This window comes from Canis lupus, chromosome 2 (assembly GCF_048164855.1).
Source record: "Canis lupus baileyi chromosome 2, mCanLup2.hap1, whole genome shotgun sequence".
NCBI classification, from domain to species: domain Eukaryota; kingdom Metazoa; phylum Chordata; class Mammalia; order Carnivora; family Canidae; genus Canis; species Canis lupus.
Genome location: NC_132839.1, coordinates 83,520,756 through 83,588,135, shown reverse-complemented (window position 1 = coordinate 83,588,135; position 67,380 = coordinate 83,520,756). Strand labels below are relative to the sequence as shown.

The following is a 67,380-nucleotide window of genomic DNA, read 5'->3' as shown; positions in this document are numbered from 1 at the left end:
AGAATCTACATAATGTAGCAACAAAATTAGATATGGCTAAGAAGAGAAGTAGGAAGTTAGGGAGGGAAAAAAGGAGTTAAGAAGGGAAAGAGAGAGAGAATAAAAAATCAAGGACTGTAGGGATGGTAGTAATGCTATTATTTATTCAAAGATTTAGGAAAGATAAGAAAAGACACTTTGTTAAGACTGGATTGGGACATTTGTCTGAAACCTTTGTCATTTTTCTGCCTGGATGCATCCATGATTTAGGACTAGAGTCATATTCTTATATGTTGGATATAATATCTATTAAAAGTTGGAGTATCTGGGTGGCACAGTTGGTTAAGTGTCCCAACTGTTGGTTTTGGCTCAGGTTATGGTCTCAGCATCCTGGAATTGAGCCCTGCATCAGGCTCCACACTCAGTGTGGAGTCTGCTTGAGACTCTTTCTCTCTCCTTGTGTTCCTCCTGCTTATGCTTTCTCTCTCTGTCTCTGTCTCTAAATAAATAATCAATCTGGTTCATTTCTGATCTCTTTACACATCACAAATATTTGATATTATAACATATAGTAAGTAAAAACATTTAACTGTGTCAAGTGTTCTGTGTTTACCTGATATTGGGACTTCAAAGCATGCTTCTGAAGTGATTTAAAAAAAAATCGAGAAATTTCAGTGCAGTGAGGTTGAATATTTTGAGTGAGGCCACATAGCCAAAGGTCAGAGTCAGGATTTGAAAACAAAATACTTAGTTTTTCCACTGTGTCATGCTTCCTGCCATGGATAAATCCCTCTGGTACTTCTCTTCCAGAATATTCAGAAGAAATTAGTTGGACATTGGGTGGTACATAATTTTCAGACATTTGGTTTTCTACCCAAGATTTTCCTGAAGTATACTTCAATGATATCAGTGCTGAGTCTTTGAAAGAGGAAACTGGTTTATCTTCCAATCAGGAAGAGGATTATGGTTTAAAGGATGATGCTAATTAGTTCACAATCTTACTCCCCAAGCATTATTGATCAAAGGAGCTCAAACTCTAGAGCAAGACGGAAGTTCCAGTCAATCTCTAGTTGCTGTTGAAGGATGAACTTGCGCTCAGCAAACAGCAGTTTGTGAGACTTTAACATCCTGTTAGTACGGGCTGTTACTGCTTTCTCTCTTTGTTTTTACCATTTTTCTTTACCCAGAGATAGAGTTAAACAAGTTTCTTTGTTCTTCTCTCATTATATAACAGAAGGAAAAAAAAATAGAAATCATACTATTTTGGACTTTTGTCTTTGGGTTTTATATGTGACACAGGTATAAAAGGAATGATTCTTATTGTTCTTTTATTACTTAACCAAACGAAGCACTATAACCCATGTTGTCAAAGATGTGGCCATTTTTAGGCATCGTTCTCTGCTCACTGTTGTGCTTTCTCCTGGGAGAACAAAGTCGTCACACGGTTCACTACGTACTTTTCTTTGTCAAAGCAAACGAAGATTATTAAGGTCTCATCTGACCAGGGACCCTCTCATTTGGACCATCTGTCTCTTTGTGCTTTCTTGAGGGAATACAAAAAAGGACTTTTTTTTTCCCTTTTTACCCTCATTTAGTGTTTTATGAGATTGTGTGTTAAGCCGTATTTTAAGAATTTGAAAAAGCAAAGACCCTGCCACTTTGAACATTTTTTTTTCTTTTCCTTTGTGCTTGCCATTTCAGTTGGAGAAATCACACTTATTTTTTTCCCTCTAATATTATTAAGGGAAAGGCTATCTTAAGATTGCTGCTCTCAAGGCCAATTTTGTTCTCCCATCATTGTTCTTACTTTAAGGATGTGATCTCAAGATTGATGTGTACCAAAGCCTAACCTGCCAGGTGGACATTCATAGAAAATTAAATGACATTCACCTACTCCTCAAATGGCCAGTTGCACATGTGCAAAATGAAATATTTTGCCTCTTTGATAATAAATGAAAGGTGAGGAGGGAGTAGGATTTGGAAAGAGGGTTCCCTACCAATAAATTTTTTTAAAAAATTAGCATTTCCATACAGCTAAGATTGTTCAAAGTTGCCTCTTTTGAATATAAATAAGAGAGGTAAAAGGATAAACATTTGAGGTTATTATTTTTATAAGGAGCAAAAAATGGATTGGCGATCTAAATACTTTTGTAGGACATCCATCAATATTTATTTTATATAGTAAAACAATACTTGATGATTCCTGGTCTGTGTGAAGTTATCACTGATAGGAGAGACACAGGTGTCAGGTGATAAAGGTAATTTAATTCAATTGCTGCCTCCTCAATTTGAAAACTGCACATCAGTGTGCTGTTGTTTTGCAGCACGGTTGCGATGGGTGTGCATTACAGTAATACTGAGCATCTAAATCATTTTTAAAGCTGCTTACACTAAGAATAGTTTTATGGTTTTTTAATCTCACATTGTATTCATGATAATTGTTTCACTTACATATTCAGTAAAAGATATTATTCATCTACCGTGTGCCAGGCACTCTTATAGACCTTGAGAAAGTAGAGATGTAAAGACAAAGAGGTCTTTGCAATGGTGGAGTTTCTACTTTACATAAGAACATGCCACTTTCTAATATCACGATTATTCTCACTGGTGCTTATTTAACTATTTTATCAAGCTCTGTGTCAAGCACTATACTATCTGGATGCAAGACAATGTTTAAAGGAACATAACTTATGGAAAAGTATAAAAATGCAAATAAATAGACATTTGGAGGTTAAAACACTGTTTACTTTAATAATTCAATATGCAATTATTGAGTAATAATGTGTGCTATTACTCTGTTAGGTTTTTGGAATGTGGTACAAAACAAGACAGAGATGTCTTCTATTCCAGGGAGATAGGTTATAGATCTATAGCACACGATGGGAGTAAAAACGAGTTTCTATGGGAACTCAAAGGAGTATTCTTTAGGAGTCAATGAAGTCTTCTTGTTAGAAATGATTTTATAGCTAAGAGCTAAAAATAAGAGAAGTCTGTCAAGCAAAAAGAAAAATAGAACACATTTAGCATGTGCAAGGTGGTAATTTAGCACAGGCAAAGGCTTGCAGTCAAGAAGGAGTAGGTTACCTTCATGAAGCCTGCTGAGAATCATTTGTTGTAGCTGGGTTAGATTTCAAGAGGCAGCATGGTCTGGTACAATATAGCCTGAAAAATAAGCAGAGGCTTCGAACTTTGGAGAGATCTTTGTCAGCCATATAGTTACTTGAATCTCACACTGAAGACAGTAGAAGCATGAAGACTACTAATCAAACCATGATAAATAGAATAGTGGTATTTCTTTGGATGATTGTCAACTCATACTAGGTTTTTTCCTTGAGAATCACCAAATATATTGAGTTGAGTTTTCACCAGCCACTTATAGGCTCCATTATCCTGTGCTTTGGGCCATAGCTGATGTATGCAGATTTAGACACCTGATTCCAATGAAGCTTTTGAATCTAACATTGAAATAACACGCACAAACTGGTGCGTCGTCATCAGAGCTAAGTCTTGTTACCAGTATCACAAGAGATACAAGTTCCATAATTTCCTGCTTTTGAGATTTGCTGGAGTAATACTGATTGATTTCCTTCCCCTAATGTCAGTTTATCTCTTTAAATGTTTGTGCATTCCCCTGTCGAAGAAGCCAGTTAGCAATAGTCTCCATAGTTAGCAATTAATCTTAACTACTAGGCATGATGAAATGTTCCCTCTCTCAAGAATTCTTCCCCGACTTCCCAAGTTTGATTTATATTATTCCTTCTTTGTGGTCACATTGAACCCTTGTTTCTCCTTATCATAACTTTGATCAAATACTCATGTAATTATTTTTTAAATATATTTATTTATTTACTTGAGAGAGTTCGAGAGAGCAGAAAGGAGTGAGGAGGAGAGAGAGACTTTCTCCTGAGCATTTGATAACACGTCCCTGAGATCATGACCTGAACTGAAATCAAGATTTGGATGCTTAACCAACTGAGCCACTAGGTGCCTCTGTCATATAATTAATTTTAATTTAACTTTCTTATGATTGTTAACATCCTTGTGTCCAGGTACTGTTTCTTGTGTATCTCTATATTTCTAGAACTTAGTAAAGAATCCGGCCCATACTAGAAGCTCATTAAGTGTTTAGCAAAAGATTGGATGAATAAAAATGATTATTTGAAAAGGAAGATTCAGTCAACAAGCAACATAGCTCCTGTCTGCAACAATTTATAAATCCTTATTCTAAGGACCATATTCTTGGGGCAGAAGAGAAACTGAACACTTTGTTGTGACATATAAGCCCATGCTTTTACAACAAGATAAGAAGAAATGAGTAATGAAAATTAATTTAAGATATACAAATGGCTGACAAGTAAGCTAAAACTTGCTTTCTGCCCATGGAACCTCAGATCATGCACTTATCAAACCCCATGTTACAATCAGGCTTGTCGGCAATTAAGTTTAAATTACAAGCAATTTAAGTTTCATTATTTCAGAACTTTTAACGGTTTATATATTTTATTCTCAATTAATCAAATGGGAACCTGACTTCTGTATCTTTCTGATTAACTTGGTTAGTATGAACTCGTCTCTAGGACATGGTTCATTATGTGCTGTTAGATATAGGAAGGAAAAAAAATGAGATCGAAGAACTGAAAATCATACCTTGGAGAACACCTAAGTCACTAAGGTTCCCACCCCCAGGCAGAAGTCTTGTCAAACTGTTCCTAATTATAACCTTTTCACGTTGTTGTATGGAATATATTCCTTCAAGATGAATCACACTTGAAACATTAAAGGTTCAAGATGTGCAATCCAGGGTAGTGGTGGAAATGGAGTTCACACGGGATCTTGCCATTGGAGCCCAAGCTGTGAATTAGTAAAGCACATTCTAAATCAGTTGACCAATGAGTGAGACCTGAAGGATCCCAGACCAATCATTTTGAAAGACTTCATCTTTGTGTTACTATTTCTGGTGACATTTCGTCTTTAGTGGCCAGTAGAAAGTTCAAGAAGAAGCTGTTTTCACTATTTTTTTTTTTTTTTTAATTATCAAGAGGGGTAGAACATATTCATCCAATTACCACTTCTCTTTGCCACCTGAGCACAGTCAGCAGTCAGCATAAGAAAGTGATAATGGAAAGATAATGTCTAACCAGGCCATACCACCCTTCAACAGAACAAGACATAATATAAAATTCATGTGTTCTCTGACCTTGACTTTCATTCTCCTGTTTTACTTGGCTGAGGATTTAGCAGATACTGATAGCAGCCACAGCACAAGAGAAAGTAGTAACAAATACAGTGATATCATTGAAAAAGTCCTTATGTTGGACTGTGAATTTTGGTTCTAATACTCTGCTAGTTACTCTCTTTCTCAGTGATTGTAAACAATGAGCACCTCATTCTGACAGTCAAATGAGTTCACTGTATTTCATACTCAATATGATTTTTTTAATAAAATAATTTTTTATTGGTGTTCAATTTACCAACATACAGAATAACACCCAGTGCTCATCCTGTCAAGTGTCCCCCTCAGTGCCCATCACCTACTCACCCCCCCCCACCGCCCTCCTCCCCTTCCACCACCCCTAGTTCGTTTTCCAGACTTAGGAGTCTTTACGTTATGTCTCCCTTTCTGACATTTCCCACACATTTCTTCTCCCTTCCCTTATATTCCCTTTCACTATTATTTATATTCCGCAAATGAATGAGAACATACACTGTTTGTCCTTCTCCGATTGACTTACTTCACTCAGCATAATACCCTCCAGTTCCATCCATGTTGAAGCAAATGGTGGGTATTTGTCGTTTCTAAAGGCTGAGTAATATTCCATTGTATACATAAACCACATCTTCTTTATCCATTCATCTTTTGATGAACCCCGAGGCTCCTTCCACAGTTTGGCTATCGTGGCCATTGCTGCTAGAAACATCGGGGTGCAGGTGTCCCGGCGTTTCATTGCATCTGTATCTTTGGGGTAAATCCCCAACAGTGCAATTGCTGGGTCATAGGGCAGGTCTATTTTTAACTCTTTGAGGAACCTCCACACAGTTTTCCAGAGTGGCTGCACCAGTTCACATTGCACCAACAGTGTAAGAGGGTTCCCTTTTCTCCGCATCCTCTCCAACATTTGTGGTTTCCTGCCTTGTTAATGTTCCCCATTCTCACTGGTGTGAGGTGGTATCTCATTGTGGTTTGGATTTGTATTTCTCTGATGGCAAGTGAAGCAGACATTTTCTCATGTGCATGTTGGCCATGTCTATGTCTTCCTCTGTGAGATTTCTCTTCATGTCTTTTGCCCATTTCATGATTGGATTGTTTGTTTCTTTGGTGTTGAGTTTAAGAAGTTCTTTATAGATCTTGGAAACTAGCCCTTTATCTGATACGTCATTTGCAAATATCTTCTCCCATTCTGTAGGTTGTCTTTTAGTTTTGATTTGAAGAAAAGGAGTGATTTGAAACTTTTACCAAAGCAAAAGTAGATTTCAATTTACTGTTAGAATTCTAGGCAATAATGGAAATCAATATAAAGAAAGTTAATGGGTCATTCTTAACAGCCACTGCACTGGAGTACGTACCATATGTACATCATGGAATAGAATCCTGATGATAGTGCTACAAAGTGGGTGTCATTAGCTCCATTTTATAGATGTAAAAATGGAGGTCTAGGAAGTTTCATTTATTTGCTTAAGGTAACCCAGCGACCATGTTAAGGAGTCAGGGTCGGAAGACTGATATGGCTGCCTACGCACTGTATCACAATTCCAATTTCAGCTTCTGAAAACACAAAAGAGAAAAGACTGAGAAACAGAGAGGTTTATTTCAAAGACATCTCATGTGCAAAAAAGCTGTACTAGGATGATTACTTATGCTAAGGATTCTTGTAAGGTATTAGGCAGTGAAGTGTTCTTTAACCAAGTAAACTTAAGAAGTCAAAGAAAGAAATACATTAGTTGCTATAAGACTTCTTGTAGCCTTTCATAGAAATTACACATTTGTGAGACTGTATGGAGGATGCAACATTTTTCAATATACTTAAGTATAAAATATTTTTTGAGAAGCATCTTATGGGATTAGGTCTCTGTGGAATACACATTATAGGATACAGGAAGTGGGAAAGACATAAAAAATTCTTTGGTATTTTTACTGAATTAGGTAAGTCACATTCATTTCAGAAATCAAGAAAAAATATAGTCCTAGGGATTGGTTCTGAGGGCAATTAGAGATTAAAATAAATATTGAATAATCTGTATTATTATCAGACCTCTTCTGAATTTACTTCTTTTTCTAAATGCTGAAGTAGAAAGAGGCACGAGTCAGATCCTGTCTTTAGGGACATCAAAATCTACCTTAATGCTTTACATTTGAAAGAGTCATGGCATAACAGCAGTACCCAAGAAGCTCTTCCTAGTTCTACATTCTTTTATGGAGAAAGTGCCAAATTCTTTATGTACATGAACTCATTTCATTCTATAGTAATTCCATGAGGTAGGTACTCACATTGTTTCTTTTTCACAGATAAGGAAACTGAGTAAAAATAAGATTAATTTGTCCAACATTCTACAACTCTAATGTGCTGACTCTAGAATTCAAACTCTGATCTAAAACTTTGGATAAGTGGAAGACTGCAAACTCTTATTGGCATGGGAATTACTAATAGTAGGTGAAACATGAGGATAATTGGTTACAATTGAAATATTCTGACAGCTTATATATATATATATATATAATGTTGATCACCCAAGGAGATTTTAATATTGATGATTCATAGACAGCAGGTTGAGAAATATATACTTGTCTGTACTGTAGCCCATAATTAAAAATCATAGTTTAATTCTGTAACCTATAAACTTCTATAGCTTTTCATAAGTAGCTACTTAAACCTTACTGTAAGAAATACTTAAGTAGTGCTCTGTTCAAATATGGCATTGCTTATACTTTCTGGTTTGCTAGTGAATGTTAACTCTTTCCCTGGATGTAGGTAGTCTCGCTAAGCTTTGTCACATCTATTGAAAATTATAGACTAAAAAACAGAATATGAATGGAAACACAAAAATCTATCATTTCAAATGAAATTTCTCAAAAATGAGGGATGCCTGGGTGGCTCAGCAGTGGAGCATCTCCCTTAGGCTCAGGGCTTGATCCCGGGATGGCATCCCACATGGGGCTCCCTGCAGGGAGCCTGCTTCTCCCTCTCCCTATGTCTCTGCCCCTCTCTCTGTGTGTCTCTCATGAATAGATAAATAAATCTTAAAAAAAAGAAAGAAAATTCTCAAAAATGAAATTCTATTACTTTCTCAGTAGAGACAATTGAAATACATATAACTGACCTACCTGCATAGTATTTGCAAAGACAAAGATGAGAAAATATATTCAAAAAACCCTTTAGCTATCTCAGTATTAATTAATGGCAAGGATCTCTTCAGTGTCCTTTCATGTAGTTAATTATCAGTAAAAGGCCCTGAAAAACCCAACTTAAGTTACGAAAAAATAAACACTAACAAGCAGCATGACCTTGAGCAAGTCACTCACCCTCTGGGCTTCCCTTTTCTAATCATTCAAATAAAAAGCTAATAATTGTAAAATGATCTCGGACCAAGCATTTACTATGAACACAGTTCTGTGTTAAATACTTTACTTATATATGATCTAATATTTATTCCTCATTACCACATCAAGTGGCGCAGTTATTTTCTTCATTTTATAGTAAATATAACTGACATAGAAGGATAAATGGTTTGGTGAAGCGACTTGGACAATAAATGGCTAAACTGGGTTTTAAACTCTGGCATTTCAGCTTCAATACCTGTTTTCTGGAAACTATGTTGCAGGATTTACTTACAGAAACTAATATCCCCTTCACTGAAAGAATCAAATTCTTTGATTTTAAAGTTGTTAAAATAAAATAGTACCTTAATGCTGTAGAAGAGTTCACATAACTAACTTCTGATCATTGACTCATATACTTGTAGGACATTTTAGATTTGAAAAAATCTGGCTCCGGATTGCATGGGGAACCAAGAAGAAGTTTTGCTTTGTATTTCATACATTTTGACAATTATAATTCATGGCAATAATAATGGGAATAATGATATTCTTCAGCTCGACTTGTTAACTACCTATTTCCTGCCTGTAACCTCACCAAGGAGAAATATAGAAAATCTTCAAGAAAGGCTTTGTTGTTATAATATTAGACTTTTAAAATTTCTCTTTGACCTCTTTGAATCAGGTTTCTTATCTGGGAATCTGACCAAAACTGTTCATATCAGTAGTTTTGATCTGCACTAAATATAGGGAAAGAACCAAATTTTCAAGTTCATTATTTTAGCTCTTTTAAGTTGTTTCTGATATCAAGGCAGAAGGGATTATATTCTCAGGGATAGAACACCATCCATGACATGCTCGTGTAAATTCTTGGAGATGTTCAGTGTCCTGAGCCCTCCATATTCATTCTCAACTCATTATTGAATTATTGAACTTAAGGAACTTTAGGATTCAAGGTCCAATATTCTTATTTTATAAATAGCAGCATTAGGAAAGAAGAAAGGAATTTGGGAGGGAAAGAACGAAAAAGGAAAAAAGAAGAAAGATGGTTCAAAGTAATAAAACAATAAATTGACATAATTATTTGCCATGTTATGTATATTACACTTGTCATATATGCTGTCATGGTTGATGAGTTCACGATTAATGCTCAATAACTCAGATAAAAAAGTAAGATTTCAAATACAATAAGGAAGTTGTCTGGGCACTGAGGAGGGCACTGGATGGGATGAGCACTGGGTGTTATACTATATGTTGGCAAATTGAACTTCAGTTAAAATATATATATATATATATATATATATATATATATATATAACAATAAGGAAGTTGTCATAAGCATGTTTCATGGGACAGTATTAGACTGAAGTCTAATAGGGTTTTATATCATGTTGCTCTTCATGATGTTCAACAATGTTAGTCTTCTTCAAGGTCACAAATTCATGAAAGATCCAAAATTTGAGTTAGTTTTTCTGTTTTCTACCCTAATGCCCTTTCTATTATGCCTTACCGTCTCTTTCCTATGACATGTATACCTATGATGCACTGTATGGCACAGAGATGGGCATGATCTTAAAGTCTTTGTATTATATGTCAATCAAGACAAGAACATTATGGGAGGGGAGTTTCTTTGAAGCCACACCCATTCCAAATTTAGGGAAAGATAAATTCAGACATGTGCAGTTGTCAGTTAGATAGACCTCACCAGACTGAATAATGTGACTGTGATTGTGAAAATTAGTATATTCAGATGTATGTTAGGGTTAAAAAGTGGTTCAATTTATTTTAGTTCAAAGGATTCATACTATGAACTTTCATTATTTAAAGTCAACTGCTTTAAAAAAGCAACGATGCTCACAACAACCTTGTGAATTAGATTATTACAATCCTTAGGGAAAAGGGAATATGAAGCACTGAAATTTAGAAAGACTTCTTGGTAGACTTAATAAATGAATGACAGACTTTGGCTTGAAGCCAAACACTCTTAGTAGTATATTTACTATACATAGCAAACCTGAACTAATTGACATTAGTAGAACCTTCCACCCTCGAGGAGAAAATTCATTTCAGGTGCACTTGAATCCTTCATCAAAACAGATCACATTTGATTTCAGAGAACTGAAGCTTGACCTTAAATCTCACTAACTACTTTTTTCTATTAATATTTAACTATTAATAACCATCTTTATGTAAATGATAACTATTTATATTTCAGTATAGGTGCTTGCTCACACATTAGGCAGTTTTGTTTTTAGATTAAATATATCACATCAGTAAATTCAGGCATCACTGCGTTTGAAATTCAGTGCTGTCAGCTGATGATACTGAAAACATATCACCTAACAGTGTGACTGTATAATGCTCCACAAATGAGAATATTATTAAAAATAATGATTTCATAAAAAGAACAGTAGGTAATTAAAAAAACAGTTTCAAGTCTCAGAAATAGCAGGATTTTTCTAGACTTCAGTTTCCTTGAATTGTTTTGTTTTTCTTTTTTCAATAGAATCAACCTGTTTGCAGTACTGATAAAATTAAAAATTGCATAGTGTCGTGGCATAAGAGGTAATTCAATACTTTTGATGGAAATTGTATGCATTTGGTGGACTATAAATGGACGATGTAGCAGTATTTTCTATGAATGAGAGTGCCATTTGTGCAATATTTAAGTAGGAGTTTGAATTGAATTCAATAGAACTGACATAACCACTAACTGGGTGAACTTTGGTAATCTGTTTAACCTCTCTGAGCTTAAATTCCATCATCTCTGAATAGAAATAGTAATATATAACTAATTCTGTAGGTTAAATGCAATATAAGGTTTTTAAGTTCTCAGCTTAGTGATTTTACAAAAGTACCAGAAAAAAAAATCTAAAGAAATCGGTTTACCAACTTCTGGAAGTCTATCCTTTAATTTAAATTTCAAGAAAACATTTATCAAGCAACTACATGACAAAAGTGATTTTTTAAAAAAAGTAAATATAAAGATTTAAAATATATGAGGAAAATCCACAAGCAGCCTCCAGAAATCAATATTTTGGTGGCTGATAGAACACGTATTGAAGAGTCTAACATCCTGCTTTCTCCCTTGATTCCATAGTTGTCTTCTTTTGTTGTTCTGTAGCTGGTTATTCAGTGTAGGTAGTCAATATTGAGTACATGCTAATGTACGGAGTATGCTTTAATTACAGGCAAAGGCAGCTATAGACAACACCATTGCACACACTTGGTTTGCTTACTATGATTGCGTCCCATAATTAATGTCCTCTTTCTTTTGGTACCTTCCACATTCAGGGAGAACGAGAGGCCTATTTGGCTTATATAGCCTGTTATAACTCACTAGGTAAAAATGCTGACATATAACCATGTGGAAAACCTCCCCTATCACCCACTCCTCAGCCTGGTGAAATAGTGTTATCTTTCAAATCAGAGTCTCTCCAGAACTCTAGCCCCAGAGAATTTGTTTGTTTCCCCTGGGACTCCCAATGTATGTGATGTATAATTTGATTACTGCATTTATCCTATTCATTTTATTTACCTAGTACAAAAAACAAAACAAAACATTGTCTTGGGCTGAGTTCTCCAGCAGTAGATTACAAAATTGGTATTAATTTGAATTGATTATTAAGAAATGTTACCCTGAGAAAAAGTGAAGGGAATAAGGAAAGCAAAAACAGGAGGAAGATAAACTAGGATGTGATTTCAGGTAAAGTTCCAAGGATTATAACTTAAAGTATTTGTTCAGTAGGAAATAATAGTCTGGTGAAATAGGTGGGGCTCCATGCTTGCCTGAAGCATCCAAAGATAATCTGCTCCATTCCAGCTTCACCCACAGTTGTAAACTTCTCATCCAGACCTGAGGAAAAGAGATTGTGGTAAGTGCAAACTCATTTCAGTTCTGAGTCCCACAATTATTCCAAACAGATACACTGTATCCACATTTTAAAAATTCATAACAATTTTAATTGATGTTTTTAGATATGGTGGTAAGATGGCCATCTCTTTCTCCCATAAAACAGTCAAATGCAAATCCTATAAATAAGAAAATGCAGCATCAGATATGAAGAATACCCTGATGGGGCTCTACACTACACCAGCCACAAATGAACAAAAGATCAGTAAATAGAAGATAGTTCAATACAAATCATCCAAATTGTTACTTAAGGAAGGGAAACAAGTAAAACAAATAAAAAGCAAACAAACAAAAATAATCTAAGACTTTGGGACAACATTAAAGATTGTAACATATGTGCAATTCAAGTCTCTGAAGGAGAGAACAAGAGAAAGAATGATTTTATGAGACAGTAGGTGAGCATTTTCCGAAAACTAATGAAGTACTACAAACCGCAGATCCAAAAATCTCAAAAGTATAAAAAAAAAAAAACAACACATGAGCTAAAAAACAAAGAGTGATGTTTTCAAATACTTAAGAAACAAACAAAAAAAGAAATAACCTTTCCATCCAGAATTCTAAATACGGTGAAAACACCTTTCAAAAATAAAAGAAAGTAATTACTTTTTTGAAAAAAACTAAAGCTGAGGTAGATTATTGAAGGCATAGTGGCCAAAACTAACAAAAACAAAACACAAACTGAAGGAACATTCTTGAGTCTACTGGATTTGAATTTACATTAACAAAACAAAACAAAACAAAAGATAAAGAACACCAAATCTGTAAAATCAAGGTAAATATAAAATATTTTTCCTATCTCATAGCTTATCGCTGCTATTATTTTTCATTTTTCCCTTTTCAGTAAACTTATCATTTACTTTCAAATTTAGTATGGATATTCAAGTTAAAAGGCACTTCTTCAGAACTTTGACTGTTTTCATCCACATCTAAACCAAATAAAATTAAGTGAAGAAACAGAAAATTTACCTGTTACACACTTAAGAAAAACTTAAGATATAGTAGAACAAAACAAAGATATAATCTAAGAATTAAGAAAATCCTGAGGTTCAAAGAGTAGAACTAAAGAAAGTAAACCCTATACTTGTAGATATTTGCTTCAGTTAACAAAAGTCAGTATATATTAGTTTATTTAATAAAGAGTATAATCAAATACCTAGCCATTTGAAAAACAAAAAAAGAATGATGTGGTGTACAAGGAAGATATTATCTATATCTAAAGCAAACTAAAATGGAATACAATCTAATACTTTAGAGTTAAGAAATGATTGTACATACTATCAGTCTGACAATGTAAAAGAAATAAAAAGAATGGTAAGATATAAGGAATGAACAACAGGAAGAGGTGGAAAAAATGAAAGAACACTACTTTTTTCTTTATATCATTTGGAGTTAGAATGCATTGCCTAAAGTCGAAGTATCAATTAAAAAAAAGTAGGAAAATAACAAATAACAGAAACAAAAATAGAATGCATATTAAAGTTTTGGTATACATGCAGTAGAGGTCGAAAGAGAGAGAAAAATACTGGAAAACACAGAGGGTAAAAGGTACTAAACAAATGTACCTAATTCTAGTGTATAGATTTCACATAAATTCTGATTTAAGTACCCAAACTGTTCAAAATATGATAACCTGTAAAATAAGTAAACTCATGTTATATTTAATGATATTAATGGATTTCAATTTTTAATTTGATAATGATGTTGTGATCATGTCTAAAACAATTCCTATCTTTTACATTTCTATGCTGAAATATTTAGAGACAATAATATATCTGTACTTCAGTATAATCAGAGGTGGATAAGAATTGGTTGAGGGTATGCATGAAACAAAATTGGATATGAGCTGATAATTGTTGAATCTAAGATACAGAGGTGTAACACTATTCTTTTAACTCTTATATATTTGAGATTTTCTATAATAAACATCAAAGGCATTAGAAAACAGAGAAAGGGACAACCAGGTAAGTAGAATAAATGCTTCATTTTTCATGGTAGATACCGATTAATGTCCATAAATCATTTTACATATATATAATATTATATATATGTAATGTATATATATATCATTTATGTATATGATATATATATGAAAAAGTTACTATAACAACCTGAAGAATGAAAAATAAATTATTATATAAGAGATAGTAAAGAGAGAACTGTATTACATTATATGCTTTTCTGTTTTACTTGGATTCCACTCCCATTTGTATGTATTACAATTTAACTTAAATATTTGAGTAACTTTTTAAGACAAAACAGGTGTTAAGCTTGTAAGCAGGCTCCATTTTGAAAATGTAACAACAGAATGCCCTTTCTCCTATTTATTTTTTGAGATAAGTATCCAGTTTAAAAACAAAGCATTGACAATTTAAGTTACTCTGCATCTCCACATCTCCCAACACTTTGAGATTCTGTTAACACTTCCCCTGGGAAGAACATGCTTTGTCAACATCCACTTTTGAAAATCATGAAAGCAAACCATAAAGTAGCTCCATAGAGCCATTTCCAAAATGACACCAGGACCTCTGAAAACTTCAGAAGAATATGGAGGAGTAAGGACTTTGGGGAGAAGTGGTAAGAGACTTTATTAAATTGTAAATAGTTTGGATATGCCCATGTGGCATATGGTCAAAGAAATCTATGACCAAAAAAAAAAAAAAAAAAGGAAAAAGAAAAAAAATCCCCATTACACTTGGCACTTGGTAACAAAAACTTTAAAATACTGTGTCTTCAGTATTAAATTACCATCACTATAATTACTGATTTAAAAAAAAATCTTGAAAAAATAAAATAAGAAATAACAAAAATAAATCTTAAGATGTTTGTAGTATCTCAGGACTCGTGGGTGGCTCAGGGGTTGAGCATCTGCCTTCAGGACATGGTTCTGGAGTCTGGAGATCAAATCCCACATTGGGCTCCCTGCATGGAGCCTGCTTCTCCCTCTGCCTATGTCTCTGCCTCTCTCTCTGAGTCTCTCATAAATAAACAAATAAAATCTTAAAAAAAAAAAAAGATATTTGTAGTATATCTTTTTTATCTCATCAGGAATGCTTTTTTAAATTTTAAATATAAAATCATTTTTATCTGATTTATATTATCAGTATTGTACTCCAGGTAGCCAGGGCATATCAACCACACAATTGACATAAACTTGTTGCATTATTACTCTGAATAGAATCATTTATGGAAAAAAAATACAGTCAAGAAAAAGCCCTTCCCAACTAAAACTTAACTGAATGTAACATGTGGAAGGATGGAACAAACTGGGAAGGACCACCTTGGCAGGTAGAGATTCTATTTTTCAGTGGATGATTACATTATATCAGCGCAAACAAATATTGTTTGTGATTAATGCAAAATCTACCCGTTGCTGCCGCGACTGCATCTCTCCTAGAAAAGCAGAACCTACTAAGAGTTTAGCTAAACTCTGCTTTGATTGACATTAACAATGTCCTCCAGAAAGTAAATCTACTAGATAATTCCAGTTCCTCCTATTATATCTAGGAGAATTGATCACTCTTTTTGCAGACACATCCTCTTATCATAGAACATTCCTCTAACCTTACCCTGTAACATTCTCCTAGAGTTTCTCAACTCTCACTAGCTACTCCTGCAGACAGTCCGCTCCTGATGTGAAATTTTTAATGGACAACTTAATCATGATGTTACCCTTAAGAAAGCTCATGGGATGGGGGGCATGCTTGGGTGGCTCAGTCAGTTATGCATCTGACTCTTGGTTTTGGCTCAGGTCATGATTTCAGGATCGTGAGATTGAGCTCCACCCTGGGTATGGAGCCTGCTTAAGATTCTCTCTCTACCTCTGTCCCCCTCCACCCCACCTCCCAGCCTCCCTGCTCACACGCTGGTGTGCTCTCTCTCTCTCAAAAAAAAAAAAAAAAAAGGCTCACCAATTTCCATGACTTTAACCAACACCTACCTACCAACAACTCCAAAATACACATGTTAAGCTTAGACATCTCATTTGAATGCCAGACATATATTTACAAAAGCTTGCTTGACAAATCTACTTTTGAATATTTCGTTAAGTATCTCAAACTTTGCATAGTCAAAATAGAAGGCATGATTTTCCCCTAAATATAGTTCTTGCTCAGGATTTTCATCTTAGGAAATGGCATTACCATTCAAATAATTACGGAAAACAAAACCCAGGGTATCCCCTCCTCTCCACCTCCATTATGAGGTTTTCCTAATAAAAAACATTTTTCACCAGTTAAATGATTCCCAATTTCCCTCTTGTCCAGAAGAAATCTATTTTTTTCCCACATAACGGCCTATATCCTATTTTTAAAATGCAAGTCAGAGCATATAACTTCCTTGCTGTTTTTCAGTTGTTTTCTGCAGTATGTGGAATAAAATTCCAAATCCGTGTTATAACATAAGAAGTCTCGCTGATCTATCTCCAGCTTGTCTTCTAATCTTATGGAACTCCACATTTTTCTCACCAAATTGCAATCAGTACATTTTACCAGTTATAAGTGACGAGTAGGATGGGGGTGGTGGTGGTTAGGGTACTCATTTTCTATTCTCAGGACCTTGATTTTTCTTTCTATTTCTCTGGCATGAATGGCTCTACATTGCTCATGAAGTGAACATTCAGTATTATGGAGACCTTTCCTGACCACTCTGTCTAAAGTAGACTTACCCATATTTATCCTTTCATGTCAACGTTTTACATGGTTGATGTTCATTTTTATATATATCATGCTTGCCCTTTCTAGAAAGTAAACTTCCTGACCCACTTGACTTTGTTCTCTATCTTTACTGAGAATATCTACCATACTGCTTGGTACACAGTAGGCACTCAAGGAAAAGTCTGTGGAATAAACAAATGAATGAATATCCAAGTTACTGCTTGTTGGGAAGGCTATGTTTCCTCCTGAAGGAGAGCAAAAGAGCAAGTACAAATGACTTCATAAGGTTCTGGCCATTCATGAACTTCCTAGAAAAGCATGATATAGTTTGTGTTAAAAAAAAAAAAAAAAAAAAAAACCTGAATAAAATGTTTTGTTGATATCAGTTAATAGGAAAAATGACAAATAACTTGTTTTCACTGGCTTCTTTATAATGGAATTTTCACACATGGGTGGTTATTCTTGAAAGAAAAAGAGAAAAAGGGAGAAACAAAAGAAAATAGTAGGGATCTGAGGTACTGAGAAACTATCACTGTGCTTATGAAGGTTGTTGAATTAATCTATTCAGTTACATATTCATTTTCTAATTAACTGATATGAACAGTTCAAGCACTGCCTAGTAGTTTATTGCTGCAGGTCAAAATGTCTCAGTGGATATGCAATTCTAAAAATGGCTCTGCAATTATAGTAGTTTTATTTATCCACAGGCACTTAAAAGCATCAAGAAGCTTCTAATTGCTAACAGGGAAAGACCTCGCTTCTCTCTGCCTGTCCTCCTCCCTGACCTATATGCAGAACAGATATTGTCATTTCCGACAAGAAGAATGAGGCCGACCACAAATAATAAGTGACAAAAGTAATTAATTTGTACATGTGAGAACCTATCAATCCATTGTAGCCGAGTTCTCTAAGGAAGATTTTTCACACAATTGCACATCTTCCAGTCAAGTCCCTTGATAATTGGTAAATGTGAAATGCAGTGCCCGTACTTTAGAGAATGTGGTTCCCTATCACATAGGGCCTGTGATGTCCTAAAATTAGAATAACTGGTACAGGCAACGGTGACCCGACAGACAGCAAGTCTCGCTTCCAGACAATTACCGTTAAAGACATAACCTATTTAAACAAAGTAACAGGGGATCGCATATAACAGAAGGAAATAAGGGCATGGATTAGGGTAGCATTTTAAAACTCTATTGCAAATAGGTAATTAGCAGATAAAAATAGAAAATAAGCTTGCTCCAACTGTCTCCATTGAAGAGGGAAGGTTATTATTGGAACCCACATGGATTCAATATTTGGCTATGGAAAGCCAGGTAAGGAACATGGACGTTGTGGAGTTCAGGTGAGAATATCAGGAAGAAAAAAAAAAAATTACTCATTTGTTTTTTTGAGCCCTATACAAAGTGCCATGGATACAAATTTTATTAGGTAGCCCAGTTCTGTATGACAAAATCATTTCATGTCTTAATGGATGACTTAGAGTAAAAAGATTGTGAAAATATGATTAAAGCAAGTCCCCTTGTTAGACATTTTTGTGAAAAATATTTCTTATTTTTCTATGTGTTCTTTAAAGCGATAGTACCTGAGTTGTGATGATAGAGATACAAAGAAACTTGTCTTACATTGATTAATGCGCAGTTTTGCAATTAGCAGCATTTTTTTTTGTTAAAACCTTTCATTTTCTTTTAAGTATCTTGATATGAAACACTGTACCAAAACTACAAAACAACTCTTTTTTTTTTTTTTTTTTTTTTTTTTTTACAAAACAACTCTGTTCACTTACATAACATCAGGAGCAAAACACACACCTTAGCATATGGTAATTTTTTTAATCTTTTTTTAAAACTTTTTTGGTTATGTTTTAGGAACTCTGTTAGGAACTCCTTAATTCTTATGGGAACATACACATGTTCATAAATTAATTTTAATTTTCTGCTAAATATGTAATATATACAAATAATATTGCCATCATATGTGTTCAACTTAAAAGTCTAAAATGAATAACTTTATTCTCCTCCAGAACATTTGCAATGACGTAAGCATGGTTTATGCCATTCAGTTCCTTCCCTCTTCTTTTCAAGTCTTGTTTAGATTTTGTTGTCTTATTTTAACCCCTGTGTGGGTTTCTCATGTCATCCAAAAGCAGCCTTTCAAATTCGGACCCCTTCTACCTAGGAAGGTACTCTTATTTAGAAATTGGGTCTTTGCTGATGAAATTAGGTTACAATGAGGTCATACTGAAGTAGGAATGGGACCTACATCCGCAATGAGTGGTATTTTTATAAGAAAAGATGTGATCCACAGACACACAGAGAGAGTGCCATGCAATCATGACGCAGAGATTAGATGATGTGTCTACCAGCCAAGGAATACCAAGGATTGCCGGCGGTTTATAAGAAGCTAAGGGGAAAGCATGGAAAAGATATTCCTCTGAGCCCTCAGAAAAAGCATGCCCCTGCTGACAACTTGATTTGAAACTGCCAACCTCCAGAAGTGTGAAAGAATAAACTCGTTATTTAAATCCACCCAGTTTGTGGGACTTTGTTATGCAAGCCCAAGGAAACTAATATACTACTCAAATGTGGTAACATTATTGTTATTCAGGAAGTATTTCTTTACCTATGCTCATACAGTTACCACTATACCTGGATCATGATCTCCTCTTTCGTGTCAAACAATTTTCTATCAGGGATTCTTACCCTCCATGTATAGTATAGTCTAGAAAATATTTCTAAGGAGGGCTTGGGGGCAATAAAAAAAATAGCAACCAAACCCAACTAAACCAAAACTACAACAACAACAACAACAGAACCCTCGGTTTGTATCCATCCAAGCATGTCTTTATTTTGCCTTCACTCTTGGAAGATGGTCACTGGGTGTGCACCGTTAGGCTGGCTCACAGTTGTGTCTCTCAGCACTGTGCAGGAAATTATGTTCCCTCTGACTCTCATTTTAGCTTTTGGGAAGTCAGTTCTCAGTCTTGTCATGGTTCCTGCATAGGCAATTTGTCTATCTCACTGTGTAATTTTAAGATATTTTCTTGGCTGTTTGTTTTGTGCAGATTCAGTAGGACATGTCCAAATTCGGATTTCTTTTAGACTGTTAAGAATTGATTAGATTTCCTGAATCTGAGGCTTACTCTAAGTTTGGGAACATGCTCAGTCATTGTCTCTGAAGATTGTCAATTCTCTCTCTCTTTTTTGGGAAACCAACTTAGATGCATATTGTATCTTTTCAATCATTCACATTGCTTGTTTTCTCTTTAATATATCAAATCTCTTTTTGCTCCCTTCTGTGACTTTATATGTAAAATGTAAATACATATACTTTTTTTGTATAATCCACTTCACATTCTAATTGGGCTTTTTTCATGTATCCTTAGATATTTGCATTGACTCGTATTAAATACATTTTAAATTATTTCATTTATCTAAGACTACTTAAAATTTTATCTTGTCTCATAACCCCGATTCTGTATGCCTTGGGAATTGAACTTTTCTGTCTTGGATCTGTAACTTCCTGCTCTTGGTGATTCTTTTATTGTTGTTCGTGTGATATTTTTTTTTATATGTGATTTTATTTCTCCTGAAAAATTATCTATGGGATGTTTGTAAGGTCTGGCTGAAAGCCAGCATTCCCCTAGGGAGTACTTGCATTTGCTTCGGCTTGTGCCTGAAGGTACTTACATGGGATCACTTAAAAATAAATTTTCCACTTGAAAGTTTTAGCTCACTAGCTGCAAATTCAGATGAGAGCCAGTTTGTGAGTATGAATCCTCAGGAGAGATTTCTTTTTCTTTCCATCCAATGCCAAGATCCCAACAGACATGTTTCTTTCTTATTTTTTTTCCTATAGTGGATTTATTTCTGTTTTACTTTGTACCACTGGTACATGTGCACCTGAGCATAACAGGCTTTGGAAACTGTTTTATTATCATCACTAGATTTGAATATACTTATGCCCTTTGGTCTGGCAATTTCTCTCCTCTGTATATATTCAATGGAAATGTGTGCACAGGTGCAACAACAACAACAAAAAACTACAAAAATGATGGATGCATTAGCTTTACAGCAAAACCCAAATGCAACCTAAATGCCCATCAATAATAGAATAAATGAATAAATTGAAGTATAGCCAGAATATAGACTATTATACAGAAAATGAATGGAATAACTCACTGCTGCTGCAGGCAGAAACATAACACAGAACAAAATAAGCCAGACACAAGAATATTTGCTCTGTGATTCTATTCATATAAAGTTTAGAGAGACAAAACTCATCTAAAGTGCTGAATGTCTAGAGAGCGAGCCCCTCTAGAAGAAAGACAGAGAGTGTGTATGAGGGTGGTCTCTGGAAATAGGTGCAGTTACAGAGTGTGTTCATCAGTTATTATTCTTTGAATACTACCCCCAGATGTTAGTTCTTGGAATTTCTTAGCCTCCATAATCATGTGAGCCAAATACCTTATCTATCTATCTATCTAATCTCCTACTAGTTTTCCTTCTCTGGAGAATCCAGACAGATACAAAATACACGGTAACATTTCTGCACTTTCTACCTGTAAAATGCTTAACTAAAACCACAAACCAAAAACAAAACAAAATAAAAAAAGAAGATTGCATTGAATCATATCACCAACTTTCTTAAACCTCCTCACTGATTCATTGTGCATTTATTTTATTTTTTTAAAAGATCTTATTTATTTATTTGAGAGGGAGAGAGAGAGAGTTTGAGGGAGCAAGAGCAGGGGGAGGGAGAAGAAGACTCCCCATTGACCAGGGAGCCCAACCTGGGGCTTGATCCCGGGAGGCTGGGGTCATGATCTGAGCCGAAGGCAGACTCTTAACTGACTGAACCACCCAGGAGCCCCTCATTGTGTGTTTAGGACACAATGTACAATCCTTGTCAAGGTGTATTTGGCCACACAAAGTCTGTTGCCCACCTTCCTCTCCAACCCAGTTTAGAATCATCATCTCTCACTTGAATTCAACCACACAGATAGATCTGTTTTCTCCAAATACAAAAGTGTTTCTCAACTCATGGCATTTGTGTGTGCTATTCCCCTCTTTCCGACAGACTTACAATATATTTGCTTTCTACTCAATTTTAACTCTCTGAAAAATATCACTACAGCATATTTTAATGGACCTCCAATCTAATTATTACCCCCAATTTTCTTTTATAGATTCTAGCGTTTATCCTTATAGCTTTTATTATACTGTTTAGTTTGTATAGTAACTTGAAAGTTGTTTGTCTTCTGCTTTACTATAAGCTTCATTAATGGCAGAGACACTTTTATTTTATCCCTCATTTTACACCCTGTTCTGATTCTAGCCCACCCTTGGTTCAGAGTGGATACAAGGTTTGTTGGATAAATGAAGGCTTTGGTCCATCTTTACGACAACAGAAATTAAAGAAGGAATAGGAAACAGCAATTAATCTTCTACCACTCATCACTTTATTACTATTGTTTTAAGGAACTATGAGGGTCATTGCCAGTGCTCGTTATTTCTTATCCATTATCTGTATGCAATATTCCACAAGGCCAGAACTGTAGTAATCCTGTACAATGTCGTATCAGTTATCTATTGCTAAGTAGCCAGCCATTCCAAAATTTAGTCTGTTAAATAATAACCATTTATTTTGTTCGTGAGATTGGTGATCAATAATTTAGTCTGAGCTCACTTAGACGGTTCTTCTGCTTTCAGTGAATTCTGTGACGTATTTGTAGAAAACTGTGGGTTTGCAGGCGGCTTCTAGGAGTAAGCTGCGTGTGAGCTGGGACATTCTTACACATTTTCTCTCATACTCCAGCAGGCCAGTCTAGACTTTTACTCATGATGAAGATACAGAGGAGAGGGAGAGAGAGAGAGAGAGAGAGAGAGAGAGAGAGATTGGAGAAAAGAGGAAGAAAAAGGAAAAGTTGTTTCTAAGACTTCTAAGGATAAGGCTCAGGACCACACACAATTCATTGCATTCCATTGCCAACAAAACAAAACAAAACAAAAAAACAAACAAACAAAAAAACACAAGTCTTGCACAGATTTAAGAAGTGGAAAAATAAATTTCACCTGTTGAAGGAAGAAGCTACAAAATTATGTGGTATAGATATAGGAGACCTTCAATTGGGGTTGTCACTGAAACCAATATGCCACATAATCAACCAACAAGTATTTACTTCATAGATAGATAGATAGATAAATAGATATATAATAAGCTTTGTGTACTGTTGAGAAAGAAAAATGTTCTCCTACTCTTCAAGGTTCTAACAGCTGATCTAAGAGTTAAATTGGCATGAGACAGATTAATAGGAAAAAGAAATACAAAGTTTAATTACAGGCCTATGGAGGCTTAATAATGAAATTGAGGCTTAAAGCAATGAACAAAGCAGGTGGTTTTATATTTTTTTAGAACTTTTAGAAAGACTAAATCTATGAGAAGTTGACAGGACAAAGAAAACTTATATTTGGGACTTTCGATTGGTAAGAAATTCTGCACAGATTTTGAGCTGGGCTAGTAAATTAAAAAAAGTGACAAGCTTTGTTTATATAGCCTTCTCAGCTCCAACTTCCCTCTCTCTGGTGTTAAGAATGTTCTTTAGATCCTGGCACAGGGATGGTACCTTTCACATGGGAGTTTTATTTCCCACTTTCTGGAGAGAAAAGGAGTGTCAGAATGGCTGCTACTTAAGTGACTTTTAATTCAAAATAATCAGGATGCCAAAGGGCACATTTGGGGCATCCTGTGCTTTGTCCCTATAGTACCATATGCTATAAAGTATATAAGTATGAAATGTCACTTCCTATATATTATCTCTATTTAACCAATATGGTTAATAATGATATGCTTTAATGATTTTTGATCTCTTTTTGCCCAATCTAATTTGAGGAGGAATATGACACCATTTCATTTGTATAAATAAATAAATAAATAAATAAACATAGTTTTCCAAAGATTCTCCATGACAAGTGCAAGATAGGAAAGTAAGGACATGTCTTACTGAATAATGCAGACATTTTATATAAGATAGTATGTTACACTATCATATATATTACATTGCAATGTATATTTAATGCCATATACAATATAGATTTAATAGGTTATGCAGATACTTAAAAATAGAGCTGTTACTATGTATTGTAACATTACTTACCAGCCCCATATTAATTATTAAATTGGTGTGATTAAAGCAATAGTGACATGTTTAAAATATGTATATACATATATTAAAGTCCTTCTAAGAGTTCATACTTTTCACTGAAATTTTTAAAAAGCTTATTTTCAAACTGACAATGAGATGATACATAGCACGAGAAATTGTTTTACAAATTCACTAGGGTAAATAATAGAAAGGCTTAACATTGAATGATTTGCAAACTCCAAAACTCCATAATTTTTATTACCCTAGGTACATTTTATAGCAACATAGATCTAACTCTCTAAATGTGAAATATACTGAAGACAGCAAAATGCTTTTTTGTTAAATTTAGATCAGCAATATTGACACCTTTAAAGTCGTAGAATATCTAGATTACTTCACCAACGTCTCTTGGGGATGTCAGGACAATAAATTAGTATATTTGCAAAGCACTTGTAAATGAACAGTTTGTAACTGAGTGCTATGCATTTGCTGGGTATAATATAATATTTAAGACTCTGCTGGAAAACATTCTCCTATTTGCCAGTTTCACTTTATGTGCAAAACTCTTTTCCCTTTTGGGAAATAATATATAATTTTACATGCAAGCAAAATCCATTTTTCGTGGTAATCTATGAGCCACAGTGGAGGTGATACTAAAAGTAAAAGTTGAAATATGTCTTGCAGTGCAATGTGAAGGGGACGCACACATTATTTGAGCTAATTGTCACAACTGGGAATTAAGCTGAGACGGAGATTATTTAGTCAATGAGAGGAAACTAAAGTGATCCTGCGCAATTTGCTAACTTAGGACAATCATACAGCATCTCTGAGTGTTAAACATTTTAATTGACATTTTATCTTCCCAAACTGTGCTTTAACTCCACAGGCAACTTTCTGTTTTGGGAAAAATATCAAATGGTAGACACACACACACACACATACAAAAGGAAAAATAAAAAGATTATGTAAAACGAAAATAGGAAGAAAGCATTTTAACCAGGAATAAATACAGATAGATAAGATAGATGATAGATAGATGATAGATAGGCAGATATAGATAGATACAGAAAACAGCATGGTGTTAGGAAAGAAAAATTACTGGTCTGGGGCTCAAGAGGTCTAATTATGACAGAACTTCTGCTACTAACTCTGTGACCTTTGTCAACATGGCTACCAGTTGTGTAAACGTGTAAGTTTTACACATGAAATCATTAATAGTAATAATAATAATAATAATAATAATATCAAGAACCACCACCACAATAACACTAATAAATGGATCTCTCTCTCCAATGGAATTCGTAAATAAGCAAATGATTGGAGAAAGAGCAAATAATAAAAAATAAAAACTGAACCTAATTCCGAAAAAAATCATGTAACTGAACTAGTGATTATCAAATACTTAAAATGTTGTTTGACAAATACAAGAAAGGATAGATTAAAATAACAGGGTTTGGACTGCTGGAAGGGTTGAGATATTAAAGAGGGTGGTCAAAATATTTCCATGAATAATAATGCATTCTCCCATGGTAAATCTTGAGAATGACAGTAATATTTAGATCTTAAATTTTGATGAGCTTTATAGAAAGGAAAAAAAAAATCCAAAAAAAAAATTCGCTATCTTAAGCAACAGCTAATAAATCTAATTCCTCTGACAAACGTCAGCCCATCCAAAAAATTAAACAGAGTATAATATCTCTCAAGCCTTCTCTTCTCAGTTTTAAGCAGCCTGCAATTTGAAAAGACTGCACTTTACTCTCAGTGCTCAAAGTACTTTACATGTATAAGAGAATAATTACAGAGATCCTCCATTGATCTAGGTGTTAAGTATTATTATTCCTATTTTATGGAAATGGAATTAGAGTTGACAAGGCTCAGGGGGTCAATCCAACTGGGAAAATAAAAACTATTAATTTAAATCAATAGCATAATGCTGGCTGGCCTAGCGCCCTTGAATAAGTCATTTAGCTTCTATCTCCTCGTCTGAAGACAATGATGGAAGGGAGGGAAAAAATTATCAAAGAGTTTAAGTCAAAAAGAGAATGGATATGAGCTTTTATGATAATATAATATTCTGACCCCAGTGTCATATGGCAAAGGAGGTTACACTGATTGGGAAATGGGATGCTAAGTGTTTAAATGACTTTACTCATAGCACGAAGCAAGCAAGTGATAAGAGTTTTATAAAGCACTTTACACTCTGACTTCCAATCAGGTATTTTAACCCGAACCTGCGAGCAGTATTCACACATGTATCCTTAATATTTATTTCTGTTTTAAATTCCAGGGTATCTTTAGCACTTTTTTCTTTTACTTAACAAAAATGTATTTATTTGACTTCATATCAGGAAATTTAAGTATATTTAAAAAGGCATTGATTGCATATTAAGTGTGCAAGCTATAATTTTCCTGAATCTGGAATTTCAGATTTGAAATATGAAAATTTCAGAGTTATATTCTGCTTATGCTCACCCTGGTCCTTTCTTTAAACAAACAAACCAAAAAATTATCTGTAAAGCCAATGAATTATTCTGTCATCTGAAAACATCTCACTGGGATCTCATTCTAAAATGTGAGTACAAGACAATGGGGTCTTTTTATCGTCTTCATTTCTATAGCATTTTTAAACCTCCTTCATTTTTCTTTCAAACTACTGTGCCGAATTTTCAGGCTTATTTCCAAGAAGAAAGAAGAAAGAAAGAAAGAAAAAAGAAAGAAAGAAAGAAGAAAGAAAGAAAGAAAGAAAGAAAGAAGAAAGAAAGAAAGAAAGAAAGAAAGAAAGAAAGAAAGAAAGAAAGAAAGAAAGAAAGAAAGAAAGAAAGAAAAGAAAGAAAGAAAGAAAGAAAGAGAAAAGAAGAGCAAGAGGAAGAAGCAGCAGCAGAAGTACCTATATATGTATGCATTTTTAAGTTTTATTGTTTTCAAAATGTGAGATAAGGCATTACATAAATGTATTACTATATATGTCTGATGCCCAGCTGGAGGCTGAAGTGTGAGCTAGGAGTAATTCAATTTTTTCATCTTTCAATGTTTGATTTATTTACCGGAAATACCTTACTAGAGTCACCAATAAATATTATTTTAAACAAAATGGCTATATCATTTAAAGTTATTTCTTCCAGGAGTTCACTAAATCTGACCACTTGTGTGATTTTTTTTTTTTTTTAAGATTTTATTTATGTATATCAGAGAAGAGAAAGAGAAGCAGAGACACAGGCAGAGGGAGAAGCAAGCTCCATGCTGGGAGCCTGATGTGGGACTTGATCCCGGGACTCCAGGATCATGCCCTGGGCCAAAGGCAGGTGCCAAACCGCTGAGCCACCCAAGGATCCCCGAAATTTTTGACTATACTTTATATAGAATTTTGACTATACATTATTTAGAAATCTTGACATTTACTAAATACTTTGTCATATATTTATTATTTTAAAGTAGAACCATTTGCTTACAAAAGCTTATTTTAGACGACCATAAAAGTTCTATGTTACTCATTTTTCCTTGTTTGGTTTTACGCACAGACATGGGTTGTAATCCTCTCTCTCTCTCTCTCTCTCTATCTCTATCTCTATCTATCTCTTTCTCTATCTCTAATCTATCTCTATCATCTCTCTCTCTCATAATCGTGTTCTGACCTAGGGAAGTTTTGTTCATTTGACTAGGCTTGCTCTTTTGTAGGTGGGAAAGTCCCTTCTCTGAGAATACAGACCATGGATGTTGTGTTAGTTTGCTGGGGTTACCATAACTAAGCACCATACTGCATTTGTTTGCTAGAGTTTGCTAGAGCTGGATAAAACAGTATCCATAGACTGACTAGGTTAAATTTGTTTTCACGGCCAGGCTGGAAGTCCAAGGTAGGTATGGACAGAGTTGATTTCCTCTGAAGCCTCTATTGGTTTGTAGATGGCTGTCTCCTCCCTGTGTCTTCACATGTTCTTCCTTCTAGAAGTCTGTGTCTTCATCTCTATCTCTCTCTCTTTTTTAAAAGATTTTATTTATATATTCATGAGAGACACAGAGAGAGGCAGAGACAGAGGGAGAGGAAGAAGCAGGCTCCTTGCGGGGAGCCCGATGCGGGACTCCATCCCAGGACCCAGGATCACGACCTGAGCCAAAGGCAGACACTCAACCACTGAGGCACCCAGGAGTCCCCTCCATGTCTTTTTATAAGGATACAAGTGGTATTGGACTAGGGCCCACCATAATGGCCTCATTATAATTTAACTATCTTTAAAAGCCCTACCGGCCATTACAATGATATTCCAAAGTTCTAGATGTTAAGATTTCAACATATGAATTTTGGGGAACACAATTCAGTCCATAACAGTTGTATTATATGATCTTTAAGTTATTTATCTTTCTCATATTTGCTTTACTTCATACATGGTTGTGTCACTATATCTCCAATCCCTGTTTGTTGACTTACTAAAAAAAAATAAAATAAACTGTATGTTATAATTTGTCTCCATAGTACTTTATTACCTAAAGACCAAGACATGCTTTTTCTGTTGTCCAAGCAAGCATTATTGACTTTTCACTCATAAATCATTAGTAGTAAAATGAAAAGTTTGAGAACCAGGTTTTTCTTTTAAAGGCAATTCATCACACACAAATATTGTGATTTTCATGAAGATCTGTTTATTTATGCTATATTTCCTTCAAATTTGATATTCTGCTTTTCTAACTCATGTAGATTATTTTTTCCAATTCCGTAGATCCAGTGGTATTTATTCTTCCAGCTTTTTCTAACCAATATTAAAAGTACAATAATTCTTTTTAAAAGTTTAGAACCTAACCTATTTTATGGAAAAATGCAGTTCTTGCACTTTTATTCTGTTCTTTGGGGCATTACTTCCAGATGCATTTATTCTACTCCTTTCATATTGACTCCGGGTAACTTTGTATTTGAAATTCCTGAATCTTATTTCAGATTGATCATTTCTATGTAGGTTTAGTATGATGGTTGCTTTATACTCCTTAATGAATGTATACGGAGTGAGTAGTGGAATATATTAGTTTTATGTAATTTTAGAAGAATGTTTTCTTAGATAAGTTTAATCAATTCTAATGCAATTACAGATGCTGACAATATGTAGATTCTTGAAACGTGTATTGATTGAATAAAAATTTCTCCTTTTCAGTAACTGTTGAGAAAATTAGATTTGATAATCTTCATACTTATTTTCTCTGTTACTATAAGAAATAGACATTTGTTAACCATCACGTGTAAAATGCAGCTCTTTCTGCCTTGAGACACATGGAATTATCTTTAAAATCATTCTTTACATTTTGCTATTTGAAGTGCTTTTTCTGACTTCTCATCCTTTTCCTGTGGTCATAATGCAGATGTGTAGTTTTTTTAGCAGATACTGTCATTTGATGCAATATCCATTTCAATCTGATTAATGAGTTTGGCTGTACTCCACAGGATAACGTCTTACATCTCTTGGCTCAACATTTTTACTACAAAGACCATGAAAACGAATTTCAACTCAATCTTTTTGTCCTATATGAAAGAGCTAATTGGAATATGTAATTTACCCAGTAGGTTAAACCAGATTGTCTTTTACAAATAGTTATAGTATTCTTAAATCTTTTATGTACACACACCATTGGAAGAGGTCATTGAGAGGACATGACTGCTGGTTGACCCTCAGTCTAGACTGGGACAATCAGGGGCTCCTCACCCAGTCCTTGGAATGTATGGTCCTCCCACCATTCAGGTGGATCCATTTTCAAGGATCAGGTAGGATCCATTTTCAGACAGCAATGTGTTACCAAAACTATCTGGATGATATACATGAGGCAACCCAGGTAAGGCTTCTATAGAAACTTAAGATTCTGACTGGCAGGTATAGAGAGCTATTTGCCTATGCCTGCCCAGGACAAGCCTCATATGTAAGTTCCTTCTGTGTACGGAGTCAGTCTGTGAACCAACAATTGACAAGCAATACAGGATATCAGAGATGGGTCTTGGGAAAGAGGCATTCAGGAGGAAAATTCCAAGTAGGCCATCCACCTCTGTAGGAAAGGATGACTTGTATATCAAGTGCTTGTGGAGTGTGGCATGAGTACAGACCTGCCCCCAAATGCACCTGGTTCCATGCACTTGCTGAAGAACTGTGCAGAGTGCACTGTGGTAGAAAAAGAAAGCGATCAGCTATGGGATGGGTTGGTCCCCACCATGGGCAGGCTGGCCTCCATTGAGAGCAGTTCTAGAGAACACAGATGCTCAGCCAGAGGCTGAAGTGTGGGCTAGAAAGTTGGAAGAAGAGCTGGGATCAAAGAGAGACATGCGTGTGTGAACCAATCTGCCGGCTTCAGGGCTGGCAAACAAGGAAGGAGAGCATGATAATCAGTTGGAATCTTAGTGTGCCATTGCATAAAGCTGGGGGTGAGGGAGGTAATGCAAGCTGCCAAGGATTAAGTTTTGAGCACTTGTGACACAGCCTGATCCAAACACTAAGAGATGGATTCACCAGATTGGCACAATGGTAGGGGTGGAGGGGGAGTGAGGAGAGCAAAGGGAAAGATGTTGGGTGGATTGACAAGGAAATGGACTGTGGTCTCCCTACAGTCAGACCCCTGACACAAAGGGAAATTTTACATAGTAGTTACCTGAAAAACTCCTTGGAGAAAACTTGCATTGTTTCCTGAAGGTGTAAATTTTATCGTGTTTTTGAAATGTCGTCACTCCTGCAGATAATCAAAACCTTCCTCATACTTGCCTGAGACTGAAGGAAAACAACAACATCAGGAGAAAGAGTCTTTTTATTTCAGATTGTATTTATTTATTTGGCAGAGAGAGAAAGGGAGGGTGCTAGCAGAGCATAGAGGGAGAAGCAGACACCCCAGTGAGCAGGGAGTCCCAGGGGCGCTCCCAGGATACTGGGATCCTGACCTGAGCCCAAGGCAGACCCTTAACCCATTGAGCCATCGAGTTGCTCTGGGAAGAAAAGGGTTTTAAAAAATATAGACTGCTGTAGAGGCTCCTTCACTCAAAATCTAGTTCACAGCCACTATGAGATTATTCACCAAGGACAAATACAAATCTTAAAAGTTTACCTCCAAGGTTGAGCAGGCTGCAGGCTGAGCTTCATGAGTATGTAGGCTGAGAAGTGCTTCCCTGTGGGGTGAGATTGCTAGCTGGGCTTTCTGGCTGGGAGGGGCCTCCAGCTGCATCTCACAGTTGGGCTCAGTGATGAGGCAGGGTCAAGGTCACTTATAAGGTGGTCTCCCTTATCAGGTGGGGCTGTGGGCTGTGCTGTCTGATGGGACTGCATCACTGGGCCAGGCTCCCTGCTTGAGCCAGGCTGCAAGCAGGCTGTGTTCACCATTTATCAAGGCCAGGCTGAGGCTGACCTCTACATCTGGATAGTCCTGTGGTCTGGATTGAAAGGTTCTCTAGGGGACACATGGGTGGCTCAGTGGTTGAACGTTTGCCTTCAGCTCAGGGAGTGATCCTGCGGTTCTGAGATCGAGTCCCACATCAGGCTCCTTGCATGGAGCCCGCTTCTCCCTCTGCCTATATCTCTGCCTCTCTCTCTGTGTCTCTCATGAATAAATAAATCAAAATCTAAAAAAAAAAAAAAAAAAAGAGGAAGAAGAAGAAGAAGAAGAAGAAGAAGAAGAAGAAGAAGAAGAAGAAGAAGAAGAAGAAGGAGGGCTCTCTAGAGTCCCTGTTAACTCTCTTTTTGTTCTGTAGGGCTCACAGGTTGTGACCATAGTTGGGTAGGATTGCTGGTTTGGTTTCCTGCTTCAGGACAGGCTCCATAGCTACAGAAGGCTCTGATGGATCTTCCTGGTTGGCCAGGACTGGAGGCTATATTGCCCTAAGGGAGGACTTCAGATTTACTTCTCTCTTGGCATAGTCTCAGCTCACTGGCTGGTGACCCAAACCAGGCGATATTGACCACTAGGCTGCCCGACAGATGAGGTACAGGCTTCCCTCTGCACCTGCACCGAGGTGCTGTCTGTAGATCTCCGGTTTGGGAGCAGCTTCCAAGACAAGTGCAGTTGGCCAAGATCTGAGCACCGGGTGCTGTAATCTCTGCCCCCTTTTCTGTTTATGCCTCATCCTCAGTGGTCAAGACTGGCAGATTTCCCCAGTGGCCCATGTGAGGGGACACTCAGGGGGGCAGGCCATCTGAGAGCTGCCCTGCAACATGGGGTTGCCTGGAGGTCCACCTTGGGCTCATTTCCCCTACAGGATAAACCATAGGCCCAGGGTCCCTCTCTGCAGTGCTGTGTCCTCCAGGAAGGCAGATGAGGTCAGTGTAGCTGTTGCTCTTACCTCTCTGATGTGGTCCTTCTCGGTCTCTGTGGCCCAGGGACACACTCCCAGGTTTCAGCTCCATCCTGGGAGTTTTCACAACAGTCTCTTGTTTATGGAGAGTTAATAGCTGGTCTTCTTGTGACATAGACTGAAGTTGGAGACACTCTATGTGGCTCTCTTGATGATGTTGCTCCTTTTTTGGTGGTGGCTGTTTTGCTTTTATTTTCCACACAGCATTCTCATTCTCTACTGGTAGAAATCATTTTAAGTCTTCAATATCCATCTCACATCCTCCCTTTGTTAGGTCTTCTCTATCTACTCTATTCACATTGCACTCTTAGTTGCACATAGTCCAGGAATGTATCTGGTTTTGTGGGGTATTATAGTCTCCACGCCAAATACAACAGATAGTACATATCAGAAGTTCAATAAATACTACTGAATTGATGCTTTCAATAGATTAAAAGTGAAGTATTCTCTAAAGATAGTCTTATTTAAAACTCATCAAGAAATAAAGTCTTCTGCTTTACAATATATTAAAGTAAAACACAAAAAGGAATAAGTTAGCAAATAGATTTTTCATTTAAATGAAATACATTTAGTAGTTAAAAGTGATCATTAGATCCGAGGAATAACTGATCAGCAAACTCATAGCAGAAGCAAAGTTAACTCTGAAATACCTTATCACCAAAAAACCAGATAGGTAGATATCATTACGAATAATATTTTCACTTATTACATTTTCAAATTCCTTTTGAACAGATATTATTGCTATAAAGGAAATATACAACCAAGTATCTTTTTTAAAGATTTTATTTATTTATTCATTAGAGATGCAGAGAGAGGGGCAGAGACTTAGGCAGAGGGGGAAGCAGGATCCTGATGTGGGGCTTGATCCCAGAACCCTGGAATCACACCCTGACCCGAGGGCAGATACTCAACCACTGAGCCACTCAGGTGCCCCAAGTATTTTTTTTTCTTGTGCATTAACAGCCTTCTATTATACATTTATTCCCTAGAGACACATCCCCAGTAGTTAATTCAGGTAATAACAATGCTTTGGAAAGGAATAATGAAAGAGAAAAAAATGAACAAAAGAGAACAAAATAAAAGAAAAAAATAAATAAGGAGGAAAAAGGAAGAGAAAGAGCCCAAATGCTATTTATTTTTTTCAACAGTTTATCTTTTTTTTTTTTTTTTTTACTTTTATTTTTAAATAATCTCTACACCCAACATGTGGCTTGAATTTACAATCCAAACTCGAGTCACATTCTCTATTGACTGAGCCAGCCAGGTACCCAATTTTATTAGCAGTTACATGTCAAGTCATTTTCTTTACCGATTTGAAACATTCCTTTTATGACTATCTTTCCAGAGAACAGATGTAATGTAATGTAAAATGAACAATAACCTACGTGTGACCTTTTGTGTGACCTTTTGATATCATTATGAATCTATTAATGATAAGGGACATTTAGTTCATAAATTTTTTAAAAAATTAAATTTCTACCAGACATAACAAAACACATCAACATGGAAGCCTATGGAATAATTGATACAAAGTTTATGTTACAAAAGGATCCCAAAGTGATTAATACATAAGCATCTAGGCAGATTCTCAAATGCTCTTTTTCCAGAGATTTTCACATACAACTACATAATCAATACTCAAATTATTTTCTCAAGGAAAGTGAAATATGAAGGCCTATTTTTTCACTTACAGTTCTTAAAACTCTGTACCTCATATCTGACCTTTAATGCAATAGTTAACCATAGCCAAAAGAATTATCTTTATTGGAGCCAAAAAATTGTTGTATTCATTTATTTTATAATCTTACTTAACAACTACATTTTAAAAAGTCATTTATTCAAATTTTCTATTAAATGAGTGTATGTGAAATTTTTATAATAAAAAAGATAGAAAAATACCTGTATTTGTAGTAATAATGTTCAAATAACCATTAAATAACCATTGCTCTATGAACTAAATCAGAAGTTTTAAGTAGTACACAATATATTTATAATATTTATAATATCTTGACCAAGATTACTTTAATCATTGCCTGCTTGTTGAATGAACAAAAACCTGGATCATTTCATCTGTTTACCTGTTATGAAGCTTCAATAAATGGAACTTCAAGAGTCTAATGATAGAAATAAAAGTGTACAATAAGCTCAAGCCAAAGGATTAACTGGAGATCCCTAGAAGTGGGTATTGTCTCATCTTCCTGCAGCAATGGGATGTTTATATTTTAGTTTCCTTTTTAGCCAATATTGCCTTCATGTCATCCATTCTGGAGAAAATGATCAATCTTGCTAGAGCAAAAATAAGCAGCACCTCTAAGATCTCTGAATCTTTATTTTACTGTCATGTTAGCCTCTGAAGATGTCCTTCACAATCTAAAATATTATTGCTTTTTTCATAACAAAAATCAACCATATCATAGGAAACAGTAAGAAAAATTACTTAATCAGCTACTAATTCAATGGTGATAAAATTCGTGGTATACACTTTGGGTAGAAATTTATTTTCCTCCCAATGTTCTACTCTTATTTTATCAATACTTGCATAATGTTCTATTAATGACCGATAGTAGGTAACTTCAGGCACACCTAAACCTTAATATCATAGACGTTGTCTTTTTACCTTTTTTCCAAGAACATCTTTCTTAGTATCTTGCACACAATACAATATGTTAATATATAACATAAAAATACTGTAACTTAAAATAGCAGGAGGCGTAGCACTTCTCTTTCTTAGGACCTACACACTTTGTTGACAGTTGAATACTTAGGCTGTCAATTAATTCACACATGATCTGTAAATTAACAAGCATTTAATTATCTGTGCATCAGATGTCACAGGTTGTATTTTTTAAAGTTGATTCATTAGTTTTTATGAACAATTTTACTTTATGACACACTGTCATGTTAACAGATGGCAAATGTAGTTGGCAAGTATGTCTTCTTGATTCCACTCATCTCTTCCTCTTCTGACTACCTCTTTGCTATATCTTGTATCATTAGTGATGAAATCTGGTATTCCCTCTTTGCCAAGTACTCATTCAAGTTCATATATTCCCTGTCCTAGTACCATTGCTTCATTGCCCTGGCCTTCTGTTTCAGAATTTCCTTCCACCTGCTTTATTGTGAATGTTCCGCTAAATCCATTTTTCTGTGAGTACACAACTTTCTCTTTATTCCTTCCCCCTCTTCCTTTTTCAAATATAAAACTTTCCTGATCCAAAGATCCTACCACCATATAATTCCCGTTAGCTTTGTTCCTAGGTTTTTCATACGTCCCAATCTTAATATCCAAGTAAGGTTGTTTAATACATATCTTCATCCCTGCCAATTTTAAATGACATTTTACCCTTTTCCGTAGTATATTTTTTATCATTCTTATTTTGTTATATACTGCTCTTTCAATAATTCATTTGTTTTTAACTCGGATTGCTATTTTTTAATTGGTTAAGATAACTATCTCTTTCCAATAAGATCTTTCTTCTACCTTACTTTCCCTCATGATGAGTCACTTTGGCCATGAGCATTTTTAAAATCTGCTAAGAGGATTCTGCTCAGAAGCAATACCTTATATTTAGGTTTAGACTGATATATACATAGGGTTGCAATCACTTTCAAGACTAGTATTTCTAACAATACCCCTGTAAAAAGGTTTCAGGAGTTTTTAGTATGGACTTGCAAAACTAGACATCATATGAGAATGTTCTAACAGAATTATGTGAGTAGTGGAATGGGGGTAAGAATTAAAATTATTTGGAACAGAAGCTAACCTGTGGGACAGTCCTATAATCATCAAGCGTGTACATGTTAAGAGCAGGATTTTTATTCAACACGTCAAAACAGAGTTATTTTCTGTCAGCAATATATTGAATTATTTAACTTTTTTCTTAAGGATCCCGCTTGAACATTGTATCAGACTCAAGCCCTAAAACAGGTGAGTTCGGTCCTTCCTACACTGATTTTTTTTTTGAAGAAATGAAGAGTCAATATTTAAAAATAAGGCATGTTTTTTATATACATAGCTTATTTGAACCATTTTAAGCAGATGGCCTACTGACATGAAGTATTTGCAAAACTTAAAAACTGAAACTTTATACGCATTAAATAACTTCACTTTCTCCTCTTTCTCCAGCCTCTGGTAAACACAATTCTGTTTATTATTTCAAAGAATTGGACTGCCTGAATTACCTCATGTAATTGAAATCATACAGTATTTATCCTTTTATGACATTTAGCATAATGTTGTAGCATGTGTTAGAACTTCCTTCCTTTTAAAGGGTGAACGATATTCCATTCATATCACATTTGTTGTATGTGCACACCACATTTGGTTTTTCCATTCATCTGTCAATGGACACTTGAATTGCTTGCACCTTTTTGGCTATTGTGAATACTGCTGCTACAAACATTGATGTATAACTGAGTCCCTGTTCTTAATTTTTTAGTATATACCCAGAACTGGAATTGCTGAATCAGATAGTAATTTTGTTTTTAATTGCTTAAGGAACTACCATACAAAAGTAATTTTTATAAGGGAAAATGTTATACTTCATGGGGAAAAGATCTGAAATTTAGGAAGATTGAGGTCTCTTTCTGACATGCCAGAGATTCTCCTGAGTCAAGAACATGCTCAGTGTACCATGAGGAGTATAACTCTCTCAGTTACCACATGCCCCTTTCCTATAGCACTCCATTGTATTTCTTGCTTGCCCCTTTGAGGTACATATTTTTGGCATCCCAGCCTAGAGCTTAGGAGGATCTATATAAAAAGAATGATGAGAGAGAAAGAGTAGGAAGGAGGAAAACAGCAAATACAAATGTGTTAAAGATGTATGAGACCCTGCCTCAGTCCTTCGGTTGATATCAAGAAGAGAAGGAGGCTGAAAGAACAGCTAAAAATTTTAAATAAATTATATATAAGGAAAAGAAAGAATGCCCATAAAAATAGGAGTTGACTATTTGAGAATCATTGGTGGATATGTATGAATTTGACTTGCCATGCTTTAGTTAATTAAAAATTTCATGTTAGTTAAATTTCAGTTGCCTTATTAACTGTAAACAAATTGCATAAAGTACCAGCTTTACTACTTTTACTACTGGGTCTTGAGTTTACAAACTGCTACATGATTAACAGATGTGTAGCAAGATCAGTGACCAGTTATGCTATTTCTTCCAAACTCTGCCGGTAGTTGGTCACTGCACATTTGTTAGTCAATCATGCACAGACAGTGAAGGATGTAGTGTTGTCTGTATTGCCTTGCTAGTAGTAAACCCATAAGGCAATTTCAAAACCGAAAAGCTGGGAAAAGGAATTGGACAATAAAGATAAAAATGCAACAGGTGAACAAAAAAAATGATGATATAGGATGTAAACTTTGAATCGAACCTAAGTGGAATTATAGAAGGATTACTCCTAAGGATTGACATTGCTACCATTCTAGAAACTTTTATTTTTTTTTTAATTTTTTTAAATTTATTTATGATAGTCACAGAGAGAGAGAGAGAGAGAGGCAGAGACACAGGCAGAGGGAAAAGCAGGCTCCATGCACCGGGAGCCCGACGTGGGATTCGATCCCGGGTCTCCAGGATCGCGCCCTGGGCCAAAGGCAGGCGCCAAACCGCTGCGCCACCCAGGGATCCCCATTCTAGAAACTTTAGAGAAGAAACTTAATTAAAGGGAAGCTTTATTTACATAAGTGAGGAAACTTGTTGTGAAGAATCAAAATGTGTCTAAGGAGGTAACGCTGACAAAAGATAAAGCAAAACAAAGCACATTTCACATTTAAGAAATTCTTGGAATTTTATATGATATTGAAAGTATAACAGGTAACATGTTGGAGCCTTGTCCGTGATTAGAAAGGGTTATGCCCTAAATAAAATATTTTTAAAAAGAAAGGGTTACACCAATTTGCTAAGGCTAGAAAAGGCGTTCACTTCATATAAGTTGTGAAGAAGTTACTTTAAATAAGTTTTATGTAAAAGAAGGCAAGCAAGCGCTATTTAAACTACACTTGGTGACTTTTTACAAAGAAAGAAAACATTAATTCTCAGTGTTTCTAATATTTAAATTGTGTACTAAATAAATATTAGCTTTTTTTTGCTTTTCTTTTTAATTTTACTATATGTTCCTATCAGTACGAAAACTTTTAATATTTGAGAAAAAATTTTACAATTTGTGAAATAATCACAATTTTTATATTGATTATTAAGATAGCTTTGAATAGTTTCAGTTCTCATGGTTGTTTACATGTCTTTGCTTACCCTTGTTTTTGAGATAAATAAGCACAATGCAAGGCAAAATTACTAGCAGAATGCAGACAAATAAAAATGGTCTGAGTTGTAAACTTCAACACTGGCACTTTCTACTGATGCAATTTGGGGCAGAAGATTCAATCCTTGTAAAGCTAATTATCTTCCCTGTTGAAGTGCAAAGTGCAAGCTACTTGTTAGGGAGATTACTGAACAGTGACTAACATGAGGTTTAATCTAGTGGGTGTTCAATTAGTAAGTATTAGACTTGGTCATTTGGGCTTTTTAGGCAGTTTGGAGAAGATAACAAAAGTTTAAGTGAGAAGCCAAAAGGTTTGGATTTTGTGCTGTGGCAAAAAGGAAGGCTTTGGGGGTTGTGCACAGAGGGAGCTGATTAATTAGTGTCTTATGAAGATTAACCGGGAAACACTAGGCAAAATAGATTAGAGAATGGAGGGTCTAGTGACAAGGTGGTAAATTGGGAGTGCAGAACAGTTGAACAGGTGTATGATGATAAGACTTAAATTAGTAAGACCTTGATAAACATTGTTCAATAAATAAAATCTAAAGAAATATTGTAATTAATGTATACTTTTAATGCAGTTCGTCATGATTTAAACTATCAGTAAAAGTATACTTGGAAAAAGTCTTGAAAGTCCTTTTATGCTCTGATAAGTATGTAATTATTTTACCAGTGCATTCCATGACTTTTAGACAGGACCTTTTTTTTTTTTTTTTTTTGTGGGGTTTTATGTGTTTGTTTGGAATGGCGCTCATATTAAGCAGGGAAAATTAACTGTTATGGCAAATTGAATTGCTGTGGCTTACAATAATGTAAGCTTATTTTTCAGACCAGAGAGAGTCTGTATGATTGGGCCAACATGTATCGAATCAAATCCTTCTGCTTCTTTCTATGGCCCCAGAATCCTTTACTTTAGTTTCTGATTTGGCCTGGAGAAGGTGGAAAAAAGAGAAACTCCTGGGAGATTTCAGAGGCTAGACCTGCAAGTGGTATATTCCACTAGCCAGAATTCAGTCAATGCCCCCACTTAATTATAATATGAGCAGATGGAATGATCTCTACCAAAGGAACTATGTCGGGGGTGACTTGGACTATGTGTGTTGAGACTGTCCCAAAATTTGTCTTCCTAAAAGAAATTTCCAGATGGAACTGAGAGAATGTGACATCATAACAAGACATGCATGCAATCAAAACAACTATTATTTTACATTAGAGTTCTAATATCTTCAGTTCTAATATCAATATTTTGAAACTAGAAAGATGTGGAAAAAAGAGAAAGGAATGACTAACAGAGTGAAATGAGTCTAAAGAAACCATATAGACAGGAGAACAGCAGTCCTTATTGAAGAGGTCAAGGATGACAAAAATGCAATCCCAGAACTTTGAGGTAAAAAGAGAAAACAACAAAATTCCCCAGATGACATTCGTGATCTGAAAAAAAAAAAAAAAAAAAAAAGTAGATTACCTACAAGTAAGGTAACGTTAGTACACCATTTGCTTGGCAAAATCCAGTTACAGCAAAATAAGTATCAAAAATGCTCCAGTTTGGACAGTAAAATTCATGATCATCTTGCTCAGAAAAGTGTAGCTATGAGAATTTAATCAAGTAAAGATGAACTAATATTTAAGAGTATCGCCTATTTAATTCAACTTTGAAGTCAAAATGATTTATTAAGATCAACCAAATTAATTGAATAGGACTCTGTTCTCAGAGAAACTTTTGGCAAAAGAGGAAGAATTCTCACATTATCTTAGAAATAAGGGTTCGATACAGCAACAGTATGTCAATGTACCTACAACAATGTCTAGGGGAAATATTTCAGAATAAATTGAAACAGTAATGCAGTCTGCTGAGTAAAACTATTCCTATAGAAAAGACAGATGAATTACAAATGACTTGATAACACTGGTCATTAATATTTTCAAGGAATTCTCCTTGCTATGATTGTGTGCTTAATACATAATACACTGATTAGGATTTTCTTTCCAATAGAATTTTTTTTATTGGAAGAACTTACACTAATCTCCCCAATGTGCACATTTTGCTAAGTTTTCCAGTTGCATTGTTTTAATGATAAAATAAATTGAAATTCTGGACTTTACATCAGACATTTCTGTCTGGTTAATGTGAGTCAGATCCCCTTAAAAACAGTTGTATCTATGAATACTGGAAAATCTTTTTGATGCCTGAAAAGTTGATACTAGTTGATACCAAAATACTAGTCCTATTCCACCCAAGAAATTGTCCTCTTGATGTCCTTATTAAACAGCGAATTGGTCTCTCTGGATGAAAAAATATATATTTTAATTTTTTAATTTAGTTTCATTTGGTCAATGGCAATATTCAAAGGAATGAAAGGAAGATATGAAGTTTATTTATTAAAAAATATTCTCATGAAACATTTGTGGATTTAAGGATTTTCTGGTTGACTCTGGGGTCAGATTTCTAAATCTAAGTGGAAATAGCAAGATGATTGAACCTACAGAAATTAAGGTTAGATCTGACCTATAGTCTAATCACAGGGAAAGCAAACATCCTAGTCAGAAATTTGAAAGTTCCTGGGAACTCTGCAGTGAGGATTTTCAGTGGAATGGAAATGGCTTTACTGACAGTCAGAGTGAGATTTCAAAAGCCATAGTTAGTTTGAAGGCAAAAACATTAGTGCTTATATGACAAAGCTGATAAAGTCATCACAGCCCTGTAATGTTAGAGAAAATTTAATGATTCCCAATCATTTCCTTCCGATTGGATTACTCTGTAGACTTCAGAGCATATTCAAAAACAGCTTTCTTCCTGATGAAGACTTTATGTGTTATAAGGCAAGACAACAGATATTTCAGTGACAAAGGAGACAGCAACCAGAGGTGGCAATGCCCAGCCAAGCAGACACAAAACATAAACGTGTCCAGTTTTCATAACAAATTTATTTCTTTACTGGCATCCCCAACATTGGAAATATGACAAGAACTGACACAAACAAGAGTAGTGAATCAGAATTGATGTTTGTCAAATAAGAACAGAAAAGAGATACACTTGATAGGCTTTTGGCATTTGCACTTAGAATTTGATGAGGAAGCATCATGCTGGGAGGTGGAGTAAAAGGAATGAATATACTGAGTGAGGAAGAAAGTGAATATGAATGGTTGTGCCATATGTGCAGTAATGTAATTGCTAGTTTGGAGATAAATAACTTCTCCGTATATATTAGGAATGGTTTGATTGATAGTGAGTGCATAAAAGAAGGCATTAAATATTGAACCCATATACAGGTCATTTCACTTTCTCTCTCTCACACACACACACCTCACACACACACACACACACCACATACACATACTTAAATACATATGCAAAATATGCATGTGGAAACCTGCATAAAACTATAGTTCAATGAAGACCAAAAAACTCTATCCATAATATTTGCATTTATGCATCATTTATGTATCCTTTATACTATATCAACTGTGGATAGCATTATTTGAAAGGATCACACATACTTCATATTAGCAAGAGATGAATTTTTCATTATCCAAGCCTAAAAATGAACGTAAGCAATTTAAAAAAGTGCTGGCAGGATTGGTGAAATATTGTATGGGATAAATGAGATATTATTAATGCTCTATCATTAGTTTTACTTCTCAAATATTAATCTTGAAATCAAGAAAATAAAGAATGCTTTTCTAAATCCAATTGATCTTGTTGGCCTAACACTTCACTATGTAAATTAACTTTGCCTAGGGCAAATTAAAATGTGGTATTAACATTAAGGTATTACAGTAGCCCCTTTTTCCACAGTTTCACTTTTCATGATTTGAATTACCTGACATCATCTGGGACCCAGGAGCAGATAATCTTCCTTCTAACAAATTATCGGAAGGGCAATGAATAGTAGCCTAATGGTAGGTCATCATGCCTACATCATTGACCTCATTTCATGTCATCACATAGGCATTTTGTCATGTCACATCATCACAAAAAAGGACAGTACAATAAGATATTTTGAGAGAGAACTGCATTCACATAACTTATTACAGTGTATTATTATAATTGCTCTATTTTATTATTAGTCATTGTCGTTAACCTCTTTCTGTGCCTAATTTATAAATTAAACTTTTCTATAGGTGTGTATGCATAGGAAAGACATGGTTTATATAGATTTTGCTTCTACTGACTGAGGTTATGGTTAGGCATCCCCTGGGAGTCTTGGAACATATTCCCTATGGATAAGAGGGAACTAGTATATTTCGTAGTTCTATGTCATATTCAGATTGCTTTTAAATGTATTGACATATTTGAGAAACAGCTAATTCAAGGAAGTAGGAGAATGCATGATCTGTTTTTTTTTTTTTTTTTAAGGAGTATAACTATAGGGCAGCCCCGGTGGCACAGCGGTTTAGCGCCGCCTGCAGCCCGGGGTGTGATCCTAGAGACCCCGGGGTCAAGTCCCACGTCGGGCTTCCTGCATGGAGCCTGCTTCTCCCTCTGCCTGTGTCTCTGCCTCTCTCTTGCTCTCTCTGAATAAATAAATAAATTTTAAAAAAGAGTGTAACTATAAACAAAAAGATAAATTGGTATTACAGAAGGATAAAAGCCTGAGGAAAGGAATTTTTTTTTTGGGGGGGGGAGAAATATTAAATTAGTACTAAATAGGTCAAATATTTAACATCATTTAAAATAAACAAACAAACAAACAAAAAGCAAAATCCCAGTCTGGTTGAATAGGAGCTATATTGGAGCTAGTTGTTTATTTTCAGTTTTATAATTGAGATTGGTTTTGGACCACTGAAGTTCACAAAACTGCCATAGTTTTATTGTTTGTATCACAATGACGTGGATTTAGGATTGATTTAGATGAAATTTGAGATAATTATTGTGACTGTGTAGAAATTGTCTGGCACCATAACTTATGTCTCATCTGCTTCACCAATATTTTTCTTTTTTAATACCTGCTTAAATTATCCTAAAGGCTTTAGGATCTTATTTCACTCAGAGCTTTCCTCTCAAAATGACAATCTTTATTACTGAAGGCCATATTTCCAGGGTTTTGTGGAATCTCTGAATTAAAACCATCACATATACCCTGGGATCAGAACATTTCCAGGCTAAAAGGATACTGACTAACCATTTAAAGTAGAGTTGATCCTTGAACTGCAAAGTTCCACTCATATGAATTCTTTTCAATAAATACATGTACACTATTGTAAATGTATTTTATTTTTTATGACTTTCTTAAAAACATTTTTTCTAGCATGCTGTATTGTAAGACTATAGTATAGAATATATACAAAACAGGTGTTAATTTATGTTTAAGCTATTAGTGATTAAGTTTGGGAGAGTTAAAAGTTGGGCATTGGTGCTTCAACTCCCATGTTGCTCAAAGGTCAACTGTGATTTTGAAAGTTCTTTTCTTGAATTCCTTAAAACCTATGACAATTCTATACAAAAATGTTTTTTTTTTTTTAAATTTCCAGGGTCTATCCAACGCACTTTCTTTGAAGGCCAGAGCAGCCTATATTCTCAACTATCCCAGTCCAAACTATGCCAGAGCAGTACTAATAGATTTTTTTATGTCACGACCATCTTATATCGTGTCCACTGTTTTCATGAAAGGGTCAAATATAATCCCAGTTCCTCTAGTGCCTAGTCTAGGATTCTCTTTATTCCACCACAATCCATGTCTTATTTCCATATGACCTTCCTCTTTATTTTAAAGTGTCAAGTAGCTCCAATGAAATTGATTCAAGAATGAATATTGATTGAATGCCAAGTGAAACATTGCCCGGGTTAGATGATACCTTATTCAACAAAAATGAGTCCTAGGTGAAATTTTTGTAGCATATGCTTTCCAGCTATTTTGTGACAAGTTCTATGACAGAGGCAAACATATATTTCATCTAGTTTCTTGGAATAGTTTACAAATACATATATATTACAGTTATAATAATATAATTATATATAATATAAAAGCATATAATTATTTTAGTTATTTTAACTTATATTTATTTAAAAATAGAATGCGTAATTATTATATTAATAATGTAAGAATACCTTTCTCTTAGAATAATATAATACAGTATAACATGTAAAACAGCACTAGAGTCCCAGGAGACATTTTCTTAGAAGCAGAATGTTCTGAGCTGCATAAGTAAATCAGGCTAGAGGGAAGAAGACTTACTACTTGCAGAAATTGGACCCAGTTAGACAAAGGATGAGAGAGGAAAGGTGATGGGAGCAAGCAAGCAAGAGAGAAAAGAAGCGAGTCAAGGCATAGTGATGATTGTGTTCAGTGTGCTATTTCATGATTATTCAGTTGAAATCATCATCTCCACTTTATGAGGAGATGGAATTCAGGACATTTAAGAGACGGAACCAAAAATAAAAAATTAGTGAGCGAGACCATATTCATAGAGGTTGCTATCCCTTTTATATAACTACAATAGTAAATCCTTAATGCTTTATGTAATTATCTTTGCGGTTTAATCTAAAGACTTTCTGACTATGGGGAAGCTTCCTTCTTCCCAGGTTTTTCCCTTTACCACTTAAAAACCCTGAATATAATGCAGTAAACCATTATTGGAAGTCTCTGAAAATTTTGAAGAAGAAAGCAGACTGCCTAAGGAGAAAGTGAGGAGATGAAATGATGATGCGTCCAAGACTTTGTCTCATGTTTTCTTTCTGGAAAGGGAGTTCTAGAAGCTTCCAACTTGGAACGGTGGTAGGCACAGACAAAAATAGATTCAGGAAAACCTTCTTCTCCTTAGCCAAAGAACTGATGGTAAGGGACGCCTAACAATAGAGTTTTGGCAATGATCATTTGATTCTGGCCAAACATCAATAGAAAAATTTCACCTATACCCAGGGCTCAGCAGGGAGATGGAGCTTCAGCCCAATTTCCCAGTTTGTAGAAGCAGATGATGATGTAGTTCTTTACCTGGTGGTGTCAGCCACTAAACGGAAAACTAATCTCCATCCCTCACTTAGCGGAAGCAGGCAGGATCTGATTCTGCTGCCAAGGTATATCAGCAAGGTTTATTGACGGAATAAAGCTGTGTATGTTGGGCTTGTCAGCCCTCCAAATTCCCCTGGCCCCTGGTTTCAACTGGACTTAAGCGGGAAACTAAACCTCCACACACACTCATCAGCATTAAGTTGAATGAGGAAGTGTGGAGAAGGGCTAGTCATCATCTGATTCCCACTCTGCCTCATGTCAGTGGTGCCAAGCTGGTTGCTGCCTGAATCCCCACCTGACCCTAACAAGATAGTGTGAGTTAGATGGTGTCAACAGTACCCAACATAGAAATGAACATCTACCTTCCCTCATATCTGTGCACTACAACTAAACAGAATGGCTGCCTGCTAAAAAATAAATAAATAAATAAGCCCAGAATCTTACAACATGATACCCAAAGCATCCAATATAATCATAAATGACTCATCATGACAAGCACCAGTTCAATCACAACCTGAATGAGAAAGGAAATTCAGAAGTAACACTGAAATAATTCAAATGTTGGAATTATTTAACAAAGATTTTTAAAAAATGCTTCCATGGCAATTACAGATAGTCTTGAAAAAAAAAAAAAGATATGAAAGTCTTAGCAAAGAATTAAAAAATTTAAAAAGGAGCCAGATGGAAATAATAGAAATGAAAAAAAAAAAGATAATGACCAAAAAAAATTTACTAGATGGGCTCCATAGCAGAGGGAGTTGACAAAGAATAGTAGCAGAGAATTTGAAATTGGATCAGAATACTCCATCTGAAAAACAAAAATAACTTACAAAAATAAGAATAGTGCTTCAGGTACCTATAGGACAATAATAAAAATGGTAAATTTCATATTATTAGAGTCCCAGAAGTAAAGAAGGGAGAGGGAGCTAAAATATATTCAAAGAAATAACAGCTGAACACTTTCTGAATTTGGTAAAATACATAAATCTACAGATCCAAGAAGTTAAGTGAATACCAAATAGGATAAAATGAGCAACATCCATGCCAAAGTATATCAAAATTCAACTGGAGACAAATATTTTTTAAGGTTTTTGTTTTTATTTATTTGACAGAGAGAGCCAGAGAAAGAACATAAGCAGGGGAGCAACAGAAGGAGAGGGAGAAGCAGATTATCTGCTCAGCAGGGATCCCAACATGGGATCCTGACCAGAGCAGAAAGCAGATGCTTAATTGACTGAGCCACCCAGGCATCCTGACAAAAACAAATTTTGGAAGTGGCCACAATGAAAGGGCCACTATACTATAGAGGAACACCAATTTAAATAACAGTGAATGTCTCCTATGAAACCACAGAGGACAGAAGGAAGTAGCATATATTTTTCAAGTACTAAGAGAAAAGAGGTGTCAAATCCATATTACTGTATCCAGTAAAAATATCCTTCAGTAATACAATAAAAATATTTTCACATAAAGGAAGACTTTTTAAAAGTATTTCTAGGAAAGCCACCTTTCAACAATGAGGAAAATAATTTTTCAAAACAAAGCAAATGATAAAAGGCTTGAATCTTCAGGGGGAAGAAAAAGATTAAAATGGTAAAAATAGGAGCAATTTAATAGATTACAGTTTTGGTGGATTTTTAAAAACAGTTTTTGATGGTTGAAACAAGAATTATACTACTATATGATGTATTCAGTGCTTATAGCAACAACATTAAAGAGAATCATACTTAAAAAATGAGGACACCTCATTGGAAGTACATTTTCTGTATTTTCTTTGAAATGGTAAATTGTCAATGCCACTGGACTGTGATAAGTTAGCACTAAATTTTTTAATAATAAACAATATACTCAAATACATTTTAAATAAACAAAGGTAGAATCCTAAAAAAAAGTTTGAGAAAATAAGAAGGTAAGAAATGATTAGGAAAGCAACTAGAATTAGAAGAAGCAAACAAAAGAAAAAACATGAAATATCACACTTAAGTGGTATAAATAATTATCTGAAATCTTTATCAATAATTATCTAGCATAACAATAATGATCAAAGATATAAATGGTCTAAATACACCAACTAAAAGACAATTAGTTGGCAGTGGACCTGGTGTATAGGCTAAACAACATGTTCTGAAACTCACTTAAAATACAATGAAATAGGTTGAAAATAAAGAAAGAAAGAAAGAAAGAAAGAAAGAAAGAAAGAAAGAAAGAAAGAAGAGAAAAGAAATGTCATGAAAACATTACTTTTAAAAAAGCAAGACTGACTATCTAGATAAAATAGGCCTCAGAGTAAAGAAAATTACTAGAAATAAAAAAAATTAGTAATGACTAAAGGATCAGTCTACTAAGAAAACATAATAATTTTAAATGTTCACACATGAAACAACAAAACCACCGATATAAAGCAAAATATGATAAACATGGAAGGAGAAATGGACAAATCCCACAATTATTGTTTGGTATTTCAACATGCCACTTTCAGTAATTTATAGAACTAATAGATAGAACATTAGTGAGGATATAGAACTGAGTGACATACCATCCAAAAAGATCTAATTGACACATACATAACTCTCCATTCCATAATAGTAATACACATTTCCAAAGATAGATCATACCCTGGACATAAAATATTTTTTCCAAAGATAGATCATACCCTTGACATAAAACAAAACTGAATACATTTAAAATAATTGAAATTGGAGATCCCTGGGTGGCTCAGTTGTTGACCACCTGCCTTCAGCCCAGAGCATGATCCTGGAGTCTTGGGATCAAGTCCAACGTTGGGCTCCCTGCATGGAGCCTGCTTCTCCCTCTACCTGTGTCTCTGCCTCTCTCTCTCTCTCTGTGTCTCTCATGAATAAATAAATAAATAAATAAATAAATAAATAAATAAATAAATTATATAAAAAATAATAGAAATTATACATGTTTATTCATGATCATAAAATAAGTAAACTAGAAATCGGTAATGTAAACACAACAGGAAATTCTACAAACACTTGAAATTTAAGCAACACAGTTCTACTAAATCCATAGATCAGAATGAGAGAACCAAAGTAAATAAAAAACACAGAGAACTGAATAAAAATATAAATAAATTAACTTATGTAGGATGACGTTAAAGCAGTGCCAAGAGGGGTATTTATTTATAGCACTAAAGACTTGTATTATAAAAGAGAAAGGTCTTAATATAAGTTTCTGTCTCAAGAAACTAGAGAAAAAAAGAGCAAAATAAATGCAAAGCAAACAAAGGAAAGAAAATAATAAAGATAATAGAAATCAATAAGAGTGAAATATAAAAGAGAATATCAATGAAACCAAAAACTGGTTCTTTGAAAAAATCAATTAAAAAAAAAAAAACACAAACAAAAGCATAACTGACAAGGATAAAAAGAGAATAAAAGGAGAGAAGACACAAGTCACCAACATGGGGCATGAACAGGGTTATCACTCAGATCTACCATTCATGAAAGAATAGCCAGAGAACATTACAGATCATTTTACAATCATAATTGATAAATTAGACAAAACAGATCAATTATTATAATCTGAGGGCTCCATCCCACAGTGCCTCACATTAAATTGAGTTTAGCATTCAGTACATATCAACCTTGATTTTTTTTCTCAGCGATAATAGTTCTATCTCCTATGATATGCTGTGATTATAACATGAAAATATACATGTAGAGCACAGGACAGAGCATGAGATGGTGAAGGCTCAAGAATGGTTAGCTTTTGTTATGGTATCAATCCCACAAATACTTCTTGAGTGCTCACTGTCAGTCACTAGTCTAGGTGCTGGGAAAACTCAAGTGGATTTATTAGTCAGAATGCAATCAGGAGACAAAAATCACACCAGTTATTTGAACAGAGAGAATTTAATAGAAAGAATCATTACCTAGGGGGACCTGGGTGGCCCAGTTGGTGAAACATCTACCCTCCGCTCAGGTCAAGATCTGGGGGTCCTGGGATCAAACCCCACGACTGGTTCCCTGTTCCGTGGGGAGCCTGCTTCTCCCTCTCCCTCTGCTGCTCCGTCTGCTTGTGTTCTCTCTCCAATAAATAAAACCTAAAAAAAAAAAAAAATCATTACTTATACAGAAGGTTATTAGCAGAAAAGGAAAGAAGAGAACATGGAAAGATCTTAGAGATAACTGCAGGATGGAGCTACCACTCATAGGGCTGAGAAAACCAAGGATGGAGATTGAAGTAATTAAAACAAGGAAGCTTTAGACCTCTGCAGGGGTGAAACTCCAATAAGTAGGGTGTAAGGGTTGTTGGCATTTTCTACACAATAAGGTTCTATAAGTTTCGGAAAAATGGTAAACCAGATTCAGCTACAACTGTGAGGAGAAACCGCTGTTGTAAGGGTGAAGTAATTTTTATGGAGTGATACAAATTCAGGAATCCTACAAGAAGAAATAATCCCCTTTTCCCTCCTCTGGTCTTGCAGTCACTCTGTTAAAATATCTATTGTTAAGAGCTTAACAAAGAAGCTGCTTTTGGCAAAGCAGAAAGGTGTTTTGCAGAGTTCCTGCCCTAGCATTAAAATTTAGATTATAGTTTGGAGTTAGGAGACAAGATTATAATAACGAGCATAATCCGTTGTCGACTCAGTGTCCATACACACCCTCTTCACATAGTGGGCATACCGTAACCTCTACAATAACCATAAGTGTAACCATATCATAACCCAATGAAAATAATTCTTTATTTTTAAAGAAAAATAAAAGAGGAAAAACTACTAGAATTTGAAATCACAGCCCATCTCAAAGCACTCAAATTTCCTCTGTATTTTTATAATACCTTGCATATACCCACTCCATAGCACCTCTTATGCTAATTAAAACTTATCAGTTTATTGTCTATCACTTTGATCAGATGGAGTGCTGTTTCGGAATGGACAGAGCAATCCATTGTGTTTCTCCAGAAATCGGAATGCTTTTTCATTGAAAGGACACAGTAAATGTTTGTGGTAAGAGTATAGGAATCCCACAGCCTGAGTAAGGCGTTATTTTGACAACTAAAAATCATGGCATGGTTACTTTTAGATAATTTTCAAAGAGCCATCTGTGTATTGATTTGTTTAATCATGAACATAACTTTAGAGTCTTAAGCACAGGGAATTGTGTCATGCTAAGCTTGGACGATGGTATCAAACCTCAACCATAAACCAAGCCTGACCAAGTCACTTCAGGAATGCAGGTGACAGTCTTTTCATGGTAGGAAGGAGAGGGGGAAGACATTGGTACAGGAAGATACCACAGGCAGGGATATGGTCATCAAATCAGTAAACATACCTAGAATATGGTCAGGTCACTTGATTTGATGGAATTTAGAGACAAGCAATGCCACTGCTGAAAATCATTCTTTATTTTATTTATTTATTTATTTTTTGAAAATCATTCTTTAATCAGGTATTGCACAGTATCTCTAGGCCTACTTCCTTTCAATTATAAAGACTGAAAAGTGAGTAGTTATGTTTTATGCAGAGGGCGCGCGCGCGTGTGTGTGTGTGTGTGTGTGTGTGTGGTGTGGTGTTTATTGATTCAGTTTCTCTTGGCTTCTCTCAGTAGGTGACCTACCGTCTTCAGATGGAACTGAGGCTCTTTGAGAACCTAGATAGAAGGAAAATAGTTGAGTCTTTGGAGCAATAACTTGGAAGTTTCACAAAATAACACAGACAGGTTCCGAGTACAGAGGGTAGTGTTAAACCCTGGTAGCTGATACCTAGAGAAAGAAAGAAGTATTTTCTCTCAGAGGTTTATACATGAAACACTGAAGAGCTCTAAGGGTATGAGACAGAACACATTAAAAGGCAGTTCCATGAAGATGTCTTTGCAATTGTTCGACTTCATTTCCCACAGTCTAGACAGTGATTTTGTTCTTGGAGATGGAGGAGTGTCTGTGAGAAAATTGGACGTTGATATGAGCCACAATGCTAGGTTGTGTTTTGGGCTCTCAGCTTTCAGAAAGAGACACATTATTTTCACTCATTCTTCCTTCAGTATTTATTGGTTACTGTTAAATCATCTCTTCTTTGCACTCAAGAGGCACCAGTGATTATTCAGGCTGCCCGAGGTATTTGGAGTTTTCAGTGAGGATACACTGAGGAAGGAAGCCCTATTATCTTATTTATCACTCCGGATAAGATATAATTGCTTCCTTCCATTGCTCTTGTGCTTTGCAGTTATTGTTATTTTATAATATATTTGTTCCGTTTTGTGTGTGTGTGCCTTCGCTGCTACTAATTCACTTTTTTATCTTTATTGTTCTTTTTCTGTTCATAGTTTCTATAATTCTATAGCTGGAAAAGCCTCAGCTGCATTTTGTAATATGCTTTCATTGCCTGGGTTTGGTTATGTAGGACCCTAGACTCAGGACTTATCACAAGTCCCGATGATCATTTTGTTTTTTGCAATTGTCTGTGCTATGATCCATCCATGAATCCTGTCAAGAATCTTGAATATCATTCCACAGTCATTGACACATTGGGTAACTCAAAAAGTCAACCTGCAACAGAAAGATCAAAGGAGACCAAACTGTGTCTAAATACACATTACATTTCCTGGACACCTTCCTAAGCGGTGTTGGCAATTACATGATCTAGATATCATGAATTAATGCCCTGAAACTTAACTTCCTCTTCTGTCTCTCTCTCTGTCTCTCTGTCTCTGTCTCTCTCCACCCCTCCCTCCACCCACACACTCAAACATACAGAAGCCACTGACATCTGTCCATTCTGGCATTAAAATCTAGGCCATGGCTTTCACCTATTAAACATAATTTCACTACCAAGCTCAGATGGGGTCACTGTGTGACACTGTGATGAGATGAGATGAAAGAAAAGCAGATCATTTCATGCTCATGTTTGATCATAGACAAAACCAGTAACTCACTATACACCACAAATATAACCAAGCATCCTCTTTCTAGACTCACAGAAGTGCTTGCTAATCCTTTACCAACAGAGCTTTAACTTACTGCATTTTTTCTGCCAACTGGATATAAATGACTAAGAAAACAAATGATAAAATTGTTCCATGTTTGTCAGTTGTCAGTCCAAAACAAAGCCATACTTCCTCGGATCTTCCCTAAAATCCCAGCCGAGATCTTATAACCAGTCCCTTCCAATATCTCCTTAAGCAGATGCCCAATACTCCTCCCACAGTGTTTAATCTCTCTTGCTGTAAGTACCAATCTGCTCAACTTTGTTTGACTGAGGACTAATGGGAAATTCTATCAGTCATTTTATTTTATTTTTATTTTTTTTTAAGATTTAATTTATTTATTCATGAGAGACACACAGAGAGAGGCAGAGACACAGGCATAGGGAGAAGCAGGCTCCATGCAGGAAGCCCGATGTGTGACTGGATCCCAGGACTCTGGGATCCCGCCCTGGGCCAAAGGCAGATGCTCAACCTCTGAGCCACCCAGGCATCCCCTATCAGTCATTTTAAACGATGGAGAGAGGGACCTGACATGATTTAAGTTTCCAAAAGCTCTCTTTGCCTGCTGGGTGAAGAAAGAACAACAGGGGTGAAAGAATGGAAGCATGACACAGGTTTTCAAGATGTGAGGGAGGCTTGGAATATGGTAATAGCGATAATGGAAAGAAATGGATGAATTTAGGCTGTATTTTAGAATAACTATTTTGGATAGAAGAGGGTTTTTTTTCTTTTTTCTTTTGTTAGATCTCAGATTTGGAGTATTGAAATAATCATATGTGTTCAGAGCATGAAATAGTATCCTTTATTCACTCAAGGTTTGTTTCTGGTTTCCTTAATCCTTATCCCCCACCCTCCCCAATCCACTCTCCACTGCCCCCAGTTCTAATTCATTGAGCAACACCTTTATTTGTTAGTTGGTGTTCTTGGAAAAGTATATTACTCTTTTCTTTGTGTATTCTTCTTTATTATGGTACTTATATACTTATTCTCCACTTAGTTTTTCCCTTACCAGTATATATTTACTCTTGTCATAGATTGTTTGGTTTAGTTAAATGCTTAACTGTTGTAAAGACCTTCAAGGTTTTTATCTACCACAATTGGCTTACTCACTGCCTCAAAGATGGAGAAACCAATAGTTTCCGCTGACCTACTATCACAAATAACATTGGGATTAGTAACCTTGTATGTGATTCTTTATTTTAATTTAATTTTCCTTTCTTTGACACAAGAATTACTAAGATGTACTTAAGCATACTTAATTTTACTATTAAGCATATAATTTGATGGAGTATTGTAAAACAACAGAAAAGAAAAAAAAAACTATTGCTATGTTCAGAAGCATAAACAGAGCTCATGAAAATAATTTGGGCAGAAGAAGTTAGGCACTAAAGAATGTATCCTGTGTGAATCCATTTATATGAAGTACATGAATAGGCAATACTAGTTGACAGAGCTATAAATCAGGATGAATCAAGGTAGGTGTGAGGAAGAGAGAATATAATTCTTATGTCCATCAGGAACAGTACATGCAAATGAAACAGCAAAGGAATATTGCAGGAAATTGCCAAGCAGACAAAATAGATGGTGGTCTAATGGGAGAATAATGATGGAACTCAAGGGCACAAGCCAGCCACATAACAACCCAGAGTGGGGAGGTCAAGTTCTATTGCAATCAGGAAGCTTCTTATATGAATGCCACCAGGGAAAAAAAAAAAAAAAAAAAAAAAAAAAAAAAAAAAAAAAAGATTTTTGTTGTGTGACCATTACAGAGAGCATAATAAGTAAGGAAGAGAGCCTGAGTAAATCTGGTGGGAATTATAAATGTCTACGGTTGATAAGAAGAGATGATCCCACATATATACCTGCTTATAAGGAAAAACCAGTGTCATTCATCATGTAGAAAAGATACTCAATAGGTAAAAGTTTTAATGAACTTCCTAAGGTTTACTTATAGTTTCCATTGAGTTGTATGACTTGAAAATCTGTTTAAAAAATCTGTTCAAATGGTCTAGGAAGTTCTACTAATATAGACCTATTAATACAAAATAATATTAATATCCTAGTTAAAAAGGAAAAAATACTCTAGAATTTTTTTTTTTTTTACTATCATGTTATCTGCTAGCAGGAGCCATCCTATATGAAATGGAAGTGACTAATCAGAAAATATCTTTTTTTTAATTATGTAAATCATAGAGAAGTAGAATTAAATGAGATCTCTAATTGTTAAAATAGAGTTTTCATATTTGGAAGGAAACTAGTAAATATTTATATCCACATTGAATATAATTTTGAAAACTCCTCATGTGATCTTAATCTCTGTTTTAAAAGCAATAATTATTTTTATTTAGACTTAAAGTGTTGTTTCATTTGATTTGATTTTGTTTTTACTCAAAGGAGTCATACAGATTTGCTGTTTTTATGTGCAAACCCCTTGACTCTTTAATTAGAATTTATTTTGCATTGGAGAGATTCCCTTTTTTCCCTGAATGAAGGGAAATAAGAACATTAAGACAATGAAGATACCTCACAGGGGAAAGACAAAATTTACCTATGGCTTTATTTATTAATCTGGTCTTTAAAGCAGTTATTTTGGGGAATCCCTGGGTGGCTCAGCGGTTTAGCACCTGCCTTCAACCCAGGACGTGATCCTGGGGTCCTGGGATCGAGTCCCACGTTGGGCTCCCTGCATGGAGCCTGCTTCTCCCTCTGCCTGTGTCTCTGCCTCTCTCTGTGTCTCTCATGAATAAATAAAATCTTAAAAAAAATAAAGCAGTTATTTTATATTGATCTGCCACTGAATGCTGCCACTTGCATTTCCCCAAATAGAATATGCCATATAAAACCTACACACTGCTCACTGCCCTGCCCCACCAACCCCTCCAAGACCTCACTTATCTTTCAAACTTAAGGTTATGAATCACTTTTATGTAAAGCCTTCCTCATGATTACAGTTTTATAATTCCCTTTGACCCCACACTCCCCCCACCAAGCAGAATTGGCTGTTTCCTCTGCTTCAGTACTTTTGCTATATCACTTACTACTTTGAATTTGACTTCTCTTCCTTACTAGCCTAAGGGCTTCTTGTTTTTTTTTTTTTTTTTTTTTATTGAACAATGGGTGGGATATAATGTTATATTAGGTTCAGGTTTACAGCATACTACTTCAACAACAGACTAGAAGCTTTTTGAGGGTCAGGTGTTCTGAATCTGTGGTGCTTAGTTTTCTGGTTGGCATAAAAAAGCGTTATGTATATTTGTAAATCATGCATGATGGACTAGTCCTGGGCTATGTGCATATAAATTCTTTTCACTGAATGAACTGGCTAATTAGGATGTACAGAGTTAGCAACCTTATCATGAATGAGATATACCAGTCATTAAGATAATCAAAATATCTATCTCAGTACATTATAGCCTCCAGACAAAAACAAGGAATTGTAAATGGTGGATGTGATTGCACGCTTGAAAAAGACGAGTGTCTAGAACACACTTTATTAATTTTTTATAGCACACTTTAATTTGACAGAGGACTATCTGAAGTACATACAAACCAAAGAAAACTGTAAATGTTGGAGTATTATGCTGCTGGATTGAATCAAGCTTCTTACTTTTCCCCAAACAACATGAAAGTATTATTTTAATTTCCTAGATAACTACTTAAGAGTTTGGAGTATTAAAAAAAAAAATAAAGAAAAAAGAAACAAAAAAGAACTCAGGCTATTAAAATGAAGATTAAATGTTCAAACAAATATACATAAAATGTTTATTTTTAAGGTCTTGGCTGTTAAGTAGTGACTTTTTAAACATAAAAATTCATAGTAGGTATTTGGGAAAAAAATTCAGAATATATGGTCTAATTACTTGCTGGTATGTAGTGGTAGCATATGTGTGTCCATATAATCACCTATCGTTTCAACATTTAGGATATTTATATAAAGTATTTGTGCTTAGACATGTAAAATTTTGTTTACTACCTAACTGGTAAGTGGATTTATAAATATCTTTGCAGAGTTCAATGTGTTGAAATTACTAATCTTCATACTAGACATTTCAAAATTTGCATGTATAATTGCACATTCCTTCACGCAAATAAAAACTTAGTTTTTGCCCTCCTGGAAAAGGTATTTATGTATTTATCTATGCACACTTAACGTGTATGCAAACATTTGGATTTACATATATACATATTTATTGTGTTTATGCAACATTGGTTTATATAGTGCACTCTACACATTTTGCTTTTATTATGATAAATATTGTTATGCTTGATCTTTACCAATCTAAAGAAAAGTGTGTTTGTCATTTGTCCATGGTATTGGAACTTTTGAATATTCTGTTTCTTAAGATCAAGGGAAGTGTTACTTAAGTGGATTTCAAAATATCATAACTTTGTTTTGGGAAGGCATTCAAATATCAAATATGTATTTTGCACATATATAACTTTTATAAAAAGGAACCTATTTTGGCTAGGATAAGTTAGGGGATTTTTAGGCCTGGACACCATTCATTCTCAGCTGTGTAAACAATATGAAGGGATGATACCAAAAAAATAAAATAAATAAATAAATAAAAGAAAGAAAGCCCTGTATATATTATGTATGACTGTGCATCCACACAGAATTTCCCACACACATATGCTGCCTGGGACATGGTATATGTCACAGCCATTTTATACGTGATTCTTCTTTCTAACTATAAAGGTTTGGTGTTGTCATAGTACATATTTAGCTTCTGAGATTGATGGATTGTTTCAGTGAACAAGATTATATAGCATTTTTTTTCTTATCTGAGTCAATGTTTTCCTCAATACCATGAAGTAAATTAAAATAAAGTGTTTAAATCTACTGCTTATGATAAAGAAGACCAAATCTCATTCTAATAAATATGAAATACAGCTTGTCATGTTCCTTTCACTCTGTAGAAATGCTACCACAAGGCTTTGCCAGTTAAGTCTAATATGTTGACATTTATTTTTGCTGCAATAAATGTTAGGATTATATTTTTGCATTAAATTCTGGCATTTTTAAAGATCACGATGACAAGTAATTTATTCCTCAAATCACTCTGGTTTGTTTTTACTTTTTGAATATGGATTTGGCCATGTGTCTCCAAGGCACAGTACAAAGCATATTTCATATGTTTTGCAACCTATTAGTTTGATTTAAATCCACTTTTTCCATCTGGATTTACGCAAGCCTTCCTTGATGTTATTTGCTCTGAATTATTGCCCAGAAATAATCACACTGAATCCAATTTTACACTGGCTGTGTGGCCTACCAAGTCTGTCACTGTAAAGCTTTAAGGCTTTTATAGTTTGTTTCAGTGAAGGCAATTCCTCAAATTTTCTGTATATGAATATATAATATGCTGTTTTGACATACATTTAAAATTTTTTCTCTACCTTTTTTTAAATATGGAATGAATATGATGACATATTTAAGAAACTACAATGGTTACAGAATCAGTGGAAAAAAAGCAATGTGTGAAACAATGTTTTTGCATATTCAAGATAAAATTCACATACAGTAGATTGGGTCAATCTTTATATGATTCGAATCAAAACCTTGAAGATAATAATTTAGTTCTGAAAGCACTGATGCAGTTCTTTTGCACCTTGAAGATTTATTTCTTTTAGTAATACAAGAGCTAAAGGAGAATGTAAATTTGAAATTCATCTTTTTTTAAAAACCATATTTTTAAAGGACTATCTTTCTCTAAGTTGAGTGAAGAGTGAAATAGAACATTTTTCAAAGTAGGTAATAAATCTAGATTATGCAGACATAAACCCTTGTCCTTTGTTTTTTCTGTCTCCCTGGTAGATAGTTTTGGTCTATATCCATCAGAGAAAAAGAAAGAAATGTCAATTGTCTACCTATATTTAGTCATTAACTTTTAATAACCTTATGAGAAAACCTGAAATTTTGAGTATGTAACAAATTATAGTAGAAAGCTAAATTCTTTTCAGCCTCATACAAAAGTCCAGAGAATTCTTATTGGTTAGTTTACATAAATAAATGTGTGGGTGGTTGCTCACACTTACACATCTGTAATTTGCATTCTCACCACTTATAAGAAAGTTCAGACTATTTAATATTTGCTAACTAGAACTACACAGTTGATAATCTTTCCTCTTTTGAATATAGGTACGTGATTTTTTTTTCTATGATAAGCTTAGTTTCAGTCTCTTTTGCTGAATTAGAATCCAAATCTACACTGAAGAATTTTTTGAGGATTAATTTAAGTATTCTTTTTAAAATATCTATCAAGGAAGAGAAATATGAGGTTTAAAATGTTCTATTTTACAAATCCAAATTCTTTCTCTCTCATAAAATGGTTTGGTAAGGCAAAATACACAGCGATCCTCTGGATGCTTTAGAGAGGGATAAAACTTCATGCTATTGAGTTCAAATATATAAAGGCAAAGTGAAAGAGAAATGAGGTAATCATCCATTGGATTCTAGACTTAAAAGGACAGCTTTCAGCCAAACTATCTGGAAAATTAGAAAAATTTCCCTTTACCTTATTTAAACAATTAACTTAATCTTCTTCTTCATTTTTTTACTATAGATAAAAGTGCCTTTTTCTTTTAGATAATTATAGTTACATTGTTAGAAAACACCAGATAAATAGCTATTCTATTTATCACATACCATCTTTGAGATTATTATTTAAATCACTTTGCCTAAAAATACCCTTCTGTACGATGGAGAAAAATTGCTATATTCTTCACCTGAACTATTAAAGGAGTAACAAGGAATCGTAAATGAACCAGACATCATGGGAAACATTATATGAACTATAAATAATGTGTTATGCTTTACTTTGAAATGCAGACTTTTATGCAAATCCAAATTGTTATAATTATATAAAAATTGATACACAAATCTAAGTCTAACATTTAATGTTATAGTCAATGCTGATGAAATGACTAAGTCATTTTCATACTAAATATTTAAAACCTTAGACCATTTTTATGACATATACATGACTCATATATGTGAGTTGTTTTCAATTTTGGCCATTATGAATAATGCTGCTATGAACACAAGCATACAAGTTTTGTGTGGACTGTTTTCATTTATCTTGGATATGTATTAAAGAGTGAAATTGCTGGGTTATATAGCTACTCTATCTTTAACATTTGGAGGAACTGTCAAACTATTTCCCAATACAGCTGCACCATTTAACGTTCTTACCAACAGTGTATGAGGATCCTAATTTCTCCATATCTTTCACTCCACTTATTATCTAGTCTTTTTGATTATACACCTTCTAGTGTATGTGAAGTGGTGTTTTTGGTTTATATTTTGTAGCCCTGATAGATAAGACTGTTGAACACTTTTTCACATGCTTATTGGACATTTATACACCTACTTTGGAGAAATTTATAACCAAATGCTTTATCTATTTTTAAGATTACTTATCTTTTTATTATTGAGTTGTGTTTTTTATATGTTTTGAATCTAATCTGTTATCAGATATATGACTTAAAAATGTTCTGTCATTAGGTGTATGTGTTTATGTTTGCAATGATATTGTTTATATTACTGGTTTTTTAAATGGATTTAAATTTTTCCTTTTTTGTCTTGTACAATTGGTGTCATATCTAGGTAAGTTCTGGTAAACCTAGGTCAAGATTTACACTTGATCTTAGCCAAAAGCCCAAGAAGCTATTAGGTCAAGATTTATGCCTTTGTTTTCATCTAAGAAATTTATAGTTTTTATTTTAAAATTTATTTCTGTTGTCCATTTTGGTTTATTTTTAATGTTATGTATAAGAAAAACATGCAACTTTATTCTTTTGCATGTGAATAGCTAATACCACTATTTCCCTCCCTCCCATTTTTTCCCCATTGAGTTGTCTTGGCAGCCTATCCTTGTTGAAATCAATTGACCATAAATGTAAAAGTTTATTTCTGAATTATCAATTCTGTCCATTTGTTCATGACCATCCTCCTGCAGCACCACACTTTTTTGATTACTGTAGCTTTGTAGCAAATTTTGAAACTAAGAAATATTAGTTATTAAGCTTAGTTCTTTTGTAATATTTCTTGGTTATTCTTGGTTCCTCACATTTCTGTATGAATTTTAGCATGACTTGTTAATTTCTGAAAAACAACAAGAATAACAAAACTTCCAGTTGGATTGTGATAGGCATTGAGTTTAAAATGTGAATTAATTTGAGGAGATTTGTCATTTTTGCCAATATTAAGACATTCAGGGCAGAGAGGAATGAGATAATTAAAAATGGAAGCTTGCCCTAGCCAGGGAGAATCTGAAATTTGTAGAGAGAGAGCCCTGATTTGTTGGCTAACATTTCCCGGAGTACAGTTTCTATATCATTGACCTGAGGGAATGGGAGGGAGTGGGTTATGGTCAAATGCCATAGACTTTTGCTGTTTCTGAAATTTAGTAGGTTTTCTTGAATAATTATTTCTCCATTTGCTGTATGATCTTAGGAAAATTACATATATGTTAAATGGTTGTTTTTATTTGTTTTGCTTGGAGATATTGCTTGTGTGTATTAAAGAGTATATTTCATCAGTTTTGGTTGTTTTGCTGGGAAGATGGTCTACAATGACATCAAGCCACCATTCCAAAGTAAAATAACCGTATTAATTGCATAGGCATCAGAGTTGAAGCCAGTAGTTTAAAGAGTAAATGAAAATTTAAAAAGTAGATATATCTAATATAGACACGTTTAGCAGTTTGACTATGAAAGAAAGGAGAACAAGGAAATGCCACTTTTAGGAGCAGGGGAAATACAATATGGTTTCTGTTTAATTTTTTAATATAATAGTAACATAAGTATGTTTAAATGAGAAGAAAGAAAAAAAAATTAAAAAAATTTAAAAAAATGATTAGAAAGATCCAGATACAAAACAAATTTAAGTAAATTCTTACATTTTTGGCCAAGTGATGAAGATGTGGGAAGCCAATGACTTCAGTTTTCTATGTGAATTGAGAGCTGGTGATAAGAAAGAAGTCTGAGTCTGCAGGTGGAATGTGGAGAAGGTCTGATTATCCACGTGGTCAGTGGGTTGGAACCTATCGGTAAAATGTAGTCAAACTGTTATGTATCTTTTATGTGCAGCTGACATTGATAGACATGGTTTCAGAGTAGCACCGATTTAAATATTTTATTTGCAAGCCCCAAACTCATTTGTTCTGTATTTTTTTGGAAACAGGATCTTCCCTCAGTTAGTAAAATGAAAGGAATTGTTTCTCCTATAACATTGAAGAAAAAACTTTGCATCAGAATTTATTTCCCCTAGATGCACAATTATATTAGATTGTTTTGGTGTAAGTTTTCACATAGACGTCTAAAATGCAGATTTAGTGTGGGTGATCATACATAGGTCACACTTAGTTAGGCATCTTTTCTACCATGGCAAACTCTCATTGCTGTAACACCTCTGGCAACACTATTCAAGGTCACAAACAAAATCTTTTCAACACTGACCTAGATATGAATTTTCAGTGTTTCACCATGTGGGTGAATTCATGACAATTGTTCCTGATAGCTGTAGAATTATAACAGCCACTAGAGAAAATATTTGTACTTCTTACCCCTCTCCTATTGTATTAAAGAATCAAATTAGTAACCACAGCTATCTTTGTTGCAATGACTGACAAGTAAAGGATTCAGTCTGGCAGTTGACAATTAATAAATTACATTTCTTCTTCTTCCTGAAGGCTTTAGGGACATGATATTTTCCTACTTTTTTACTAATTAAGAATGGGTAAATCTCTTAAGGCTTTGTGATTGGATTTGGTTTGGATAACGTTTGTTTGTCAAATTGATACATGGTATGACATGAATCAGAGCCGTCTAATTCTTTACACCTAACTGAATTAGCGCTTCTCTTATATCTAATGATCCCAGCCTGTCTTCCTCATTCTGTCACAAATTGAGTCATTATAACCCACTTTGGATTGTTCTATTCTAATCTCTGACCTTTTTTCTTTCAAATCTCACTTTAAGCTTAAATATTATTTCACTATTTTATAACTTGAAAATGAGATCACCCTAAGAAAGAAACTAACAACTTAATAATATAGAAGATCAATGACACGGAAATTCTTGATATGACTCAATAGCTGCTGGGAGGGAGTAAGTTTGGCATATTACCACATCTAAATAAAAGTACCATAATTCAGAGAAATTTGATGGGGAGGAAGGGGATTATGTAAATAACTTGGTCAATTGTAGAGGTATAAACCACTGAAATTGGAGGATATATGTTGGAAGTTTTGCTAATATCAATAATGTCTACTAGCATTTAAGTATCATTTACTTTGATCCAGGACCCTTTGGAAGATCTTTATAAGAATGACTTTGCACATGATACTCACAAAAGCCCCTAGGTAAATGTTTTCCCTTTAATCATACTTGACAGGCAAGAAATCACCACCTTGGGGATTTTAAGCATGGGCTCAATATTCAGAATGAGCAGATGGTGGAAAGTTCGATGAGATTGAATTCCAGAGCCTATCCCTAATCATATCCTGCTCTTGGTAAGGTGAATGATGGGGAGTAGAGACTCTGTTTCGTTATTCTTATCTGTGAAGATAGTATGGAGATATTTGTATTCCCAACTGCCTTGGATCAAATGAGAAACTGTACAAGAAAACATTTTACTGAAAGATATTGTAGCTTTGAATTTCTGTGGAGCAATTGAAACCATAAACTAAGCAAGTGTTACTTGTTAATACAGTAGACATGGCGCTGGTAGATCAAATGCTCTGAAGACAATAGTGAAATATCAGATAGTATAATGGCAAGAGTGTGAGAAATATGACCATGGTGATGAGTATGGAGTGTGAAGCAGTGGCCAAAATTCAAAGCCCAGGAGTGTGTTCATGAAGCCCGATAAATAATGAAGCCTGGAACTACCATGATTATTGCTATCTGTAGTTTCTCCTGAGGACACTGTCTCTTTTCAATTCTGCATATACTTAATTTATAAATGATGCAACTATCTGATGAGCGTACTGATACTTCCCTCTAAGGCTGTCAAATACCCACACAATTAGCTATGAATGAATTAGTAATGTTTCCAGTCAATGTTCTTTGCATGTTTGGGAGTTAAGGTCATTGCATTTTTCTTTATAATTATTCAGCCTTTATGCGTTAAGCTTCATATAGGTTTCATTAATATTTAAATTTTTGTCTGTATTACTATATTTTATTTCATTCCATTCCCCTGCTAGCTGTCAAATTATTTGAGGGTGCTATGAATTGAAATTATTTACTGGTATAAATCGAAAGAAAATACCTAGACCAATGCTTTTTAACCTTTTTTTACTCATGGCACACATGATAGATCTTTACATGATACCTGGAAAAAGTTGTTCCAGATTTTACAGCCTGGGATTGAGGGAAATAGTATCTGGGTAGATCACTACATTCTGGCCAGTGGGAACAGTGGCAGTATTCATTAGACAGAAGATTTAGTGAGTTGGAATGAACTAGAAATATACAGAGCCACTAACATGAAGGGGCCAAAATATAATGTTTTTATTTCTATAAAACTGAACATAACTTTGCATTGAGTGCCCTTTCCTGCTGATTAAAAAAAATCTTTTTTCACATTAAATTGTTCACTTCTGACTTAAAAGATAATTTATTTTGATTGATTTCAGCATGCCTAAGGAATTAACTTTTGTCTTAATTTTAGTGGAAAGTCTACTCAGGGGAAAAAATAAAACACCAAAAAACCAAAACCAAACAAACAAACAAACAAAAAACAAACAATTCTTATGTACCAAGGAAGTTGGCTTAACTCTGATATTAAACAAGGATACTACAAAAGAAAATTCATATGCCAACCAGTTTCATATAGTTATAAACAAAATCTAAATACACTGTGATTTATAGAAAGTGAGTAAGATCCATTGTATGAGGATTTGGGTTAAGTTCTTAAAGGAGTTTAATTAGCTTTAGGCAATCATTTGCACTTAGACATTTTTTTCATTAAAACAAAATCATTTTCGTGATGGTTATACCCCAAGTGCCTACCCTGAAACCATGAGACATTAGAATAGTCACATAAAAGAAAGAGTCATTTATTTCTTCATTTATTCAATAAATATTTTTTTGTATATCTATTAGGTATAAGGCTTTGTTATTAAGTACTATATTATTCTAGACTTTGAGAACATTCTCAGTGAAAAAAACAGAAAATGACCCTATCTATATGGAACTGCATTATACTGATGTAAAATAAAAATGAAAAATTAGAAATAAGAAATTACGTAGTGGATTAGAGAGTGTTGACTCCTAAGTAGAACATATAGAATAATCATGAAAAAAGTAAAGTTTGCTAGGCAGAAGGGGAGTGGAATTTTGGAGGATTGACAAAAATGTCTTACTGAAGATCAATATTGAAAACAGACCTGAGGAGTGCCTGGGTAGCTCAGTCAGTTAAATGTCCCAACTCTTGGTTTCAGCTCAGATCAGGATCTCATAGGTCATAGATCTGAGCCCCATGTCAGGCTCTGTGCTCAGTGGGGAGTCTACTTGAAGATTCTCTCCCTCTGTACCTTCCCCCACCTTGCTTTCTCCCTCTCAAATAAACAAATTGATCAAAATAAATAAAGAAAAAAAAAGAAAAAAAGAAAAGAAGAAAGAAAGAAAGAAGAAGAAAGAAGAAAGAAGAAAGAAAGAAAGAAAGAAAGAAAGAAAGAAAGAAAGAAAAAGAAAGAAAGGGAAGGAAAGAAAGAAAGAAAAAAAAGAAAGAAAGAAAGAAAGAAGAAAGAAAGAAAGAAAGAAAGAAAGAAAGAAAGAAAGAAAGAAAAAGAAAGAAAGAAAGAAAGAAAGAAAGAAAGAAAGAAAGAAAGAAAGAAAGAAAGAAAGAAAGAAAGATGAAACCATCTGAGATGAAGCTATGGTGCTGTCTCAGATAAGATCTTTTCATAAATAGGGAAGAGCAGAGACAAAAGACCTGTGACAAAGCAGAACTAGACATGTTTCAGGAACCTTAAGGAGGCCCATGCAGTTGGACAGATGAAACTGGGAGGAGAATGAAAGAATTAAAGTCAGAGTTTCTAGAATCCAGATTTTGTCAGGCCTTGTAGGTCATAGTAAGATGTTTATTATGGCCTGATGTTTGTATCCCCTCCAAATCCATATGTTGAAATCCTAATATCCAATGTGACGGTACTTTGAAGTGGGGCCTTTGGAAGGTGATTAGGTCATAAGGGTGGAACCCTCATGAGTGGGATTAGTGCTCTTATAAGAGTCCCCAGAGAGATCCTTTGCCCCTTCCACAGTCTGAGGACACAGCAGGAAGATGACTCTGAGAAAGTGGCTTTCATTAAGCTCCAAATCTGCAAGTGCATTGATCTCGGACTTCCCAGCTTCCAGGATTGTGAAAAATAAATTTATTTTGTTTATAAGCTACCCAGTTTGTGATATATTTGTTACAACAGCCTGAATGGACTGAAACAATATTGGCTTTTAATCTGACTGGGAAGAAAAACCATTGGAGGGATTTGAGCATAAAAGTGACTTGATTTGACTCAGGTACTAATCTAATAATTCTGGGTGCTATGGTAAGAACATGGGCAAGGGTACAGATTGGGAGAATAGTTAGAAATATATGGAAGTAATCCAACTGAGATTTGATAGAGAATTGGACCTGGTGGTAGAGTAGGGCTGGTACCCTTTTACTACCCCACACCTACCACCTCTGGCAACTACTAATTTGTTTTTTGTATCTATAAGCTTGCTTGCTTGTTTGTTTTCTTTTCTTTTTTCTTTTATTGACATATTAAAGATAAGAGAGATCATAAAATATTTGTCTTTCCCTGTCTGACATTTCACTTAGCATAATGCCATCAAGTCCATCCAATGTGGTTGCAAATGGTAAGATTTCTTTCATTTTCATGGCGGAATAATATTCCTGTGTGTGTGTGTACTACAATTTCTGTATTCACCCATCCATTAATGGTCATTTAGATCATTGCCATCCATTGACTATTTAAATAATGCTGCAATAAGCACTGGAATGCACATGTCTTTTCAAGTTAGTGTTTTTGTTTTATTGGATAAATACTCAGAGTGGAATTGCTGGATCATATTGTAGTTCCATTTTTAATTTTTTGAGGAAAATCCATACTGTTCTCTATAGTGGCTGACCAATTTATGCTCCCATCAACAGTGCACAAGGGTTCCCATTTTACTATATCCTAGCCAACTCTCATTATTTTCTTGTCTTTTTAGATCAACCATTCTAACAGATGCCGGGTGATATCTCACGTAGATTTGATTTTAATTTCCCCAGTGATTAATAATGTTGAACATCATTTCATGTTGTTGGCCATGTCCTCATCTTCTATTCAAATATACTATCCATTTTCTTTTTCTTTTTTAAAATTTTTTTCCATTTTCTTTTTTAAAAAAGATTATTTATATATTTACTCATGAGAGACACACACAGAGAGAGAGAGGCAGAAACACAGGCAGAGGGAGAAGCAGGCTTCATGCAGAGAGCCCAATGTGGGACTTGATCCCAGGACCTTGGGATCACAACCTGAGCCAAAGGCAGATGCTCAACCACTGAGCCACGGAGGTGCCCCTCAACTAGTCATTTTCTGTTCAAATTTTTTTTTTTTTTTGCTATGGAGTTATCTGAGTTCTTTATATATTTTGAATATTAGTTCTCAGATTTGTAAATGTTTTCTATTTAGTG

General features: G+C 34.8%; 1 long non-coding RNA gene across 1 annotated transcript; it reads right to left on the bottom strand.

The window, feature by feature from the left end:
• Positions 1 to 40,063: 40,063 nt before the first annotated feature.
• LOC140610594 (uncharacterized) lies at positions 40,064 to 65,301 on the bottom strand. The gene is made up of 4 exons (XR_012012184.1): positions 65,084 to 65,301; positions 61,589 to 61,732; positions 49,634 to 49,804; positions 40,064 to 40,216 (listed from the first exon to the last, which is right to left on the bottom strand). It is a non-coding gene; the product is annotated as an uncharacterized lncRNA (long non-coding RNA).
• Positions 65,302 to 67,380: the final 2,079 nt, after the last annotated feature.